This window comes from Rhipicephalus sanguineus, chromosome 6, assembly GCF_013339695.2.
Source record: "Rhipicephalus sanguineus isolate Rsan-2018 chromosome 6, BIME_Rsan_1.4, whole genome shotgun sequence".
Taxonomy (NCBI): domain Eukaryota; kingdom Metazoa; phylum Arthropoda; class Arachnida; order Ixodida; family Ixodidae; genus Rhipicephalus; species Rhipicephalus sanguineus.
The window spans coordinates 78,823,051-78,893,394 of NC_051181.1; the positions used below are offsets into that span (position 1 = coordinate 78,823,051).

General features: G+C 47.2%; 1 protein-coding gene across 1 annotated transcript; it reads left to right on the top strand.

The window, feature by feature from the left end:
• The first annotated feature begins 17,319 nt into the window (after positions 1–17,319).
• On the top strand, positions 17,320–50,175 carry LOC119397367 (sphingomyelin phosphodiesterase-like). The gene is made up of 14 exons (XM_037664800.1): positions 17,320–17,412; positions 19,318–19,433; positions 24,454–24,727; positions 25,351–25,542; positions 27,915–28,076; positions 29,310–29,555; positions 30,315–30,484; positions 32,747–32,866; positions 34,403–34,483; positions 35,149–35,236; positions 37,782–37,864; positions 38,687–38,867; positions 42,257–42,441; positions 49,935–50,175. Exons 1-14 carry the CDS (start codon positions 17,320–17,322, stop codon positions 50,173–50,175), a joined length of 2,232 nt encoding a protein of 743 aa, XP_037520728.1.
• Positions 50,176–70,344: the final 20,169 nt, after the last annotated feature.

Below are 70,344 nucleotides of genomic sequence, written 5' to 3' on the forward strand. Positions count from 1 at the left end.
TAGCGCTCCTCGCGGATGACGTCAAGGGCATACCCCCTATTGATGAAACTTCATGAGTTGCTGAATATTTGTGTGCTGATTTTGAATATACAATTTTCTATTGTAACGTGTAGTTTCTAAAATACAAAATATTGCATATCCTTTTTGGGAAGCAAGATTTTTTCTTAACTGAGAGAGTTACAAAGTAAATCAGCATATCACACTAATCTGAAATCGGAACTGTGTGCAGTGCAACAAAAGTGGATGTTCCAAAGCCATTAGGCCAAAAGTTATTGTATGTTGAAGATTCGCGAGTGAAATCCCAGTTTGAAATTGATTCAGTCGCGAATGTTCAACATATCATAACTTTTGTTCAGATCGGTTTCGAACATCCATTTTTGTTTCACTGCACACAGGTCTGCTTCCCGGTTACTATGATGTGCTGCTTTACTTTGTAACTCTCTCAGTTAAGAAAACAATCTTGCTCCCCAATGGGCACATGAAATATTTCGTATTCATAAACTACACAATACACTAGAAAAATAATTGTATTTTCAAAATCAGTACACATATATACATACACTGATTAAGTTTGATCAAAATCTATCAAGAAATTAAAACAATTAAGAGCAGTGTCCCCACTTAAGTTTGCATGCGACTGCTGGTGGTTGACAGTTCTGATTCCTTTTGACAAAGTAGCGCCGTACATCAAAAATGTTTCCCTATCCATTTGCAGTGAGAGCGCCAGCAAGGTGTTCGAATGCTCCCTTTAATAATGGACCTTGCTGCACATAAGCTGATGATACGACGCCATGTACTGTGCGGCCAAACATAGCAATAAAATACAGCGCTGTGTGCGACTACTTAAAAAAGTCACAGTTTCGCCGCGACGGCGAAGCAATAAATGCGATAGCAATGAATTGGAATGTAACGCGAAGAACGGAAAGCAGCTCGAAATTGCCAGCGCGTCGCTCGAGCCCAAAGGACGCACGAAAAGAACGCACACAGGACGAGCGCGAACTAATGAGTCACAGCTCGACACTTGAAGCGCACTCCTCAAACATAAAGCAGGACGCACGAAACAAACGAGCAGGTACACACAAGACGAGCGCGAACTAATTGTCACAGTTGTTACTTAATTCTGTTTGAACAGCGCGCTCCTTCCGCAAACGCGGCCGCCGCAGCGAGCGAAGCGAAGCACCCCACCGGCCGCCCCTTCTTTCCTCGAGATAAGCGCACGAAAGCGACCACGCCCTGTAGGACGAAGAGCAACGGCATTCGCAAGAGCGGGGCGACGATCTTTAATGCGCGCCACACGCTTCTCTACCACACGCGCGCACATCGCGCCATCTATGTGGCAACTAAGAAAGCATGCTGAAGTACATGGTGTATGTAAATAGCTCGCCGTTAGCAGGCTGAAGGACTGTGCTATCGTGGCCTAACATCTAACGCGGCGGGCTGCAAAGCGAGAGGTCGCCTGTTCGATTCCGCGCGTCGGAAAATATTTCTGAATTATTTTTCTTTGTGGCTTTTCTATATATACATACTTATACATATACGGTGAATGACGGCGACGGGGACGGATATTTTCCAGCCGAGACTGTCCATATAATTGCCATGGCAATAAAAGAAAGGTCAAATGTCGGGTGGCATTGCAGTTACTCGTAAATAAGAATACTTTACGAACATTTGCGAACGGTCGGAAATACCAGCTGCACCCGAATAAGCAAGAGATCTCTGCCGAATTACGATAAGTCTCACACCCGCATGCAGGCGCAGCCGCAAAACGTGATACCTTGCGTAATGCAGCAGGCTAAATCGCATTGACTCTCCACTTTTTAAAGACAATAGTCTTTCTTGGGGAACTTAAATGCTGTCTGTCTGTCTTTCTGTTTGGCTGTCTGTCACCCGATTCAGCCATCCGGCCAAAGTTGAACCACTTGCCCAAGGGCCAGCCATCTTGAATTGGTGTGTAGGTTCATACTTGTGTACATTGTCGATCAAAATGCAACCATTACGCATATCTGAGGCACTACATCATTACGTAAGTATTTGGTGGCGTGTTCCTTTACCAGAAAATACATAGATACGTAATTCTAAAGACCCTAGTTTCTTAAGCTGCGCTGAAAATGCGGCAATCCGCTGAAAATGCCACGCTATGACGGCGACGAACGCCCTCTGCCACGGAGGAAGGAAACCCTCTGCACAAGCTCATGTTTCCCGAGGTAGTATGCCAGATGGCGCCCGTATCTCATGCAGCGCTCGTCTATCGTCTCCCGGTGGCATTTGCAGCGTAGCACGCAGATACGCGGCCAATTTTTACAGCGAAAGCTGTTATGAGATCATTTCACCGGCCGTTTTTGGCGCCGTAGTTGTCCGCCGCCGCCGCCGCCGCCGCCGCCGCTGCCGCCGCCGCCGCCGCCGCCGCCGCCGCCGCCGCCGGTGTCCGTAACCAGTATCGCTCGAAATAAGAAAAAAAACGAAATAAGAAAAAATTCCAGGATGGAACGAGGTTCGAACCTGGGCCCTCTGCGTGGGAGCCCAGTATTCAACCTCTGAGCCATTCCGGTGCTTGGAACTGCTATGCAAAAAGGTCCTATACAGGCTTCATGTCGGGAAGGAACCACATTAGCATATGCAATATAGCGTGGTAGAGAGTAAAATAAGCACCAAGCGTCGCGAGTAGGTTGTTGAATGCTTCCAACCCATTACAAAGGACTCTGCCATAATTCTTCATCGTGGTCAGGCACAGCATCAACAAAGTGCGCATAATGCCTTACATGCGTTTAGCAGGTACCACGGCTCTTCGTAGAATGACGAAAAATGGCCCAGTGCCTGCTGCCCTACTTCTCAAACATTACAATGATTTATAGCGTAGTGGGTTCCTCGCAAGTGCACTTGTAGTGGTTGCCAAGGAAGCCCATAATCGCATGATCCATTTCCTCGGGGTCTCAGATAAATTACAGTGATTTAGAGCGTAGTGGGTTTCTCGCAAGTGCACTTGTATTGGTTGCCAAGGGAGCCCATAAGCAGATGTTCCATTTCCTCGGGGTCTCAGTAAAATTACAATGATTTAGAGCGTAGTGGGTTCCTCGCAAGTGCACTTGTATTGGTTGCCAATGACGCCCATCAGGGCATGATCCGTTTCCTCGGGGTCTCAGTAAAATTACAATGATTTAGAGCGTAGTGCGTTCCTCGCAAGTGCATTTGTATTGGTTGCCAAAGAATCCCATAAGCGCATGATCCATTTACTTGGGGTCTCAGTAAAGTTCTTCGACCCACCCCGTCTCTCTCCCACGGCAACGTATGTTATACAGCATGACGGGAGAGGGAAATAGCAACCGGGCGTCACCCAATGCAAATTACTCAACTGGTGGGCCGTTTAAAGCTTCCAACCCATTACAAAGGGCTGAGCCATAATTCTTCATCGTCATCAGTCGTCGCGTCAACAAAGTGCACATAATGCCTTACAGACGTGCGGCTGGTGCCTCGCTTCTCCGCAGAATGACGCATATTGGCTTAGTAGGTGCTTCCCAACTTCACAAAAATTGATTTATGGCGTAGTGGGTATCTTTCTAGTGTACTTGGATTGTAGCCCCAAGAGAGCTGACAACGGGCTCTAGAAACGCCGCTCTTCCAGCTTTCGCTGTGACTGTGCTGCGGTTTCAGCGCAGGCCTGGCATTTTTTCTCTGAAGCTTGACTTGTGATTTTAATGCGAGAATTACCAATATTAGGGACGCGAACATCAATCTCTGTCGAGTTTAAGAACATCTGCTAAATATTTAAAAAGCTTTTTAAAGCATTTCCTATCTCATTCGATTTGTTTTTCGCACTATTCGACATTTCCGAGAGGTATATTCTCCGCCTACACTATAAGAAGAAAAAGAGGATGCGTTACACTTTTCGGCGAGTGACCCCAGTGACTCGGTGTCCCTTATAGGTAAAGGTGTTTAATGCATGTCTCTCTCTCTTCGTCTGCCTGAGAATTCCACGTGTATGTGGGTAACCCTTTTAAGGCGCGTGACCCTGATACAGGAAAATTAAGCAACTGCTCGAAAGAAACAACTTTGACGAAAGTTCGGCTGAGATTTCCCGAAGGCTTACGCGTTTGCTCGCGCGCCTGGTACGTCAGGTGACGAAGAAGGGCGTAGGGGGAGGGTCTTCTATCTAGAGGGTGCTGATTCAAGTCACTGATGCTCCCTAAACACGCTCCCGCATAATAAACGAACGCATACACAGCAAAAGCAAGAAGGAACTTCCGAACGACGTGTGCGCCTATCCGACGGGGTTCTTCGCGATCGTCCATACGCGTCCAGGAAGGTATTTGCCGACTCATTATAAAGGCACACTGAAGTGGAACATTAAGTTAGTTTAAACATATGGTAAGTTGTTCTTTCAGAATTCTGTCATCATTAATTTCGCCATCATAAAGAAAAATGGAGGTCATACAAATTCATAGGCGTGCGCAGGGTTCTCCGTTAGGGAGGGGCAATGTTCATCGCAGCTCCCCCCACCCCCTTTGGTCGAGTCCAAATGACAATATGCTTCACAATGGATGAAAAAATGAAAATAAAAGCGATGACGTGCTTCGCACAATGACCTGCCTTCGGTACCCGGCTTTCCTGAAGTGAAAATGGGAGTAAACAGTTCTTGCTACGCAACACCAGAGGCCTTCGGCCGCCTATATTAGTAAGCTTTACGCCTCGCTTACGCAATCATTTGAACGTCTCCTTATATGTAAGGCTTCTGTTATATTACGTGCAATTTTGTTTCTGTAAGCAAAGAAAATCTTCGAATCAGGCCAAATTGGCTCACAATTTTGACACTCTTTTGCAATGATCAGCTAAGTGTGAGTAATTAATTATTTTTGCCTGGTGGTTGTCGATGCTGTTTCAACCAGCTGTTATTATATCAGCCGGTCTAAACGATGTAAACATGGTAGTAAGTTGGTGGCTACATGTAAACTACACCCACTCTGCAGTTAAGCTGAATATCTTTTTTTTTAAGACGTACAATTTTAGTTGTTTCTTTTGTCATTTTTTTGTCGCCCGCACGGCCGATTCGTTTAAAGTTATCGGGAGCATTAAAAACAAACATTAATGTCTTAACGGCTGCTTGCGTCCGTGGAAAAAGCGATGTATACATAAGGCGGAGCAGTGATAGCGTCTACGTTGCGGCTTGCGTGTCGTTTCTTACACTATTGTGCTGTGGTGCAACAGGTTTCGTTAACTCAATTATTCTTTAAGCCACTCACAAGTAATGTTTTCCGCGAATCAAGCCGCTTCGAGTGGGTTAATTTGAAGTGAAAATGCTAGATGCATTTTACAAGGACACGATTTTGAATAATTGCAGCACGAGGCGCCAATTACGTTTTTTTACACTTTTATAATGGCCTGAGTTCTGTTTAAGAAGTGATTTTATTGAAGTTAATTCATGAGCAACAATGGTGTTTGGAAGTTGGCTGTGGTGACAAGTCAAGGAGATGTAATTCATTATGCTGTGCAAGTTCATTTGCGAAACTAAAGTCCATGTCATTATCGCGGAACACTTTTAACGCATCGAGAACAATGCATCCTCGTACAGCTTTGACATAAATAATCAAATATTCCGCTAATAACCGAAAAACATTTTAAGTAAACCATTTCCAATCTTTCTGTCAAATGGCCAAGTAAATAGCTCTGAATATTGAGGCAAACGTCCAGCCAATACAAAACCCACAATTCTGCACATACGTGGCGCTTTCGTGTCGGATAAATGTATATTTTACGTCGGAAGGTACAATTTCCAACAATGTTTTAGGAGATATTGTGCTATTATTTTCGAACTTGTCTTTATCATTATCATCACAGATGCACAATTTTCAGCTGTTAGCTAGTGTGAGGAATCGAGTAGTAGAAGTACATGTATAGTGAAAACACCACAACCCACTGGATTTTTTGCTTTGAAATGCCCGAAGACCACTTCAGAATTCGGCATGACAAGTGGGTCACAGATCTTTAGTCTCGAAAGCTTATTCTGAACCTGAATAAAGCGTGCTATACGTTGTCGCCAAGTGGTTCTTTGAGTAAAAGTGGCTCTAAATGGCCTTTGTTTTGGCGCTTCTTGCAAGAAAATTACACTTGAACTTCAATATGCATGTTTTCATTGGTTTATGGGGTTTAACATCCGAAAGCGACTCAGGCTATGAGAGATGCCCTAGTGCAGGGCTCCGGATAATTTCGACCGCCTGGAGCTCTTTAATATGTGCCGAAATCGCACAGTACACGGGCCTCTAGCTTTTTATTTGGCTCCATAGAAATGCGAGTGACGCATTTATATGAAATATAACGACGCTATAGTTAAAATAAAGACGTCAATATAATGACGTTATAGTTAAAAGCACCGGAAGTGATTACGTCCATCATATAAAATCTAGCATTACCTGCACTAGTTCAAACGTTATCTACAAGATCGAATGTTCATATTGTCAAAAACGGTACATTGGCGAAACGGGACAACCTGTTAATGTTAGATTAAACGGGCATCACGCGGACACAGCGAAGAAGTTACCCAAAGCAGTGGCACAGCATTTTAATGTAGCAGGTCACAACTTGGAAGATCTCAAACTTTACATACTTCAGTCGAACTTCCGGTCCCCAAGAGACAGAAAATATACAGTCATACCTTATTCACAATTTCAATACACTCCAGCCAGCGGGTATTAATTAACGTTTCTAAGGCGGCTCTTGAATCTATTCGGTATTGTACATACACAACGAAAACGAATGAGAGTTAATCCCTTCTTCCGGGCATTTCGAACCTACTATTGTTAAAATGTAACGTGCTTCCATTGACAATCATTCAGCGAAACGTACACCCCCCCCCCTCCCCCGCTTTTTGTTCCTTTTTTTTTCGCGTTCCTTATGACTCACCCAGTCGTCACGGTGGCCTCCTCCCCCTCCCCCACCTCTACTCCCTTCTGGTGGAGAGGGCACGAAGCATATACACACTGTGGCGAAGCAATTGATACTGCTTAACGGTTGCGCTCTCCAGCGGCTCCTAGTGGGTGGTCCTCTTCTAAACGCCGCTCGCGCTCGGAGCCCGTGCTTTTGCCTTGACTGTCGCCATAGTGCATTGTCGCCGAGTGCCGTCCAATAAACATCTTAACAAATTGGTGGAGAGTGCTGTGCTCCCATTCAACGCCCCTGGAGCTTCGTTCCCGTACTCTGCCATCTACCACGCCTCAAGACGCCGCTCAGCAAACGCCGCCTCCCACACCGACCCCATGTCCCGGTGTCCCACGCATCCGCGATCCACCTATCTTCACTGGCGCCGATGGCACCGACGTGGAGGACTGGCTCGCAATTTACGAGCGCGTGAGCGTACCCAACAAATGGGACGAAGCAGGCAAGTTGAGCAACTTGGTCTTCTACCTCGCGGGAGTAGCCAGCTTGTGGTACAACAACCACACGTCCGATTTTGCTACTTGGTCGGATTTCAAGACCGCCGTGATCAACGTTTTTGGCCGCCCTGCAGTTCGTAAGCTGCAAGCAGAACAGCGCTTACGCGAACGAGCTCAGCAGGCCGGTGAATCTTTCACCAGTTATATCGAAGACGTCCTGGACTTGTGTAATAAAGCCAACGGCACCAAGATCCGGAACATTATGAAGGGCATTGACGACGATGCCTTCACCATGTTGCTCGCCAAAAACCCTTCCACCGTGGCCGAGGTCATAACACTGTGCCAGAGCTACGAGGAGCTCCGCCGGCAACGTTCGATGACCCGTCGCTCTCCATCACGCGACGAAGAGCTTGCTGGCTTGGCGGCCATACCTGACCAGGCCACGCTGCTGGCAGAAATGAAGGCATTCATGCGCGAGGAAATCGCACGCCAAACTCTCTCCTGGCCTTCGCCCACCCGCCGCACGTTCAACAGTCGTCGACGACCCTTCTTCCTCCCATCCGCCGAGCAATTGAGCAGGAAATCGCGGAGGTGATGCCTGAGTACCACCAGCAACCTCCGGCTCCTGCGCCACAGAGTTACGCTCAGGTTGTCGCCAGGACGCACCAGGCAATCCCTGCGGCTGCACCGTTGAGTTACGCCGAAGCCGCAGCTAGACCTCCGTCCTTCGAAGAGGGCGTGCCGGCTACGTATGCTGCCGTCATCCCTAGGCCCCGACTGAAACCCACCTTGCAGTCATTTCAGCAGCCGCCCCGTCAATCGCATCCTGCGACGTGGGCGGGACCTGCCCCGGCGAACCGATGGCGCACACCCGACAATCGGCCCATCTGCTTTGCATGCGGTTATGCCGGTCACGTGGCCCGTTACTGCCATCGCGTGCAGCCGCCTCGAGTCGCGTCGAACACCACCAGCCAGTCCAGCCGTGCATTCTACGACCCGCCTATGTCGCCGACGTCACGCCCAGCTCCATCCACTCGCCGCTCTCCGTCTCCACGCCGTCGCTCACTGTCACCAATGCGGCCACGTTCTGTCGCACGAGAGCAGGAAAACTAGTCGTCGCAGTCCATGAGGCAAGGGCTGCGACGCTATCGAACTGTAAAAGCCCTCAACGAAGTCCATCGAATGTCATAGATGTGTTTGTGGACGGTGTTCGCGCATCTGCCCTTGTCGATACTGGAGCCGCTGTATCCGTTATGGACGCAAAACTTAGCCGCTTACTTCGAAAAGTGACGACGCCACTTTCTGGGATGTCCCTCCGTACCGCCAGCTCCCAGAGTATTAGGCCTACAGCAGTATGCACTTCTCGCGTCGTCATTCAGGACGTTCTGTACGACGTCGAGTTCATCATAATTGCTGCATGCTCCCAAGACGTCATCCTGGGATGGAATTTTCTCTCCCGCCACGACGCCATAATTCACTGCGCACCAGCCGCCCTCGAACTCTCACCGTTCTCACATTTGACGCCGGCAGACAGTCCATCGGCATTCACCAAGACCCTCGTCAAAGACGATACCAAAGTTCCTCCAAACTCGTCGACGGCTGTGCCAGTTTACTGCGCCGGTCTCTGCCACACAATTGCACTCCTTTCGCCATCTGACCGCGTTTGCACCAGGAAAGGGTTGCTGGTACCTTTCGCGACCGTGCAAGTCACTCAGGGTAGCACCGCTATTTTTGTTACCAACCCATCCCCGCACATTGTTACGTTGGTGCGAGGGGAATGTCTCGGCAGAGTGGAGCCCCTCGAAGACGCACAAGTTCTGGACGCACCCGATGACTCGCACTGCACCAGTTCCCGTACCATCAGTGCCGTTTCCACGTCTGATTTCTCACCCGCGGATGTATTTGGTCCCTCCATTGCTGACAACCTTACGTCAACCTGTTGGAAGAATTTCGTTCTTCTTTCGATGTCGGGCAAACTTCTCTCGGCCGCACGTCCGCTGTTACGCATCGCATCGACACTGGCGCCCAACCACCACTGCGGCAACGTCCATATCGCGTGTCTCCCACAGAACGTCGGGTAATTAATGAGCAAGTGGGCGATATGCTTCGACGCGACGTTATTCGACCCTCGGACAGCCCGTGGGCGTCTCCTGTTGTTCTCGTTGCCAAGAAGGACGGTTCTGTGCGCTTCTGTGTGGACTACCGAAGGCTCAACAAGATCACTCGGAAGGATGTTTATCCACTGCCGCGAATCGACGACGCGATTGACAGCCTCCAAGGAGCAGAATACTTTTCATCTCTCGATTTGCGCTCGGGCTACTGGCAAGTACCCATGGCTGATGACGCTCGACCGAAGACAGCCTTTGTCACGCCCGACGGCTTGTACGAGTTCAACGTCATGCCGTTTGGTCTGTGCAATGCGCCCGCGACCTTCGAGCGCATGATGGACACAGTCCTGCGCAGCTTGAAATGGCACACGTGCTTGTGTTACCTGGACGACGTCGTCGTTTTCGCTCCGGACTTCTCCACGCATCTTCAACGTCTGCGGCATGTTTTGACGCGTTTGACCAACGCCGGCCTCCAACTGAACCTGGAGAAGTGCCGATTTGCAGCACGGCAGCTGACAATCCTAGGCTACGTCGTGTCCAAGGACGGAATCCTTCCCGATCCGGCCAAGCTTCGGGCCGTGGCCGAATTTCCCAAACCTACGTCCGTCAAAGAACTGCGCAGCTTCGTAGGACTGTGCTCCTATTTTCGACGTTTCATACGCAACTTTGCCACCATCATATCGCCGCTGACGAAGCTCCTTGGAAGTAACGGGCCCCTACATTCGTGGTCGTCCGAATGCGACGACGCGTTCGCAAAGCTCCGTCGTTTGTTGACGTCTCCTCCCATACTACGCCACTACGACCCTACGGCCCCAACGTAGGTACACACGGACGCCAGCGGTGTAGGCCTCGGTGCTCTTCTTGCGCAACGCAAACCAGGGTTCCCCGAATATGTCGTCGCCTACGCAAGTCGTACGCTTACTAAAGCCGAGACCAATTACACTGTCACGGAAAAAGAGTGCCTGGCGATCATCTGGGCCCTTACAAAATTCCGACCTTATTTGTATGGTCGCCCATTTGATGTCGTCACCGATCACCACGCACTATGCTGGCTGTCGTCATTGAAGGATCCCTCTGGCCGTCTCGCCCGTTGGGCACTTCGCCTGCAAGACTACGACATCCGCGTACTGTACCGCAACGGACGTCAGCATGCTGACGCCGACGCCCTCTCGCGCTCCCCCTTGCCTGACGACAATGCCTCCTGCTCAGTGTCTCACACTGCTGTTTCTCCTATCGATGTTCACACCATCGCTACCGAGCAGCGCAAGGATAAATGGATCGCTTCGTTAATAGACTTGCTCACTGATCCGTCGACAACACCAACCACTCGCGCGTTGCGTCGTCAAGCCCACCATTTCGCCATTCGTGACGACCTACTGCATCGACGCAATTACAACGCCGACGGCCGCCAGTGGCTACTTGTGATACCCCGAAGTCTGCGTGCTGAAATATGCGAGTCCTTCCACTCTGATCCGCAATGCGCGCACTCTGGGGCATCCAAAACTTACCACCGCATTCGACAACGATACTTCTTGCGAGGGATGTACCGCTACGTGCAGAAGTTCGTCCGCTCCTGCCTCGATTGCCAACGCCGAAAACCTTCAACGCACGTGTCACCAGTCGGTCTACGACCATTACCTTGCCCTAACCGTCCGTTTGGGCGCGTGGGCATCGATTTGTATGGGCCACTTCCTCTGACGTCGGCTGATAACCGTTGGGCCATCGTGGCCGTTGACCATCTAACGCGATACGCTGAAACCGCTGCCCTCCCAGCGGCTACAGCGCGTGACGTTGCCTCCTTCCTGCTACACCGATTCATGCTGCGTCACGGTCCACCCCAGGAGCTTCTCAGCGATCGAGGCCGTGTCTTCTTGTCGGAAGTCGTCGAAGCCATTCTCAAAGAGTGTCGTGCTGTTCATCGTAAAACTACTGCTTACCACCCGCAGACGAATGGCCTAACCGAACGCTTCAACCGCACGCTCGGCGACATGCTCTCAATATACGTCACCGCCGATCACACAAATTGGGATGCCCTTCTACCCTTCGTCACCTACGCCTATAATACCGCCCCTCAGAGCACTACTGGTTTTTCACCCTTCTTCCTGTTGTACGGAAGGCACCCGTTGCACACCATTGACACGATACTACCCTACAAGCCGGATCCATCTGATTGTGCGCCTATTTCTGACACAGCCCGGCTTGCTGAAGAGTGTCGCGAGCTTGCAAAGGCCTTTACAACGCACGAACAAGAGCGGCAGAAGAGCCTTCGCGGTGGCACCACCACTTCTGAGTCCACGTTCCTCCCCGGAGCGCTCGTATGGCTCTCGGTCCCTACCACTGCAACCGGCCTGTCTTCAAAACTACTGCCGAAATACGAAGGCCCCTACCGGGTCGTCGAGCGCACATCCCCGGTCAACTACCTGATCGAACCCATCGAACCAGCTTCGGACATGCGCTGTCGAGGGCGCGACATAGTCAACGTGGAGCGCCTCAATGCCTACTATGACCCACTCATAGTAACGAGCTGTTAGGTCGCCGGACGGCTCCCTTTTCGTACCCGGGGTAATTGTGGCGAAGCAATTGGTACTGCTTAACGGTTGCGCTCTCCAGCGGCTCCTAGTGGGTCGTCCTCTTCTAAACGCCGCTCGCGCTCGGAGCCCGTGCTTTTGCCTTGACTGTCGCCATAGTGCATTGTCGCCGAGTGCCGTCCAATAAACAGCTTAACAACACGATAGCTAGGGAAATCAGTTGCAGCCTTGAAGAAGACAAGTCCACTTGTCGAAACGTCGGCTCGAACACCCGCCCCCTGTTTACGGATTTTTTCATCGCAGCTTCCATCTTCCACTTCCTGCCGTTTTTATTGCGATAGCAATTACAGTGAAACCTCGGTGATACGATCACAGCTCATACGAATTTCGGGGTGATACGAATTTTTCGTTGGTCCCGGCCAAGGCCCATTGGCCTCAATGTAATGGAGTACGGTTGTTGCGAACCGATTTTCACCCAATGACGTTTGATACGAACGTTCGCTACCACCAAGGTTCGAAGAGGAGCAGCCCGTGCTGTGGCGGAAGACGCGCCAAGCACGTGCGAGCACGGGAACGCAAGCGTGGGCATGCGCGCCACACCGCCAAATCCTCAGAATAACGGTGTAAGAAAAACACTTTTCTTACGATCAGAATAAACCTTCAGAGACGCGTCACGGCGTCCGGGTGTCGCGGGTGACAACGCACCTGGTACATTAATTAAATGCGCGCGTACGGGCCGTCTATTTACGAGTGCTGGTATGATTGCCGACATCTAAACCTTAACTGACAATCATTCAGGATTCTTCCTGACGTTGCCGCAGCCCTGACAAACAATAAATAAAAATGTACGCCAGCTTTTCTTTTGTCGCATGCTAATTTCCCACGCTTTCTGGTGATACGAATTTCGGATGATACGAATATTTTGGTGGGCCCGTGAGATTCGTATCACCGAGGTTTCACTGTATACGGACAGTCTCGGCTGGTTTTTGTCCGTCCCCGTCGCCGTCATTCACCGTATATATATATATATATATATATATATATATATATATATATATATATATATATGAAAGTCCCAAAGAAAAATAATTTAGAAAAATGCTTCCGAAGCGCGTCATCGAACCAGGGACCTCTCGCTCCGCAGCACGTGGCGCTAGCCACTACCCCACGAAACGCCGATCCTCTAGGAAGCTAACAGCGAGCGTTATATGCACACTCTTTACCGCTGGCCGGACTCAGAGACGGCAGGCGCTTATAAGCGTTTCTTCATTGCCAGCGAGATGGCGCGAGGAGCGCAAAACGAAGGTCTTTCGCTCGCTGCAACGGCCGCGTTTGCGAAAGGAGCGCGCTGTTCAAACAGAAATAAGTAACAACTGCGACATTTAGTTCGCGCTAATCCTGTGTGTACCTGTTCGTTCGTTTCGTGCGTCCTGCTTTATGTTTTAGCAGTGCGCTTCAAGCATCGAGCTGTGACGCGTGATAGTTCGCGCTCGTCCTGTCTGCGTTCTTTTCGTGCGTCCTTTGGGCTCGAGCGACGCGCTGGCAATTTCGAGCTGCTTTCCGTTCTTCGCGTTAGATTCCAATTTGTTGCTATCGCATTCATTGCTTCGCCATTGCGGCGAAACTGTGACTTTTTTAGTAAACGTTTAGTATTATATTGAGGGACCATGGTACACATAGCTTACACTGACGTCACTGTGGACGACATCTTGGGGTACCAGCTGATTGAAACGCTGCGTGAACTTTTGCTCGAACGTGCGGAGCAAGAAACGGTGGCGGCTCCCCACCAAATTAGTGCCGGTGGCCCCAAGCACCTTTCATACCCAAACCCGTTCCTTTGTGTTCCCTCTTGGCGTGGCTGGCGAACAAAAGAATGCGGGGAGAGCACAAAAGAACGCGGGGACCGAACGTCTGGGTGTCCTCCTCTGCACAGACACACTCTAATGAGATAAAGAAGTCACGGTGACCGCCATGTTGGGGCCCCTGAGCAGAGAACCTGTCTGTGACGTCACGTGCAAGGCATGTATTAGGTTAGTGATGTTGCCGGCCTTTCTCTTTTAAGAGTGTAGCTGCCAAGAGGGGACAAAAGAAAATGGTCTTGATTACTTCACGAAATTTTCTAAAGTTAAAAATGCGATACATTCGCGAAAAAAAAAAACGGCGAAGTGGAGTGTTGTGCTTCAAATGCAATTTTTTCTTGTTCCTGCATTATATGACAGTTTTAGCTAGTTACGGAAATACGGTGCGCATACATGCTACCTAAAGTCCCTAGATTTTTCCAGAGAAATATCTAGGGACTTTAATGCTACCGTATGGCGGTACCGCTCCTCCTTTCCCGGTCGTCGACCTTTTGCAGGTGAAGGCACCCCAACACCACAAAAGCTTTTTCAAAAATTACTGTGGGGTTGTCACGCCTCATTGTTGCCTGTCAGCCTATGCATTGCTAACGAGACACCTGTCGTTTGGGGTACGCACTGTCACTGTTAGTGATTCTTTATTCAAGGAGGGAAAATGGGGGAAGAGTGCTCGATAACTGTCTCTGTATAGGACACCTCAACCAAAACACTCGTGGGGGGGGGGGGGGGGGGGGGAATGAAGGCTGTAGAAAGAGAAGAGGATGAGGATTGGAGCGGAGGCAGGAGAGAGGAGTCTGGTTAACCGTGTCAAGCGGCTTAGAAAAGCCGCTCGATTAGGTTCGCTTGTTGAAGGAAGGAGATCAGGGCCGCAAAAGCGCCACGGAAGCGATATTCGCAGCCAGTGGGGAACAGGAGGTCCTGTAGGGTTACACAGGGCAGGTCGTGGCGGCGGTGTCACTGGAACGGGGAGCGGCAAAAGAACAACCAGCGGGAAAGGAGGAACGCTACCATACTGCCTTACCGTATTTGCGTACTGTATTTCCGTAACTTGCTAAAACTCTCTATTAGTGTTTTTAGCAAGTTACCCTAATGCCGTGCCGTATACGGTACGATATTACCGCACGGCTCCTCCTTTCTCTTTTGTGCATTTGCATCAGCACTACAAATGCTTTTCTTCAAAAATGACTATGGAATTGTCACGCCTCAGTGCTGCCTCTCAGTCTATGTATGTTGAAGGAAGAACCTGTTGTTCGGGGGACGCACAGTAACTAGTACTGGGGGCTGCAAAAGTACAACGAGCTAGAAAGGAGGAATGGTACGGTAATGCTGTACCGTATATGGCACGGTATTGGCACACATGAAATCTGCTCATTGTATTTCTGTTTGTTTATTTGAGTAGCAAGTGAACTTGCGATGTAACGTTTTCTTACCTCCGCAGCTTCTATTCAGCTGTGATCTGGAATGACGGCAGTCTGCACACATGCGCTGCGTTTGCTCGCTCAAGCACAGGACTGTAGCGCATAGCTTGGCGTCACAAGTTGGCTCGCGACGTGCTTGCGCTCGCCTTTCCGAGTACAAATTGGTCTTCGTAGCAGAAACTTTCTCGACTCCGTGGTGCTCGTGCTGAGTCAGTCATACCAGAGTATTCCTTGCTCGCGCATTGCGGCGCTCAACGTTGAAAAACATTTTTAATGGCCGCCTTTGTGCAAGAACATGTAGTACTTGTCGGCCACACATTTTTACTGGAACGAACCTAATGGTTATGTGGATCCGGCTTTTTCGCGAGTAATATGGGTATCAGTAATCGGAGTCTCTTCACTTTTTTCTTTATTTTTTCTTCATTTAAGCGGATCATGGCAACGTTATGTGGATCAACGACTCGTTTCACTTACTCTGTTACCATATCTTTTTTTTTCTGGTTCCATTTAAGCCTTATGAGCGAGATACTTCTTTCTTTCTTCTGTTCCACTTGAAAACGTGTGATGCAGTGAAGTGACGACATATGTACTCGCATTCGGGCAATCGCAGTGGGCAGTCACAACGAATAAAGAGGAGGCTTAAGCATTTCGAACTTGACGGGAAAATAGCTGCTAACTTTTGAAAAGCATTTTTTAATGGCCGCCTTTCTGCAAGAAAATGCCCAAAACCGGTAGGTGGCAGCCGCGGAGCTAGCGAATATAGAAGCAAAGCAGGTGCACGTCCGGAGTAAGGAGCCGCAACTTGTATGTCACGCCCGCCCGAGTACTGGGAAGCTCAGCGCTGCCCAGCACTCAGGCGGACGTAATTTATAGTGCAGAATTGACGTTACACGTCACTGTTAACAGCGCAGTTGTTTAAGCTACGCGTAACTCCGTAAGTCGCCCGCAAAAATCTCGCTGCGCCGATGCTGGAGATTGTACAGAAAGGTTCCAAGCGCAATGGCACATAACCCTGTGAACTAGCGAATCTGAGCCTGGCTAAGTCTAGGCGGGCATGGTTGGGACACTTAAGCTTAGTTAGTCATCGATATCCAGTCAATATCGTCTGAATAGCTAATCTATAAATAATCAATAATATCAGGAAAATGCTGGTGATGCCTTCGTAGGGCCTAGCATTGTACAGTACGTGACAAATACCTTGTGACAGCCAACAACAGCTTGATTTGGGCGAGTTGGTTCATACTGAATAACGTATAGGTACAGGGCAACAATTTTTTGGAAGCTGCGTTCTTTCCTGTCTCTTCGCTTCCTTCCAAAAAATTGTTGCGCTGTACCTAGGTTATTCATTGTGATAGTCAATCAATAGCTAATCGATAATCGATTAATAATCAATAAATTCTGGAACTAGCTGAGATGACTTCGTAGTCTGGACTAGCTAGCCGCCCATCAGCTCCGCTGTATCTTTCGCATTGTGCCTACAGTGCAAGCTACGTTAATTTTTTCTGCTTTGTTTTCTTGTCGACGCCTGTGCAGTTAGTTTTGTAACACTGTTTCAACGTCAAATTGGGATAATGTCAATACCAGCCGGTGCCGTAGCCAATTGTTGAAAGGCCCAATTGACATGCTGATTCCTCTAAAAATTCACGTGGTTAGTAGACAGGGGGTTGCCATGGAGCGGCTGATAAGTACGCCGTGCACAGTCATTTTTAATATGGAAGTGATTGCCAATGTGGAAACTGTCATCAGCGAGTTGCTATGCTGCCTCTTCAGCCCTGTCATGCTTAAGTCATGGCAGAGCAAAACGTCTGCCGAGCTTAGTAACAGCTCGCACTCGCTAAGAAAGTGTTTAATATTTACATGTTTCTTCCTGGGGTGTGTGCGTTTTGTTTATGAATGTGGTTTACAAGATCTTGCCTGATTTCACAGGTGGAGACATACATGAATAATGGCGTGTTCGACGGTGCCACAGGACATCACCGGCGTTCTGAGAGGGCACTGCAAGGTGTGGGAATGCAATGGTTTTCAGCGCCTTGTTGATCTAGCTGGCCATGACAAAGTACCTATTGGCTGGTGCATTCTCGGTGGACACTCGCCTGTCTCACATGGAGCTCTCGCCAGCCTCTATAAGGGTGCCCGAGAGGGTAAGTATTATTCACTTGTACAAAGCCCCAAAATTTGAACTGCATTGTTTTAGGTGGGCAGCACACTGTCATGCCTGCTAAGACGCAAACTTGCTGACATATGGGGGTTTTGTATGTTCACTCCATGCATATACTCATACGTTCAGCCCCTTCAGAAACATTGCATTGGTGATAACTGAAGCTTATGTTAGCAGCATTCTTAGAACCTAAATAGGGGGCAAGTTTTCACCGGGCTGCTGCTCTTTTTTTGTTTCATGGTTGGTTACTTGCAAGTCAGAGGAAATTATCTTTTGTGTCCTTTCAAATGTAAGGTGCGTTTACATTCTTCTAGATAGAATTTGTTTGCTTGCAGTGTAAACGCAGTGCAAGTATGTGCTGTGTTCTAAGTGGGATCAGGCCCGTAGCGAGGAATTTCTTTCGCGGGGGGGGGGGGGGGGGCACTCGGCTAAAAACGTGACTTTTTGCGAAAAACACCTATTTTTATTATTTATTTTTGGCAAAAACACATACTTCACGAAAATTTCGGGGGTGCGGGGCTAGCCCCCCCCCCCCCTTCCCCCTAGCTACGGGCCTGAGTGGGATATTCAAGTTCGTCATACTTTCTCTGTCCAGTACTGTACAATGCAGGGAAAACAAAAATGCTAATGTGCTGTGCTGTGGTGAGTTAAGTAAGTGAAGCTTCAGCGGTTCAAGTTACTCCAGTCTTAAATGTTTCCATAATTTTCTTAGTACCAAGGGGCTACTTACAGTAATAGTTTTGCAAAGCTACATCCTACTTGCTTAAGTGTACTGTGATGGCCTATGTACTACATAAGCTTGTTAGGAAAGTAGGTGCATCTTTTAGAAGTAAACAGTGCAGACAATGGACAGTGAAAGAAACAACATTAATCCACCATTTTTTTGAAATAAACTTCAATTGCGAGTCTGCACTTGTCTTATTTTGCTGTCCTTATCATCTGTGCTGTTTACTTTCTTTAAGGAATACCTTTGTACCTAATTTCATGCCACTTTTGCTTTGATAACTGATGGACTTTGGTCAAAGCTTTGTGCAGCAAACAAACCTCTCAGAGAACAGCTTTGCACACTTAAATAATTTTTTTTGTTGGCATTAATAAAGGTTTGAGCATGAGACTGCCCTTGACAAGACGAATTCATGACAGGGCAATTTTCCACAAAACTGGCTGTTATAATGGGTGAAACTAATTTGACACCAAGTTGAGCTGCTGTCTGCATTCAAAAGCACGTGCGAAAGCTTTGTCAGGAGTGTAGCATGTCGTGTCAAATGTCCAAACTACTACTATCGACTGCGATTGCATAAGTAAAATTTCCCAAGAATATTTTTGTCTAGTTCCCAGTCCTGTCACGGCACATAAAGATGCTGTTAAAAAATTTATTCTTAAAGTGCACTTCAGCTTTTTTATTACCTGCAAAAGGTGAACGAGGCACCAGGCTTATAGGGCACCCGTGAGAAATGCATGCACCAATACACTGCAATCTTCTTCAACCACCATGACATCGAAAAAAAAAGTTTCCTCGTTGCTCCATTATTTAGGTGTCAATTATTTGGTAATTAAAACAAATTGCTTGAACGGTTTTCTGAATCCCGACGAATGAGGAACTTTAGCTTCAAATACCTCCATAGCAATTGCAGTTGGCCTGAGTGCTATTAAATATGGAATTATAGAACATATGGAGGAGGCATTTCACCTGTATTCACTGTGCAGCATACGTGTACCGCATGTACCTGAGAAACATTGATTGCCCATAGCAACTATTAAGCAGAGTTATTTTCATGGCTTGATAAAAACCGTCACTTGGAGCATAAATTTGAGTGGATTTAGGACACACAGTGCACAATGAAAAAATTTCTTGACCTCACTGCTTTGCATTTTTGTGCTTCTACAGGATGTCTGCAGGAAGCTGGATCTTCCACTGCACCACAAGAATCTTTTGCTGAACAAATATATGACTAGTAGTCAACAGACACCACAGCTTACCCAGAAAGAGGGCCTGCACAATCTGTAAAAGATTATTCATTTGACAGAGCAGTAGGCAATAAAGTTTGGCACCCAGGATGTTCTTCCACCTCTCTACTGACGCACAGGGCCGAAGAAAGTTCTCATTCAAGCACATCGACCCAGGTACACCATAAGCGTGGACACTGATTTTCGTCTTTTTATTTTAGTCGTTTTGCATATCACATGAACGCTGCTCATCCTTCTGTTAAAAAGTACACCTGTGGCCTTTCAAGGTCACTTTTCCGACTGTTAACCGTTATAAACAGCATTTTGATGAGTTTGACAGCTCGATCACGGCCAGTGAAGAGCAGCATTTGATGAGTAGCGACATTGAAATAGTACACTACGGCATGAGCATTTAAACTGAGGTCTCAGAACTTGAGCCATCTGTGCTCAATGATGAAGCAAGGCTCTCCGATCTGCATAGGCTTTTGCAGGGTGAGCACAAATGTGCAGATAAAGCTGTCAGTGCTGTTGTGAAAAAAATTTCTGAAATGTTCCACGCCAAGGGCCTTTAGCTAGACGCATCAGGTTTGTCAACTGACAACGCAAGAAAACGTCATTATGGATGTAATTAAATATATGTTCGATTTTGCAAAAAAAAAATCACTTTACAATGATTCCCATGGTTATTATGTATCGCTAAGGGCACTCAGAAAACTTCTACCAACATCCAGAAACAAGTAGCCATCTTTAGCAAATGTTTGTTCTCTCCGAAGATGGTTTCCTGAGGGACCTGTGTGATGGTTTGAGGTTCAGGCACTGTGCTGTGCTGAATAATCAGGACAGTGGCCTTGGCATGCTTCTATTCTGCGCCAGTGTAGAAATTACCAACGCTTTGGGCATGAAACGAGGCATGCATGGAAAGCTCACACTGTTTTATGTAATATTTGCCAACTTTCCTCCCCCAAGCAGGTCTCAGCTGAACTCAATTTTTTCCTTGCTGTTGGTTATGCGAACGACCTGAAAACACCAGGTGCTATAGCAGAACCGCTTCAAGATTTTATTCAGACAGTGAATGAACTGTCAGGCAAAGGAATCTCACTCAAAGTTTGGGGAAAGAGAAACCAAGACTTATGGCTGTCTCCTTGCATTTCTTGGTGATAGCTTAGCTCTGGCTTCAAGGAATCATTTTCGCCAACTGTTCCTTATGCGTGCCGCCGCTGCTATGCTGTTTTTTTTTTGTTTTCTCTGCACAAATAATGCAAAAGAAGGAGCTTTCCCTTCTAAACATGTCACGGCAAAAAAAAATTTATCACCTCTTATAGAGAGCGTGGCTCTCAGTCTTCTTTTTAGTGGCGACACAACTTGTCCTTCCCTCCACGTAGCCTTCTGAATTACTCCATGTTCACTGTTCCTGTTTGACGCAGTGGAGTAGCTGTTTAGTGCTTGTGCTTGCTTGGCTCTGGTGGACGGCGCTACAGCAATGTAGTAGAGGTATGCTGTAAAAAGCATTCTTTGCTTGTTTTAGTGGGTATGGTAAGAACATTTACGATACAGCAACAAATGCTCAGTAATCGTGACCTGCAATAAGTAATAATAGTTTATGCTGGAAGGTTTATGTTTGGCAGCAGGTTTAGTTTCAAGCAAAGTCTGTACCTGTCTTTGAGCTTAGAAGCTGCCTTATATTTTAGTATTATCTAGTGAGTCACAGTAGTCCCATTTGGAGGAAAGTGTCTTTATATATATTTTGTAACTTGCGAGCGGTACTGTAAGCAATCGAGAATTTTTCAGCACTACCTTGTCATTGTGGTAGTGGTGCTAAGACATCTCAATATGCTTGAACGTTGTGTGATATCAGAATGTTTCTTTTTGTTAGGCCTGCTCTTGTTTTTGCTATATTGGTGTTTCTGCTTTTAATGCAAAGGGAGTACTCCTTTTTTTTAAGATGTAACGGTCAAACGAAAGTATGATCTTGTATAATGGTATCATTTAGCAGTCTTTTCATTGATTACACATTGTAGTGTTGGCATGTAGCCTTCAGTATTACTCTTTTGTCGTTTTTTGCTGTGAAGTATATGTCTGTTGCTGGTTTAGTAATTTGCTTTGACGTTCTTGTTCTTGCATTGCTGCAGTTCTGATGTAATTATGTAAAATGACTTTTATATAATGAACTATCAGATACAGCATTTGTGTAATCGTTACAGTGGTTTCCTACTACTGAATAAGTGCATTTTCATTTTGAAACAGCGTTGCTTTGTTTTTAGCACCATTTTCCAGCAAGACTTCTAGCAGAATGTTTTTAGAGTTGCTTCCTACAATTTAACACCGTGGGGGACCTGGCTAGCTGAAACAGTGTTCCAGATATTAATATAAGGAGTATTCTTCCTGGTAATGTAGTAGTCTGTTTATACAAAACAGCGTTCCGTAAATATATATATATATATATATATATATATATATATATATATATATATATATATATATATATATATATATATATATATATATATATATATATATATATATATATGGAACATGGTTCTGCTAATATCATTCTGCACAGAAGAGGAACATTGTTCCAGGTATTAATGTGGGGAACATGGTTTTTCTTACGTCATTCTAAACTTAAGAGCAACAATGCTCTACATAAATAAAATTTTATCCAGTTCATAAGTTCCTCCTATATAAGAGGAACTGCTTTGCAAAAAGTTGCCCTTACAAAGTGGAACGTATGTTTAACCAGATTAAGAGTGTAGTGGCGCAATCTAAGGGTGAATGCACTTGCCAGAAACGAACAGGCCTCCGTCGTCGGCCTTCTAAATATCATCGCTCAACCATCAGGTAAGAAGACACCGCTGGGGACGTGGGACGATACTGTGCGGACGATGCTTGCTAGAATTACAAGTAAAGGTCTATATCAAACATTTGTAGCAGCCGAGTTGCCTTACATGTTGCCAAGAACATGAAACAAATGCAAGATAAGAAGGCTTGCTTGTAATGGTTCTCGAATCACTTTGGACAGCCAATGGTTGAAACTCCAAATGTCTTCTCCAAGGAGGGTCACAGCTTTTGCCTAGACGTCATCGAGTTGACGAGGAGGAATATGGTGCGGGTCCTAGACAGATGCCCTCAGATTTGGTGACTTGCTTCTGCGGATGTGCCCATAACCATGAATTAGGTATAATGTACAGATCATTAGATCATGAGACTCTATTTGCCAGGCTAAACGTGCGAGACGCAGAAGTGCCCAAGCGACTGCGAAGACACGTCCGAGAGCCGACTGGATACACCACTGGCGAAATGTAGAAGTGTTCTCTAGATGACCCTAATGTGTAAAAGTGGGTGCTGGTGTCATTAAGTATTCAGCGCAGCGACAACTATACAGTTTTAATTTTGCTGGCGCCTCAACCTGTAACAAGATAGGCAAACGCGATAAATATAGGCCTGGAGTGTCTGGAGTGGCGCACAAGGTGAGGCAGAAAGTTAGGAGGGCAGATGAGATTACGACGTTTGCGGGGATAATGTGGTCGCAGCAAGCCCAGGACCGGGTTAGTTAGAGAAATATAGGAGAGGTCTTTGCCCTGCGGTGGGCGTGGTCAGGATTATGATGATGATGATAGTGGTGATGATAGAGTGCCGGATGGCTGCGGTCCACCGACAAGGCTGTTGGTGTTTTCAGGCGTTTTTTTTTTTTCTCTCATGCGAGTCATGGAGTGGCGGTGTACGTGTCCTAGCTTCTACCACCTTTAAGCGAAACCCCCCTGGCCCCCGTCATGCTGGGTTGAAGTTGCGACTTTGTCGTCACGCGCTACTATACGAACGGCGCTCCTAATCACCAGCCTAAGTTGCGCGATGCAGTTACGACAAATGATTGCGATACTTGTCACTCAGGATGTGCGTGAAAGTAAAAGCCGTTATCCGCAATCTGCATGCGGCTAACCGAGACCTGGCAACCGTAACCACATAAAAAAGGTCCATATCCGGCGCTCTTAATGGTTACACTCCGTTTCACGGCCTCTCTCTTGATCCGTTCTGAAATGAAATAGAAGGCATAACGTGAGTAAACCAAGAGGTAATTATCGTTCCGAAAAAATATACTTGGAATGTGCATGCCGTCATGTTGCTGTCCTACCACCATCCTGGTATACGACCGCAGTGTACTCCATTTTAACGAGGACAATTGGTCGCACTCACGCTTAACCTAAAAGATAGTCTCTCGAAAAAGAGTATGGTCATGTTGGTTTTCGCTGGACCTTACGAATGTTTTCTTATACGCAACACTACCACAAGCTTACGAAGCTTGCATTCAAGAGATGGTGTATGACGAATGGCACAATGAACGAGCCAGAAAAATTGACAGACAAATTGACCCTCAACTAACACTGAGGAGAAGCACAGGCGAAAGGCTGTGATCTCACACGACACTCATTAAATTACTGATTTTTGGTGCCATTCGTCTTCACGCCGGCGCCGTCTGACGCCAGGTTTCTTGGTCCTCGTCTTAAAAGACACGGTCCCTTACGCATTTGTCAAAGATCGCTCGAAGGCGATAGGCACTTTCTTTTCAGTCGACTGTACTGATTAGCCCCCTCCATCCTTCCGGAGACGTTCTGCACCAAACGGGGTTTTGCACGGCCTCCGGGATCGGATGCATTGGAAGCTTTCTGCCTGCACCACACGTGGTTTTGCAGAGCCCCCGTGATCGGCCCACCTTCGATCAAGCGAAGATGTCATGCGATAACGTAATCGCGTGACCTCATAGTGACGTCACAGACTGGCGACCTGGGACGTCACGATGCCGTGATAGGATGACGTCATCACATTATGATTTTTGCATCACTCGTGCTGACGCCGACGATCACTTTTCGCGTTTCTAAGGCTTTCGCCTTAATAAACCGGTTGTTACAGATCCCCCACCCCCCTTATTGAGGCTATTAGCAGCCCAGACTGCGCATGCACGTTCCTCGGCGTCTACGGTCCTAGCGAACACGCGTGCAGGTTCCCGGGAGATGTTCCAGCCTTGCATCTATGGCTAGGGCAGTGCAGAATGTACTAGACGTGTGTGTTTCTAACCTTCCAGGAAGCGAGCAATGCGATTGGCGGTGGCGGCCGGTGCCGTGGCAGCGCTGTTGCCTTTGGCGGCAGCGCAGCTCTCGTTCTGGCACCTTCTGGCTAACCGTGGCGGGGCCAGGCTACGCGACCCGTACGAAGCACTAGACGCTCTGTCCCGCGTCGGATATTCGGCCTTGGTGGATCCAGACGAGAAAGGCCGTGCTTCGGACAGTTCGATCGACCCGAAGCAGGCCCTTGAGTACGTCGCCAGGCTTGGATGGTCTGACGTAAATATTGCAGCGGTAAGTAGGTGTAACCGTATGGATTTCGTCGTCAACTTCCTGAACTTAATTTAAGCGACCTCACAGCGAAATTACTCATTGAGATAGCGAAAAGAAAGGGGACAGCAAGGAAGGGTAGAGAATTAAAGGGGAAGGGAGGTGGAACGAGACACAATTAAGTAAGCCTTCAGAAGCTGCTCACATGGCGTCCACATGCCAACGCACGCGATTCCTTTCTTAGAAGTATTCACGTCCTCTCTGCAATAGCGTCAAGTATACACAACACAGGCTGCTCTTCGCAGCCTTAACCTCTTTGTCATTCAATTTTTTTTTCTTCGGGGGGGGGGGAGGAGTGCGCAGCAAAAAGGAAGATTTTAATTACCTACTCCGGATTAATTTAAGAGGCCCCACAGGTGTCCATAACGTGCACCTAAATTTAAATGCATGAGCGTTCATGCACTCTGGCTATGTCGACGTGCAGCCGCCACGGTTAGGAACCATACTGGTGACCTCGTGCTGAGCAGCACAAAGCCATAGTATAGCTCGCGTTTTCCCACAGCTGTATTGCGCAGTACGTGTCAGCAATGTATGTGTAGCCCAGATATACATACTATAGCGGGCTGTTTCGCGGCAAAATGACGCAGGTTACGAAGACCTTCAGTACGGGCATAACGACGCCGGAGACGTGCGCCACCTGCGAATACTTCATGGGTGTGCTGAAAAATAATTCCGGAAGGTTCTCAATGCCCGTCTTGGTTGCTTTCCTGTGGACAGTGTGTTACACCCAGTCCTACACCACGACTGAAGTGTGCATGGGCATCGTCAGGGCCTACAAGGTGAGGGCCATCGGCTCGCAGTAATGTGTAAGTAGCGGCAACCTTAAAGGGAACGCTAAAGTGAAACAGTGAATCGATTTAGATGGATGAATTGTACTCTGAGAACTCTAATGTTGTCCATTTCACCATCATAGGTCTAATAATAGAGCAGAAAATCAAGGCCGAAGGCTCGTGTTTAAATTTCGCGCTGTAATCTCTGCGCGGGACATTACGGATTTCAACTCGTATTTTGGCGACATTGGCTCCACGAAATTTCCTGAAACTTGGTATGTTAAGTCTATGGCCCCCTCAGAGGACAACTTGCTTCATTTTTACTCATTAGGAGCTACGCAGGGCCTAGCAGAAACCGTCAAAATCTATGATGTCGCGGCGTTTGGTGTGGGAACTTCAAGGTGGCGTCGCCAGCCGCATTTTCTTTTCGCGCGTTTTCTCACCTACCAAGCGTCTTCTCCCGGCAAGCGTGGCGATTTTGGAATTGTGAGATAGTAATTTACTAATACGAGAAAAATCGTTTTTCTCTTTACTATTCCTTTAATGGCATGAAGTCGGCAGTTAACCTAAAGAGCAAATAAAAAGCACGGCTTCAACTGCCTGTAATAACTACCTGTAATTACCTGGAACCATAGGCATGCGCACGGTTCCCCATCAGGGAGGGGGGCGGAGGTTCACCTCCGCCCCCCTCCCCCTTTCCCGGTGCGCACGCCAATGCCTGTAATAAGTAATAACTGCCTGTAATAATGTACTCAGAAAGGCGGATTTCTTCCATGCTCGAGCCCATGCGACCTACGTTGCGTGATGCCAGTCCGCCGAAATAAACGCAGGCGAAAAAGTTTTCTCATAAATGGCACACGATTGCCGCGCGCTCGTGAAAGACTGAGCTTACTTGTCGTGTTAGGAACATTGACATTAGTGTCGACATGGCTTCCATAGTTGACGTGAGCTCCAGTCGATACGCCACGTGCCACCTGATTGCAGAGGTCGTAGTATTGATTGCTGCTCGCATCCACTGTCTTGTACGGCGTGCACATGCACGTGCATATGTTGAAAAAACGGCTTGTGGCCTGCTTGTAGTGCCCCGTAATGACTTGTTTTCCTCTTTCTGTCTTCTTTTATACTTCTTCCTCTTCATTTTTCCTTCTTTAAGCGCTGGGCATAGTGATGTCATCATAGCGCTTTTTTTAGAGATATAATATACATGTCTTTGACTTTTATCTCAGGATTTTCTGCAAGGAAAGTCACTTCACAGAAGAGGCCATATGAAGCCCTCAGATATACAGTGAAGCCGAGAAAAGCGTAGCGGGATGCTATTTGTAGCTATTAGTTGAATTTTAGTAAATATGAAATGATGGAGCATTATTTGAAGTGAACGAGGAAACAACTCGCCGCTGGCAGGTACCTAACTCACAACCTTCGCGTTCTGCGCACGATGCTCTCCGACTGAGCTTCGGCGGCGGTCGTTCCCCCGTCGACTTTCTTGAGTATTTCTTTTACTTTTCTGTAAGTGCTATACCTAGAAGTGTTAGCCAGCGCTACTCGTGGCCAAGGCGGCGAGCATGGAACCATATTCTTGCTCAGTGCGGTCAAGTAAGACTTCCTTTTTTAGGAAATGGCAACTGACATATGAACCCTCGCATGCTATACCTAAAGGCATCGAGACCCTTGCTGTGACGTACACGAAAGAAGGGGAATGGGTCGAGGGGCCCGGTTTTTCATAATAGCTGTGTCTAACAGAAAAACAAAAGAACGCTCGATCCATTTCTTTGTCTATTCATAAGAATAGTGGCGTCCAAGTGCGATTACACCAGGCACTGCGCACCCTGCGTCGATGCTGCGATGCAACCATGGGGTTTTCGTATAGTTGCTTCACTTGCAAGAAACAGCCTCGACAACTGCTATAAACTGCTAACAGTACGATTACACATGTTACAAAAAAAGACAGAAGTCAGCGCTCGTGCTGTATATTCGTTTTTACTTTGTGTCTTCGCTCTATTAGTAAAATAGGCACCTGTACCGATCAATTCAATAGTCTACGATTCCACCAATGGCAGCACTTTTTATGAACGCGTTGGTCACGTTGAATGACAGCCATAGGCGTCCGCAGAGGGGTGGCAGGGGGGCGCCCCCCCCCCCTAGTCACATAAGAAGAGGGGGCGCGAAGTATGACCTATACATTGGCTTAATAGGGAGGAGGGGCGCCACGACGAATCTTCGCCCCCCCCCCCCCCTGAAGGGAAACCCTGCGCACGCCTATGATGACAGCCGTGTGTTATCAATAGGCAACAAATCACTCATCTATACGTCTCTCGAGGTAGTCGGTTAATAGCCCTTATTTACTAACACCGTACTTCGTTTTGCTTTTTGCCTTCCTCAAGGACGACGTCGCTTACGTGATGAGAACCACGAGGTCGTCGCCAAACGAGATGTGCACGCTGTTGTTCGGCAGAACGTGCGGAAACCTTACGTTGCCCGAACACGTGTGGGAGATCGTCGTTCCCGAGAAGTCCACCTCCAACAGGCCAGCACCCGAAGAGAGAGTGAGTTGCTTGTTTGTGCAATGCATGGTTCGCAGTTACGCTATTCAAAGCGACATAGTTTGAGTAAATTACGCTGCATAAGCCTCCGATTCAGTAACTATCCGTGAATTCGAGCACATCTTTTGGCAGACTGGAGTATCTTGAAGTTGATTCATTCTCATTATATCATGCACTGAAAGTTTCCACGGGTTTCTGCTTTGGATATGTGTTCGGAGCTTAGGGCTTTTATTTTTCTCATTTAGTGCCTATGAGTCCCAACATTATCCGAGTTCATATGGCTATGAATTCACTCGCCGATGACTACGCTGCTACTAAAACAAAAAAACATTCTCGCCCGAAAAGTGAAGCACTGGTAGATAACAATGACCCATTGATAGCTATAACAACGCAGTGGACAACCTGGAAAACACTTGGACTTTATTTGCGACGTCACGGCGACGGCATATTTTCGCTACAAAGTTATTAGAAAACGACCACAGATATCTCATTGAGTATTGAGGTGTTCTGCTGATCAGTAGCGGTGCAATAAAGCATCGTGACATACGAAAGAACGCAAAAGAACTGTCTTACGTGTGTGACACGAATGGAGGCTCCAAGGTTTGTTCCTATTCAACTACGAGATAAAGCCGCCTCAAAATGCCGAGAACCTGCACGCAATTATTGAGAGCAGCATTTTGGGCTAGTTGGTGATCCATGACAACAAAGAACTGCGCGACAGAAACACGGACAGAAGACGGCGCTGTGTTTGTACTTGTCTTCTACTGTCCGTGTTTTCGTCGCGCAATTCTTTGTTGTCACGCAATTATTATCAATATCTTAAGCACACTGTATACGCCCATCCATCATTCGTCAATTACGGCACTTAATAAAACCAATGCTGACTTAGCAGTAAATGCAAAAGAATTCCGTAAGCGTTACGTATTATACGTCAAACAGCATTTAGTTACCCTGATAGGCAATACTAACCAAAATCATCGAACAGTCAGCCAACATTAGCGAGCAGTTCTTAAAATTTGTTAGCTTTGGTCTTAAGCGAGAAAATATGGTAGTCTTCATACAGTAGCCTAAATACAAACGACATATTTTGTTATTGCCCCTCCTAATGACCAAGCGTAAAAAGCAAACAGGCAAAAATACCAGCGAGTGCTAAGCTTCTTACATTTAACGCGTTCGCAAGAAGCAAGAACCGTGAGATTTGGCTTCGGTGCATCGCTCAGCGCTGGACGCGCGCAGGCACAGTCAAGAGACGCACTGGGGTCGTCATTCCGCGTGCTACAGCTGTCGGACACGCACTACGACCCGAAGTACGTCGAAGGGAGCCTCGCAGCCTGCGACGAGCCCCTGTGCTGCCGGCCAGCTTCGGGAGAAGTGCAGAACGACACCGACCGCGCGGGACGCTGGGGCGACCTGCGCAACTGCGACCTGCCCTTCCGCACGCTGGACAACATGCTCGTGCACATCGGAAGTCAGGGACGCCAGGTAAACAAGCGTTCCTGTTTTGTTTTGAAAGAAAAACAAAGCACTTCGACATGTTGCATTTATTGGGGTGCTGCGCTCCAACTGGGATTGCATCAATGCGGTGCCCATTGTTGATCCAAGCCAAAGAGATCTCCTTGATCGAAGCCCATCCAAGCCAGGGAAAGCGTGTCTGTACCGAACGTGCAGCCGCTCTTAAGAGCCTTAGGAGTCTAGAAGATGGTTCTTATTGATCTGATTGCGCCTTACTGTATCTCTTTAGCGTCCCCGCGCATGCGCCGGTATAGTTGTGGTTCCACCCCTGCGTACATCAAATACGAACACGCCCTCCCAATTTACCCTCTATTTCTGCTTCAGCTAGGAAAGATGTTTACAGTACATACCATTCATCAGGAATTCAGAAGGCACGCTGTCAATATGCAAGCATTCCTGAAACTAGTATAAGCGTCTTATAAAGGTTACACTGCACACAGGCAGGCGCATCGTGAAGAAGAAACAGACACAGCCCTTCACTCTGTTCCCGTCTGTGTACGCTATAACCTTTCTAAGATGAAATACCAACTATAGCCCATCAAGTCATCCTAGTATATACAGGTCATTCTTAGCGATGTCCAACAGCGGTTTAGACAAGACTCAATGAAGAGGGAAGGTGTTATTAACACACGTCAGTATACATAACTTGGATGTCGCTACGCAGAGAAGCATAGCGTACACTCTGAATGAAATTAGCAGCGCGATGGCGCATTGTTCTTTTTTTATGAGGCTGAGTTCGCCTACTGGACCGGCGACCTCCCACCGCACGACTCGTGGAAGATAACGAGGGCGGCCAACTTCGAGAACTTCGAGACGACCGTCACGACCATTGCCAAGCGGCTGCCGGGCATCACGGTCTACCCGGTTGTCGGAAACCATGAAGCTGTTCCCCCGAACATGTAAGCTTCGGCCAGTCGATATACTCTTAGAAATGGCAATGGAAACCTCCTGTACTAAGACAGTTTCGTATACCGAATTATGATGCCGTGATAAAACAATTTTTGACGAAAGAACTGGTGCTAGAGATCGCAAATCAATTCTTCGGAAGCTCATGTACAACATTCGAGCGTATGAGAGTTTTCCCTTTCAGAGTTCAATCTCGAAAACAGTCCAGAAAGTCACAGTTAAATGAATGCGACAGCAACAAAGTGGAATCCTATACGAAGTAAGCCTACCAGCTAACCCCTTCGGCATTCGACCTGGAATAACTGAACAGAACGCTGGCGTAAGTAAATGCGGCCGCTGCAGCGAGCGAAGCGACGTTCGTGTCTGTCGTTTCAACGCAAACCGAGCGGTGAGAATACAACGTGTACAAAGGAATGAGCCGTCTGTAGATACCTGCAGAAGATATGGCACGCGCGACCGGGGGCGTGCGCGACCGGGGGCGTGCACGCCCGGCAGGTCAAAGTACGCAGTTCCTGCCGTAGGCACATAGCCTCCTCACCCTCCGACACCCATCCCACGCACCTTCCGCCCGAGGAAGACAGCCGGTGCGTTTCCTCTAAGCTGACGCCGCGATCGTTGGCAGCGCTCGCACGCTTTCACTCGAACGTAGAACATACGAAGCGCGTGGCGATGTTATCGAGTCGCACTCTATTCTGAACATCACGGCGACGGCGAAAATGCGCCTGGAGTGTCCATATAATTACTATAGCAATAAAAGAGTGTGGCATATTTTGGCGCTTCCTTCTTCAGTGACTGAAATATAGCAAAGCTGATCAAGAATGCGCCAAGATGGTGTGATATTAAAAGCACTTGCTGATCAAGCAAGAAAGGGGCAATATATTAATACAACGAAAAAAGATGCTGGACTTCAATCAAGCTGTGCACTTCAATAATCATATATTGAGAACTGACGCGATATTTTAAGCAAACGCTCTGTCAATACATCAAGTTTCGAAATAGTAAATTTACGCAACATCTCTCGTCGGCTTTAGGAAGAACAATCACTTTTTTAATTATCATATATTGATAATTTGACGCGGTGTCGTAAAAAAATGATCCAGCAATAAATCAATGTTAGAAAATGTGCTGCAATATGCAATGTATACGTCGATAAAAAAATTTACAAAGGGGCGCATTCTGCACTTTTTTTCATGTAACCACGAGTAATCCAAGTAATCCAAGTAATTCAGTCAATTCAATCGAATGTTTTTCATGTAGAATACAAAGAGCATGGAAAAATAATTAGGTGGTGCACTGTCAACTATAAGGTCACCGCGTCGTTTCTCGTGGTCTTTGTGTTAACTGCGATAGAAGCAAACATTACAGAGCTAAGTGAACCGTAACGGACTTGTGCTTGGTAACCACAAGGCACGAGTGCAGACACGCTGACAAAATGCGAAAACCTAAGGAATTGCATATGTAATAAAAGCGAGGTTGCCTGAACGGCTGCACGACTTGCATAGACAGCACCACTGCCTTCTTTATTACTCAATGCTGATTAATCACTATTTCTAAAACACAACACTTCACAATTAGTCATGCCTTCTCACTACTTGTTAGTGGTTCAGTCAGTTAATACATGTTATGATAAAAAAGAACGTGAAAAGAGGACAATAAATTATTCAAAAATAACACTGGTTGGCGTTCACAGTCAAAAGGGTTGGCGGCACCAGGGCGTTAACAAGTGCAATTCGTTAAGACGTCGTCGCTAATCCATAGAGTGTAGGTAATGTAACATATTGTATCATATTTGTGCTATAAGAAATATGATACAAGTAACATCGCATCATATCATGTGCTGTACAGCGCTTATTAAACATGTTTCATACATTTACTGCAGTTCTGAATATCATAACATCTCAATTCTTGCTTACTTGCGGCTATATCGTATAGTATCCGCGTAGAATTTGTTATTTAAAGGATTTCGTCGGAAATAATGCCAGCGAATGGCGACAAAGCCTGAAATTTCTCGCTTAAATTCGGAGACTTTCTTTTAAATGCATACCAAAGCGCTGTGTTCTTTCTGAAAGTAATCTTCATTATTTTCTACGCTACTTAATGTCTATATAAAGAGCGCGAAGGATCGAACTTCGAAGAAGGACGAGACGTTGACAATGACGCTGCATTACTCTCACTTGCTCGTTCCCCTGTTGGCTGTATAAATCATTCGTTGACGACACGAGGCAATTCCAGTGAAAAACTCCCACCGCGCGCAGGTTCCCTGAGACCGACCACCGCGACGCAAAGGTCGCCGAGAAGTCGCAGTGGGTGTACGACACCCTAGCCGAAGATTGGAAGATCTGGCTTCCAGAAGACGCCCTGGCCACCGTCAGACGGTAGGTGTCACCGAACAGCGATCGCCCACATAGCTCGTAACCCGAACGGCCGTATACCTGTCCTCTGTCCGTGCAGCACGGTCACCAGGCGACTGTTATCCGATCGGAGCGACGCCTGCATTATCGCTAAATTGTGTCAGCCGTGAGCACTGGTTGATAAGAGGGAACAGGTTCGAGTCGACGCGTTAGATCGTTATCGAATAAAGCGGCTCAAACGTCAGGCCTTCGTTCCCGTCTGCTGCGCTCGTATGGGATCACGAACATATTTTGGCATGCAGGTTCAAATTGTTTTACTGAGGCATGAAGCTGAAGATTGGCATTGTGTAAGGCCTAGCTACTATGAAGGGCCCTAGGTGATTGACAACTGTAGCGTCGCGGGATATAGATCACGGATAGCCAGATCTCGTATGAAACTAGCAGCGTACTTGTGCACTTTCGGCGTGCACGTTTAGATAAGAAGCATGGTCCTGTCGCTCAATCGCTTTCAGGGTCGCGCTGCGCGGCTGCACGCATCGCCGTCTATTACAGAGTAGCCACCCACTTCACTAAAGAAACTACTACATGCAGCTTTGGCGAATGGTGTAGTAGCAATAATGAGGCGTATTACAAAATTAACCTATATAAATTCCACTTCTTAAGAAGTCAAGAAGTTAAGCGAGATCTAATAGCTTACTTTGCTAGCGAGAAAGCGGCGCGAAGTAAGAGATTAGTGATAACATGACATTTTCAATTTCCTATGAAAGCGACATGTAATATCAACTTCTAATTACAAAATACGTTTCTAGGTTGAGTTTGTTGGAACATCTGCTCAAAGATCTTTCACGACAGGTGTTGCCGGTGACAAGCCGCACAACATGCCGTACATTCATTTCTTGTTTTGATTTCGTGATCGTGTTTCAATTCGCACTGATCAAGGCGGTTTTAAACATTCTTCAATGACTGACTTGCCCACGAAAGTTTCTAGGGTACGAGGACAGACTTCTTTTTTTTTTTAATATTTTTCCACCTATAGTGTGCAGCCCGCATTTCAAGGTTCTGAACACGAAACTTGTGAACACGAAACCGGGAATTTAGGGGTCGCATTAGCTTTTTCGTCGCCATATATCCAATAATGGAGCATTTCCGGAAACTAGTATCGCCCACAGCGAATACTTCTATTTCCATTTACTCTGTGTCCGCCCATCCTGTATACACACGCCGTCACTCGTGTACGGCTGCATGTGTACGGCTGCTAGAGCATAAATAGACACACGCTCGGTTTTATAGATCATTGATTGACTTTATATCCGGAACATGCAGTCGGCTTATAGAAGGAACAGTATAGCACAGCGGTTTCAGATACGTCGCACGGTTTTTTATCCACTTTCCTAAGGCTGTTCGAAGACGAAAGCCACCTTGGCCTTCTTTTACTTCTTTTTATCAATCAATTGCGTCGATCTTCTTAGCAGTCAATTACGTCGCATTCTTCCAGCGGAAAAGTTAGCACGGTGTAGTCTTACCATGTTACTCTACACAATCTCTTTACTCCTATACCAGTGCTGGATACTACGTCACAAAGCCGAGGGAAGGCCTTCGATTGATATCGCTCAACACAAACTTCTGCTACAATTTAAACTTGTAAGTACATGCTGAAATAATATTTTTTTTTGCTTAATTGACTACAGTGTCCTATAGCATATGCAGACTGTGCATTACCAGCCGTTCTGGTCATGCTAAACTAAGCAAAATAATTTGTACTGGTGACGCAACAAATGAAGCAACGCGAGATATTAGACTGTATAATTGGGTAGTGTGTTTCATAATTTCAGTCAACAAGAAGGTGGTTGTCAGATAAGCGTTCAACAGCTCTGAAACTCCTCTTCACGAAACGTTTCCATTTACTGCAATACTCGAGCCGCATGCCACAAAGCCGAGACAAAACACTAATTAGAGTGCTAGAAACTGCAACTGATGGCGATGGAAAGCCATGAGAATGCGGAATCTGTCAATCCTTTGTGGTTTGTCAGCGCGACATTTCTATGTAGCAGGAATGACAACACAGCGAGCAACCTGGAACCTGTCACTACGAGGCATAAGTACTTTTCCACGCATTGAGACAACTGGCATCCACGATATAGCAATGTCTCCTACTTCCGACTAACTTAAAAAAAAAAACAGATATCCTGAGAGAGGTATCTGCACTATTCGAGTTTATAATATGGGCAATTATGCAAACCTTTGAGGCAGCTGCGTCAGTTTTCTATTAGTGACTGGTTCACAGCCGCTTCATGGCCCATTCACAGCTGGCTTTTCGTGAATTCGACCGACCCTGGAAACCAGCTGCACTGGCTGGTGGACGAGCTGCTTGATGCCGAAAGCGTTGGCGACAAGGTTTGTGCTTGTTGTTTTTCTTGTTTGTACATTGTGTAGATTTAGTGTGTTGTTCGCTCGTGCAGTGTATGTGTGTGTGCATGTGCGTGTGTGCGCGTGTGTGCGTACGTGTGTGTGTGGTGTGTGTGTGTGTGTGTGTGTGTGTGTGTGTATGTGTGTGTGTGTGTGTGTGTGTGTGTGTGTGTGTGTGTGTGTGTGTGTGTGTGTGTGTGTGTGTGTGTGTGTGTGTGTGTGTGTGTGTGTGTGTGTGTGTGTGTGTGTGTGTGTGTGTGTGTGTGTGTGTGTGTGTGTGTGTGTGTGTGTGTGTGTGTGTGTGTGTGTGTGTGTGTGTGTGTGAAGGAGAGACAGAGAAAGAGAGACAATCAACCAACAGCCGACTCAAATCTGCCTGCTCTAACCTTCCTATCTGCGTGCAGTTGTTACAACTGTGGCGCGAAAGCCCTACCTAAAATTGCCTGTGACGTAGTCGATTCAACACACTCCTAATATTGCTGCTCTGGCAGTTATGACGAACAGAATACGAGAAAAACACGTGCTGTATCGTCTCTTCAATGTTATACAAAGTACAGAAACGTGTGCAGGACGCCACAATAAAGTCAGGCAAGCAAATGTCGTGAAGTAAAGTCGAATTAAGATGCAGTGAAGAGTAATTTTCGAAGGGATAAATCTGTGGAAGCGACTCAGAAGACAGCTAGAGGAATTCGGTGCGCAGCCGGAACAATCAAGCAAATGAAGGCACCTCGCAGAGTTTGTTCATGACAAGACCATGGGAAGTTCTTGGGGATTTTTTTTATGGGCTGACGAGGCGGCGTCACCACTTAAGTTGTCGCCGACGAAGCCGCATTGCCACGGCAGCCATCGAAAGATGATTTCATATCGTTTACACAAGGGAGAACTTACATCACATGCGCATTAGTTACTGGCCTTGTCGGTTAGACTATATCTCCATTCAAGGCATGCAGGCACATCAGCCATACTAACATTACCAACAGTTTCAGGTGGTCCTTCCAAGAATCAACTATGCGATGCATTGGTATTGCACGTATAACCGCACCTCAGAGTGTGAAGGAAAGCATTTCTGGTATTTTGCCTGTCCCGAAGCTAATGGGATACCTCTTCGATCCCGAGAAACTGGCTTCAAGTCCCTACTAAATCGTCTGTTTACGTGCATATTCGCTTATTTTCTTCAACTAAATGGTGGATCATGTGTGAAAAAATGTTGCAAATAAAGGTTTCCCGAACCACTTTTCCAAGTAATCATCAAATAACCTCAGTATTGGAGTTTTCTTGCCTCACGAATCGATCGCCGCAAAATTTTTTCGAATCTGTCAAGGACGAGCGGGGTTACATAGATTTGTCAACCGCTTTAAGCGCTTTCTCTCTTCCTTCGTCCCGAATAGCGCGCTGGAAGCTACAGACGGAGGGTTTACACGGGGGAAGAAGCGACGTCACGCGCGCGTCATAAAACGCGATCGCTTTCTCCCGGTGTGATCCTGGTGTGCACTAGTGCTGCTACTGTGTAATTTTAGCGTCCTGTATATAGAGCGCGGCGTCGGCACGTGGCGGCACTCCGTGGCAAGAAGCGCATATAATCGAAACGGCGCTCTTGGTTTATGTCAGCTATCGTCCAATAACAGCAATCTGCTGCATGACGACATACAGCAGGCGCCCCGCCCACCGAAGAGAGTGAGGACAAGCCTCTGTATGAAGACAGTGCGCTTGAGAAAGTGGCAACTTCGCGCTCCACTTGTAAGCGCTCCTTACCATGCACAAGTGCATGATTTGGCTGAGCTGTTCACAGCAGCGTCTGCTTTCCGCTGTATCTGTTTTTCCACTAAGCACGATGGGTGGTTAAGGACCCCTTTAAGGACAGCGGGTAAGGATAATGTGGTTCTATATAGTGTGTTAAAGATTCTCGCGGCAAAGTGCGTAAAAAATATCACTTATGATTATGACAATGTTAGTGATGCGCGCTGTGTACTCAAGAAATGCGGAACGAAAGAACGGTAGAAAAAAAAATGCCTTGATGCAATTGCACTAAGGAAATGGAATGTAAATGTTCGCTGGAACAATTATGTGATTGCCAAATTTCGTATGCTTGGGGATGGAAATGTTGACTGCCAAAAGAACAAAAATATGATCTCCTTTCAGCTGCTCAAATGAGAGAAAGAAACAACATTATTGACAGCACAGCGAGGTTGTTGAATTTAGTTTGCCGGTGGTTCGAATGGTGGTGGCAAGTAGCTCGCCACGACCTTTTCGGCCCACTTAATAACTTCTGCCTGAATACGTTGTTCATTTGATGACAGGAGTGACTCCCACGCCTCGAGGGAGGAAGATGGCAGTACTGCTTTTGGAGGCGGGTTTCCCTCGCATTCCCAAAGAATGTGATTTTGGGTAGCCTTCAGGCAGCCGCAATGTGCTCAAATGAACTCTTAGTGCAACCACTGAAGCACAAACATTTGCCCTCGCAATTCGTGGAGTACCGGCTGAGCTCTTTCATACGGACGGCAGCAATACCATCTCCGCTTTGTCAACATTCTAGGTTCATCTCATCGGGCACATACCTCCCGGCTTGCCTGACTGCCTCGACACTTGGAGCGCCATGTTTCACAGAATCGTCGAAAGGTGATCGTATGCAAGGTTCATTATCCTACACTTCAAGTGTTCAACTCGAAAGCTGTTTGAATCAAAGTGCATAACCCGGTATACGCCATATGTTTCTTTGAACGTCGGTGAATACACAGCTTTACAAGATCTTCAAAAGCCCAGTGAATAGTTCGCTGGAGGAATCCGCAAATTACTTTTTTTTCTTGTTTTACATCCATGCTCTCATGAAACCATAAATGTAAGAGAGAGAGAAATTAAGAGGAAAGGCATGGAGTTTAACAACGCTTTGGCTCGGTTGGCTACCCTACACGTGGGGTGGGAGAAAGGGGGAATAATAGAAAGGATAGAAAAGAAAGAACAAGAGTAAGAAAGAGAAGAATGTATATATACTTAGCTTGAACACATACAACACGGACTCGCGCTGTTAGTTCACGGGCGCTCGTGAAGTCCAGTCGTCTTCAAGAATTAGTAAGGATTCTAGGAACGCAAACCCAGCAATGTTTTCCAATGGCTTGGTCATTCTGTCACGGGTTCTGTTTGACGCTGTGGCACGTGTGTCTTATAAAAGCGGATTTTAAAAAAAGCGCCTGTTGGAAAATCCGAGTAGACAGGATTGTTCACTATACATATGCCAATTCAGTGTGCCTTGTAGGCATAGTGTAAATACGAAACGTAGAATAATTACTCGCGAAACTGTGTGCCATGTGCTACACAGTGCGCATCGTCCACTTTCACATGTGCACATCATCCATTTTCACAGTGCTCATCCTCCACTTTCGCAGAGTAGAATAGCTCTTGAATTTTTGAACATTTTCCTTTTCTACCCCGCATGCGACGCAGGTTTTCGGACACAGTGGTCGGACAGTTCTACGGACACACGCATTACGACGAGGCGATCGTGTACTACTCGTCCGCCGACCGGTCGCGGCCTTTCGGACTCGCTTTCGTCGCTCCAAGCGTCACCACGTACAGCTTTCTGAACCCCGCTTACCGGATGTACGACGTCGACTCGGAATCCAAGGTGATTTGCCGCGACCGTTGAACCGTACATAAAAGCGCGCTAAAGGCAATAACACAGGAAGCAGGAAGGCACGACTTAGCCGTACGTTAACCTCTTATAGCTTGGTTTTTATTTTATTTCTAAAGAATAACGTACGAATAGCATCTAGAAATGCTTGCATGCAAGTTATGAACATCCTCATTTACTAACAGAGCATTTAGATTTGTGTGCTTAGCGTCCCAAATCGACTCGGGCTATGGAGACGCCGTAGACACCACATCGGATTATTTCGACCAGCTGGGGTTCTTTAACGTGCACTGACATCATGGGTTACCTGACCCTCTAAAGAAAGATCACAACATTTCACTACCATCGCTCAGATCTAGATATTTCGAAATATGCTGAAACGAGGCGTCTACCACAAAACAACGTCTCTGCGTCTGCGGGTTTTTTGCACCACACAAACTCAGGCTTGGTAGGTGAACTGGTCTCTGATTTGATAGCAACCTGCAGAACACTCGATACCGCAGCGATGGTGTTTTTCAATTTATTAGCGTGCATAAATGCAGTCGCGAGTTTTCTTCTTTTTTTCTTTTTTTGGAGAATTCACTTTCCTTGGAAGCACCTGTCTTTCTCTCCCAAGTCTGAAATGGGGACACGCTCAATTGCGCGTCACACCCGTGAATTGCGCAACACAGCGCCTGTGTTGTTTGCGTCTTTCTTCTAGTGTCCGTGTTCGTGTGCGCGCCTTATCCTGTGAAAATGAAAAAAAAAGGGTTCAAAGCCCCACCCATTACAAAGCGCTCAGCCATAATTATTCATCATCATCAGCCACAGCATCAACAAAGTGTGCAGCTACGTAGGTGCACGTGTTGCCTTACGGACGCGTAGTGGGTACTTCGCTACTACGAAATATGACGATTTGCGGCGTTGTGGGCACTTCGCAACTGCACTCTAAAAAATGAGGTGTTCTTTGACTCCTGTTTGTTACACACGTGACTCTCCGATGTATAACTCTCTTCAGGGAGGCACGTTGAATCTCTTTATGAGAGTTGTGGGATGTGTGACTCTCTTTAAAAATGCTCGCTAACTCTCTTTTAACACGAAAGTGTTTTATGCCGGGGTCCACCAAGCACATCCGTCACGGATATGACGTTGATAAAATGGACGCCAACGGGCGAGAAAGAAAAAAACCAAGACAACGATCCCCCGCTGGGAATCGAACCCACGAACTTGGGGCCGCGAGGGCAAGCGCCCGACGCCCTACCGACTAAGCTAACTCGGCAGAGCCGGACGCGGCGCGAACGCGCCTTATATCTTTCCCACATTCTATTTCGCACGGTGCTCTCTGTTGGCGGTGTAGGTAGGCGGGGCGGAGCGGGGCGGAGCGGAGCGGGGCGGAGCGGGGCGGTGCCGCCGTCTGTGAGAGGTGAAAAGAAGTAATGCTTCACGATCGACACTTACTAGCGCTTACTCCGAGATTGCGTGCGATATCGGAGGTCATGGTTAAAGCGTCTCGATACCAGCGAGGTACGGTCGCGCTCAATATGACTTGCAACACGGGAGCGCGTGGCCTCACGAGTTCAAAGGCTACTTATGGCTTCCACTAGCCCTTAATTCCGTACCTAAATGCTGTTATTGCACTCGGGGATGATTCCAAATAAGAAAATATCATTTAGTTGCTGAAATGAAAACAAGTTGAACCCCTGCGCAATAATTGAACTCATGAGGTCACGCGTTCCCGTGTTGCAAGTCATATTGAACGGGACTATACACCGCGCTGGCGTCGCCGAGGCACCCTTGACGCAGTTACGTTCTTTGCCTTTCGCTTCGTGTTAGCGTGCGTCGGCTCATCGGAGTAGTGCACCTTCCACGTGCACCAACGGGATTTCTCCGCCGCCGGCTGCTTCGATTGCAAGAGCACCGACTAACAAAACTGCTGCAATACGCGTTGCAGAAAGGACGTGATTACGACGCGCGAATGTCGTGCCTTGGTGGAGCGAGAATAGCGCCCGCGAGACAGAGGCCAGCGGGACGGTTTGCGGCTCAGGCTACGAACCTCTACCTCCCGTGTTGCTGAAGCGTAGTGTGTGGTACTGTATGCATGAGCGCAGGCGTCGGTCACCCATTGCTAGAAAGCGCACACCGTGCCGTTCCTCTCCTTAATTGACGACGCTTTGAAGAAGTGCATACCGGGTACCAATGTTGATTATGAGCTTGTTGATATCATCCTTACGCGGGATTCACGATTCGCTGTGTCCAAATATATGTTCACAACGTCAGCTACCACAACGGTTTAATCATGATAATGGGCGTTAGTCGTCGCGATGGAGATATGCCAGTAGGCGTCAACGAGGGTGCATCCACGTTAAATGGTGCTATAGCTGCCAAACACGAATAGACATTGTACAAGCTCTCATATATCACTACACGATAAGCACTATTCTTCTGTGTAGACACGTTTCACTTTTTCGTGTTATGCCGATTCCTATGACGGAGGGATCAGCCATGTTTTTGGAGAGTCGTGCGCCCCACGACTCTCCTGAAGAAAGTAAACGTGACTCTCTAAAGACAGTTATACGTGGGAGAATCACGTGTGTATCAAAGAAGAGTCAAAAGACACCTTTTTTTTTTCTTAGAGAGTGTACTCACAGTATAGGCAACCCAAGAGAGTTCACAACGGTTAATGTCACATCCGTGGGCGTTCTTTTCCTCGCGCCATGGCTGAGGTTTTCACCGAGAAGCGAAGCATGGCAAGCGGATGAAAAGGCGATGTGAATGGGGCTGGACTACGTTAGCGCGTTCTACTCTTAAATGCGAAGCTTAAGTCTCCTCCAAGGCTTTCTTTGACTAAACGTACAATGAGGTGTTTTCTGTCCATGAAACTATCTTAGCATCACGCTGGAGGAGACTGTTACAAATGTAAAGCTTATTTGTGTTTTTGTGGAGGAATTAGCGCAGCATTCTCTTCGTGGGGTTTCACTGAAACCTCTTGCACGACTAGTTTTCCTCACGTTAAACATACTTTCTTTTTTCATAGCGGATCCGAGTCTACTTTGCCGTTTAGCTATGTTGCTCAACGAAGTGTGTGTATTTATACTTTCGGGTGTTTCTAAATATAACATTCCATGTATACTTGCATGTGCTGCGGTGCTCATTCAATGCATTTTACTGTCCTTAATTTGTGCCTTCATTAATATTGCTGAGTCAGGTAGTGTTATATTTTGACGATGCAGACTGATAAATAAAAATGTTATTTAAACAACGCATCTGGAGACATGCTACAAGCCTGGTGCGTTTTCTGGCTCAGTTGTAAAAAGATACACCCCCCCCCCTCCCCCCGCCCCAAAAGAGATGGCACCACTCAACAGCTGCGCCCCTAATTCACTTGTCTCGATCTTTTTCTGTAGCTCGTGACGAGACACGAGACGTACTCCATGAACATGAACGAGGCGAACCAAGATGGCGGAGAACCGCACTGGAGACTGGAGTATAGCACCGAGGATCTAGGTCTGGCGCAAGCTGGCCACGAGGACTGGGCAGCGCTCATCGATGCCATGGATACTGACCAGGCCCGGTTCAACCAATTCGTTCGGTGAGCGTAGCAGCTGCCGCATATAAGATGTACGCTCGGCCCCTGCACGTATAGATTTAGACGTTCGAGGTATTCCACCGTGACCGCCAAGTGATGATAATTACGACAGGGCCAAGAGTTATCAAGCCACCATATCTATCCTCACTGCTTACATCTGGTAAAACTGCCCGCACATCTTCAACTGTGGTGATGATTATGATGATATTTTAAAACAATGGCTCACTCCCACCACAGCAGATTGGCCAAGAAACTTGCTTTTTCTTCTTTTTTTATTTTCTTGCTGCTTCATGTTCGGATAGCCTATACAGCTTCTCCTTTTTCTTTTTGGGGCTGTAAATTTCAGCTGTCCATTTCTATTCAGTCCTCACATCGTAGAGTTTCTTACACTGACCTAGAGGGAAAACTGGCGCTGCGAGCTTTTGTACGCGTGGGAATGCGTTAGATTCGGGCTTGGCTCGGATTGGCTCGTTCACGAAGCGCCCTAACCCCTCGAAGACGCGCCTGGCTTCAAAGCATTCCTTGCGTCAAAATGGTTGTCTTCGTACAAAAGGAGCACGTAGTGAGCTATTTCTTTTTTTTTTATCATTGCACAGAAACGAGTTTTAATAAACTTTGGAAACTTATGCGTTGATGTACAATTTTACGAAGCGTAAAAAGTCACGAACGGCCGCTAAACTTGGAAGGCAGACGACAAGGCCAGCGTTCACTCTGCGACTGCTTGTCTGTTTCTTTCTTTCGTTGCTTGGTTATGCCGTACATGTCAGTGGACTTTTATTCTAGAATATAATACGCGTGAATAAGATCCGTTTGTAAAAGTTTTGTGTTACAGAAGCTTTATTTGGGCAGTCGTATCCGCTTTTTAGCCGAAGCCTCGCTCAACACCAGCCAACACAAGCCTCTCAGACACATATACCGTCATTCCCATCGCGGCAACGGCGCCTCTTAAGAAATTCGCATAGACGGTGGCACCAGATTTCCCTCTAGGTATTATTGTCAGAAACTCCATGCCTCACACCTTCTACACCAATAACTTCGCAACTCCGAAAGGCGCTAGAATAGTTGCTCCTTCAGCCGTTAATTTCTTTCCACTACGAGCCCATGGTACACGCTGTTCATCTTCTAATACAGTGCCTTGAAGGTGCTTGTGAAGCTAAAAAAAAATGGTTGGTTGATCCCTCCGTCATAGGAATCGGTATAACACGAAAGTGAAACGTGTCGTCACCGAAGTAGCTTGTACAATGTCTACTGTTGTTTGGCAGATATAGCACCGGTTGATGTGGACGCATCTCACTCACGTTGACGCCTAGTGGCACATCTCCGTAACGACGACAAATGCCCATGATCCTGATTTAACCCTTGTGGTAGCTGAAGTTCTTAACGTATACGTGGACTCCGCATATGGTGAATCCCGCGCAAAGATGGCATCAACAAGCACACAATAAACACTAAGGCTCGATATGCACTCCTTCAAAGCGTCGCGAAATGCGAAGAGAAACGCTACGCGCGTCGTGTCTTCCCTCTAGCCTGCACGTTACTTCTCACAGGGCGCGCAGGGAACGCGGAGCGACAGGCGAGCGTCGGAGAGCTATTTGTCGATATGGATGGATGCTATGAGCGAGGCATGCGCTAAAACCGCCACCACACGGTGTGTTAAAGCGTTGACGAAATTAAACTTGTATTGGAAACGCGCCGAATGGGACGGTCGTTGCAACAGCGCGTTTTTTTTTGTTTTTTTCGAGCGTCGTGGCACAGATGTCACCGCCCCGTTATAAAGGGGACGCTCATAGCATCCATCCATCCATGATCACTGCTAGACGCAAGTGTGAAAGATAAAACGCGCGTTCATGCCGCTTCCGTAATGTGTTTGGAGGTAGCTCAGTTTCACCGAATATTTGCTGTTTTCTTATGGGGTTCTTCTTGGGAGCGAACAAGTAGAACTAACCTTTTCAGACGGGTTCGCTCTGGTGGCCTTAGTCTGTGTCATTTGTATCTGCGTCAGTTAGTTAACCGGTTCATGTTCTTCCGAAATAATCGAGACCCGTTCATACGTACTGTTATACAGCTTAGGCTTGGGAGGGTGTTGCCGGAACTCGTGGTGGCTTCTGGCAACATGAAAACAAATGTTAGAGGTTACTTGAAAGAAGTAGCTAATTCGTGTCTCTTTTTAAAAACACGTTTTTCTTTGGAATATCTCTGTTCTGTTTCCCGTAAAAAGTTATACAAAGATCTAGTAGATACAGTTCTTCCTGTTCCTCTTTATAGGGCAATGTACCGTGTAGGCCCAGGTCAGAATGTCTTAAGCCGAGTAAAAAAAATGGAGGTAACACCTGGAGTAAAATCCCTTTTCTTCAAATTACACAGTGCAACATTGCCTGTCAAAACATGGATGCAAGAAAAGGGCTTATTCGTTCCTTGGGGAGACCTTTGTTTACTCTGCAGGAAGCCGGAGACAATCGAACATGTTTTTCTTGACTGCTGGGATGCGGTCTTTTTTTGGGACGTTCTTCAACGCACTTTAAAAAAGGATTTGCCCCTCGATGCCTACGGCATCAGATTTCTCCCGTTTGAAAATGAGGAAGGGGTACCATTCGATCTAGTCATGTTACTGGGCCTACACAGTATATGGCAGTCAAGAATGGCGGTGCGCCATGCTGATATTAATGCACGTCCGGTTCGACAATACTTCTTCGAGTCTATATGTTCATTTGTGGAAACACAAAAGGTCCAGGAAGATGTACCGGATTGGCTTCATCAAGTAGAAAGCCTTCTACAGATGAAGCAATTTTAAGACGCTTATCAAACTATATTTTTTTTATATTTTTTATATTTTTTATATATTTTTTATTTTTTTTGTTCTTTGTACGGTATATATTTGTTTTCACTGCTGTATGTATGTACATAGGCAATAAAGAAAGAAAAAAAATTGGAGGTAGCTCAGTGGGCTAAACGCCCGCCAGCCATCGTCGCGGACCGAGAGGTCATGGGTTCGATTACCGTTATGGGAACTTTTTCTTAGTTTTTTTTTTCTTTGCCATCTGATGGCATTCATTTTGCTGACCTACTTCCGTGACGGAAATACGTCATGAAAGTCTTGGTGGACCCCGGCATAAAACACTTTCGTGTTAAAAAAACTTCACGATGTCTCCATATAACTGCATCGCTACTGAAAAGGCTTGCAGCAGTTTGTCAGAAGTAGCTTGTATAGAACTTCAAGCTCGGCGTGCAACCAGTCTTGAAAGCTCCACAGAGGCAGCAAACTATTGCAACCTGAAGCCAAGCCTATTCTCTGATAGCTGTTAAGATTCACTACGCCCGCTTCTAGGTGGCATTTCAAACCACCTTTGAAACTTGGGTGCGAACACGAATCGCTTCAAAAAGTGTGTTGCCCTCTCTCTCTCTTTCTGCTATCGTATTTACTTGCCATTGACAGGAGGAATATCGAAGTTTGATGCCGCAGCTGTTTCCGAACACGTGAATCTGTTGCTTAGGAAAGCACGCATAATAGCACGCATAACCTTCGAACAAGGAACAACTTTTGTGTCAAGGATAGCTATAACACTACTTGCTTCCATTCCAGGGCATGTCGCCCTCATTCTGGAACATCGCAAGCAGAAAAGACCGAGTTTTGTCGTACACCGTTTTCTTTTCTTTTTTTTTTCACAGCGTAGCTGTTAAGCTGTTTGTTATGCTGCGCACAGCCTACAGAAAACAACCACCATCACGAACCGACACGCACTCTCTTCTTCCTCTTCGTCATCTTCTGCTTCGCCCCAGGACACGTGCGCCGATTTGTCCAGCGTGGGATGCAATAACTCTGCTGGGCGAGAGAACGACTACAGAGAGAGAGAGAGAGAGAAAGAAATAGAAGGAGAGAAATAGAGAGAAAGAAAGGGAAGAAAGACAGAATAAGATAAACAGACTGAGAAAGAAATTGACAGAGAGCGAAAGAGATAGAAACAAGCAGGCACAAAAAAAGAGAGAAAAAAAGAGGGAGCAAAGCAGAAAGAGGAAGAAGGAGAAATAAATAGAGACAGAGAGAGAAGAACAAAGGGGAAGAAGAAAGATAGAAGAGCGAGAAGAGGAAGAAATAGACAGAGAGCGAAAGGAAGAAATAGAAATAAGCAGGGACAAAAATGAGATAGAAAAAACAGAGAGAAAAAGAAAAGGAGAAAGAAAGAGATGAAGAAAGAGGAAAAAAAATGACAGCATATCCACGGAGTGAATGATGATGAGTGGGCGAAGCTGCGGAGGTTCATCGGTAAACAGTGAATCTTCCGTGAATTCTGCCCAGTACATCATCACCGACGTGAGATCGGGCGCGTTTATACCAAAGGTTCGATGAGTTATGACGACTTGCAGCTCACTTTAATTTTACATGTACGCTGTGAATTTTCATTGTTTAGAAAACCATTGCTTTAGAAAACATGTGGCGTCTTTCGTTAAGCAGCTGGCGTCTTTTCGCTTTGCTTTAGAAACATCTGGCGTTCTTTCGTTTTGCTTTTACAAAACATCTGGCGTCTTTCGTTGGTTTATTTCATCAATCAACGGCGTTTTGAACAAAATTTTTATTGTTTAATCACGCACAGGAGAAATCTCACCAGGCACTACCTTGGAGGTAAACAATGGCTGCTAATGGGAATGAGAGACAGAAGAAGTCGGCTTTTAGCTAACACTCACACTTCTACTTCTACTAACGTTTCCTACTGGAACATGCCAATGGCTGCTAATGGGGAATGAGAGACAGAAGAATTCGGCTTTTAGTTAACGCGCACGCTGCGAATTTTTTATTGTTCAACAACGCACAGGAAAAATCTCCCACCGGCACCACCTTGGAGGTCAAAGCGTAAGACTTGTTACGCACTACGACTACGACTACGAGGGACGAACGGGTGCCGCCTTAAGGAGCTTCGCCCCTAAAAAGTCACAGTTTCATCACAAGGGCGAAGCAACGAATGCGATAGCAACAAACTGTAGTGTTACACAAAGTGAAGCTGGCAGCTAACTTTTTTTGTGTCCAATCTCGCGTAACTACAAAACGCTGGTGTAAGAGAATGCGGCCGCTGCATGGAGAGATGCTCTCTGCATACTCACTTCGCGTTGAGAGCGCAGCACGTAGAAGGGTATATGAGCCACCCGCTGTGATGGCTGTCGAGATAGCGCGCGCGCCAGCGATCGCGGCCGCGCCCTTAGATTCAAAGTTCAAAGTGTCTTCTAGCGCGACACCCCCCCCCCCCCCGCCTCTCACTTCACGTCTTTTTATGGTCGTTAAAGACGGGCGGGGCGTTTCCTGTTTGCTTTGACGGCAGGCCTCCCGAGCGGGGTGATGTCGTATGCACCCTCCAAGCGATGGAAATGGGCCGGTTCGTTTCGCTTCGGCCGCGTTCGTCGCCCCCGCTCGCGCGCTTTTACCCGCGGTAGAACATACAAAGCGCGGGGCAGTCTTATCAATTTGGGCTTCATACCGGAATGACATGACGGCGACGGTAAAAACCCGTCGAGACTGTCCATATAATTGCTATCGCAATAATAAAGCAAAACAAGCCAGGCCGTCCAGCTCCGCACTTGCTTCAGGCTTGGCACTACTAGCGCGAATATAGCATAATTTTTTTTTTTCCTGTTCCAGCTTGGCACAGTTCACATGTTTCACTCCAGCTTTCTTGCCCAATTGTTCCGGAAATTTGAGTCTGGCCAGTCATGGCCGTTACTTTGCTTTTTCTGGCAGAAGTGGACGTGACCTTATATGACTTCCTATGTTTGTACACGCTTCCTACTAAACGCTTTAAAATTCCTGTGGAATGCGCCAAATTCGCAACGTGCCCAAACGTGACCTGTTCATCACAGCGGTCATTCCTCTTTTGTTCACATGAAGAGGCAACACCGCTTCAACTTCAGGAAACATTTTTTTTTGCTTCACGTCTTCTTCGACAAGTGTAGATTATTACTAATGTACATTATCCTAATCACTATTTATGTACAATAACGTATAACAATGCACTTTAATATTAAGCCTCTTGATGCCCACTATAATGAGTGAGCGACTGTGGCTCAGTGACCATCGTAAACACTCATATTCGTTTCCATTGCAGGGGAAGAAGACCAAATTATCTCGATTGTCCTTGTCTATAGCGTCATCTGACTTCTTTCAAATCACTGCAAGGGACGAAGACCCAGTTATCCCGAGTGTCCCTGTCTATAGCGTCATCGGACTCCTTCTCTTATCTGGTTTTTCCCTAACTGTACTTCCCTTCTCTTGTCATCTGTTACGTGACACTGAGAGACCACCGGTTAGTTGTCCTGCGCATTACTGGAACCCCGCAGTTCCATTTCTTCCTCCTATCCTTGTCCATGTAGAGAACATCAGCTACACACGTTAGCGTATTTCTAACGCTATTTTGCCGTCTGTCCACTTTACATCAGCAAAATTCCCGTTCCGTCGCTCGTTACGTGGTCCTCAGCTCGTAAAGGTAGGCTCCTTTTCCGTCCGCAAGCTTTACGTAATGCTAGTTCGAATATGAATCGTCGCTTGTTTTAGAGAGGCGCACTGTAACTGCCACCGGTTGCCTACCCTGATTATGTCAATTAGCGCGTATGTCAATTTGCGTTCACTTGTGCATTGGTTCTGTAATGAAACTCTTGCGGGAAGTGCTATGTTCGATTCCCAGTGTTGTCGGGTCCCCAAAAACCAAATGAAATCAACAGGCAATTAAGCCAAGGAAAGCCTACGGGACATTATTATTTACCTGTAGTGTAGTAATGACGACCTATATTGAATTGAAGTGGGAGAAAAAAAAAAGACCCCTGCCTACGGTGGGGCCCGAACCCACACCCTTCGATATTGTGGGTTCGGTCTCACATTCATTTCAAATTGCGTCGTAATTACTACACTACAGCTAAAAACGACATGTCCCCCATGCTCTCACTGGTTTCTTTCATTTGGTTAGATATAAGACCCTTAAATTGAGGAAGACGCAGCGAGCGATGGAAAGGAAAATGATAGGTGTAACCTTAAGAGACAGGAAGAGAGCAGAGTGGGTCAGGGAACAAACGGGGGTTAAGGACATAACAGTTGAAATCAAGAAAAAGAAATGGATATGGGCCGGGAACGTAGCACGTCGGCAGGATAACCGGTGGTCATTAAGGGTAACTGACTGGATTCCAAGCGATGACAAACGCGTGAGGGGGAAACAGAAAATTAGGTGGGTAGATGAGATTAAGAAGTTTGTAGGTATAACGTGGCAGCAGAAAGCACAGGACCGGGTTGATTGGCGGAACATGGGAGAGGCCTTTGCCCTGCAGTGGGCGTAGACAGGCTGATGATGATGATGATGAGGAAGCCCCTCGAACGATTCCCCTCCTTTCTGCTACCCACAGGTATTTCTAAATAGGGAGAGAGGTACCCCGACCTGGCGCTCGGTCCTGTACGAATACTCATTTCGACAATGGTGGCCCCTCCTCTCCGCTCTCTTCCATGCTTCGCCCTCCGTTCTATCCAGGACCCTGCGCCGTGCTCCCTTGCGGGTTGCGACACTAGCGTCTTGCCTGACCAAAAACCACTATCTGTCTCATAGGTACACGACTCGCCTCGACGACGAGGAGACCAGATGCGACGACGAGTGTCGTGAGCGACTGCTGTGCCGCTGGAGAACGGACAGGGCGCACGACTACTCGGCCTGTCCTCGAGACCCCACGGCCGACAGGAACACCACCACCGGGAGTCAAGGGAAGCATTCGTAACCGACGTGTACTCGCCGGCAGTGGCTAGGAAGCACGGAACCTGTTTTCAGGCCAACATTACTCGTAACGTTTGGGTTCGAGCATGTCGTACAAAAGTGTTCCAGTGCGGATAGGTTGAAGGAACAGGAGAAAGTGCCTCAGACAGCCCGGCCGACGTTTCGAAAGGGGGACCTATCTTTTTGAAAGGTGCCTTGTCTTCTTTTATTGCGACAGCAATTATATGGAAACTCTCGGCTGATTTTTGCTGTCGCCGTCATGTCCCGGATATATATATGTCTGTATATATATAAAGGCACAAAGAAAAATACAGCAGAAAAAAAATCCGAAGCACCCGACCGGGGATTCGAACCATCGACCCCTCACTCCCCAGCCCCCTGCATTAGACAACTCGGCCATGCCCCATGCATGCGCCGGCGAAACAACTGCGAGCTATTTATATAGACCATTTACCGCTGGTGGTAAGCAAATCTCGGAGGACCTTGAGCGTGTTTTCTATCATGCAATGCTCTTAATTTTCTTTCGGTTTGAAAACTGCCCTTGAGACGCGCACGACAAAGTGGCCCTTTTCTGTACCCACTCGTGATGTGGAAGAAAAAAAAACAAAGGACACCGGTCACACCTTGCATCAGACGCCCCCGTGTGGCAGAAAACTCAAGGGCTCACTCCACTAGCCGCAGTTTAAATGAAAACGAAATATATAAGAGCGTCTGATTCTCCATTGCCGACACTTGCAGCGCGTTGCTCAAGCACAAAGACGTAACAACTGCGACAGTTGTTAGTTCACGCTTTCCCTGTGCATGCTTGTGCGTTCTTTTCGGGCGTCCTTCTTTGTGCTTCAGCGGCGCGCTGCAAGTGTCGAGCTGCTTCTGGTTCTTCGTGTGACATTCCAATTTCTTGCTATTGCATTCATTGGTTCGCCCTTGCGGCGAAACTGACTTTTTGTTCCCTTTATCTCCGTGATGCGATTTTTGAGGACCGCTACAACGTTCCTCTAAAAGGGGAAAGGGCCATACACATATGCCTTAGTTTTTCTTTCCAGACCGCGGTTGCCAACAGCGACACGCGACACCATTGGACATGACGCCAACACTAACCCTCTTAAAACTAACACGCCAAGGATGACAAGGAGCCTTTGACAAAGATAGGTCTTCCTACCGAAACGTCGGCCAGCCTGTCTGAGGCAATTTCTCCCACTAGTTCAGCCTATCCGCACTTCGCGTTTCCGACTGTCGGTTCCCATCTTGACTATGGATCTCGGAAGTGTTCTAGGTGACAACCATATCACGTATGGCAGCCATATCGCGTACCACCGCCCTCTGCGCATTCAAAAGCGAAGCACGCAATAAGGTGTCAACTCAGGCCGGCTGGTGCATACTAGAAGAACTGTGAAGCAGCGCAAGGACGGGACGCTGTCTCGGTCCGTTTGACAAAGCATGCAACACCATTATTAACTGAAGGAATGACTATACTATCCGATAACACTCCTTAGGGTAGGATACCAGTTAACACGAAATTCAACATGTTTATGAGAAGTACGAGCTAGAAGTTATCCTTATGCGCTCGAAGATGAGGTCTAGACTGGAGGCAGGATCTTTTGCACGAAAAGTCACGAAGGTTTAGTGTCGCGTGAACTCGTCTAATTGCCCGGCTGACTGATCAGCGCTGGCAGCAGCCTTTGGTTTCAGCTCTGCATTAGTGAGGAACAAGAGGATGAACAGGTAATAAAATATAAGCATATTTAGACCACATAAAGCGAAAAAAAACTATCTTTTTTTTCAGGCGTTGTATTTGGTCTCAAAGGAGGCCTACTCCACATGAACACTATAGAGTGGTAAGCAGGACGACCATATAAAGCTGCGCAAAGAAACGGGACACAATATGGAGTGTTAGTACTCAGTATCAAAGTGGCTTGCGTTCTTTTGTACTTTCCTTGCAGGCGGCCGGCGAACAGAACAACGCAGGGAGAGTAGAAAAAGAACGTAACCAGCTTGACAAACCCAGCGCTTGGGGGCCCCACCATTAAAACTCGCTACTGAAAAAATTAAAAATGCGCGTATACGTATGTGTCGTCTCAGTTTACCACTTCTTTGCGCTGTGTTGTAATATTCACTCGCCATTTTAAGTGAGAACATGTGAGCCACGCTAACTACGCTAACAAGCTCGTGCAGTGGGAAGTCAGAAGTTTCGAACATTTATCGAATACTTGTTTTTTGTAATGGCCGCACGTCACTCGACAGTTCGAAATAGCGATCCCGCTATCAGTAGTGTGTGAGAACGTGCTTCGGAAACTTCAAGCGTAGTCAACATGAACACAGATTCCTTTCACTGCGCCGTCGGTATACAACCGCAGTGTACCTTCGGGCCTTAGTGCACGAAGCATATCATACATTTCGCGAGTTGCTCAGTTAGGGAAATGTTTATACGCCGTCGCTTCGATTATGCGAGCGTGCCTGTTTGAATCTCAGGAAACTGACAGCTGTTTGTCCAGGAGTTGTACAACTGAACGGAGGTTTATGTAAGAAAATAAAACGTTTAGTCGCTCTTTTTCTTTGCGTTTGTTTTTATAATCACTGCACAAAAACATCTCAAGCACCTCGAAACGGTGTTCGTGTTTATAAAACAACAAAATGGCGTGAGTGTGCAGCGTACACGACACGTGTGCAGCACTTATTGCGTCAGTTATTAAGCACCTCTCCGGAAGGCGTCAGCAGAGATCGATAAAAACAGCATCATACACTGCACTGGCTAGCTCTCAAGCAGGCTAAATAGCGTGCATTACGATACGAAACAAAAGCAGCAATCCGAAACTATGCTTTAAAAAAAACTGGCTCGCATCAACAGCCAGGCACATGACAATGAGTGACGAAACAATTTACTACACTGAGCGACGAGAACGTTCGACAGACAGATAAGGTATCGCATATATGGCTTCCCAGACCTCGAATCGTGTTTGCAAGCATCTGGTTTCGTGTTGGAAGTAACATGCAAAAAGCAGTGAAACCGTCTCCCTCCCGAGTATGATTCCTGCACTACAGAAACCCTGTACAATTAAACGAAAGCTGATGCGCGGGCAGACACTGCAAATGACGCTACATAACCGCGCATACACTATGACTCGGCGCACTTCGCCGGCATTGTCATCGGATCGCCGGGACGACACCGGAAGGCGCTCGTGAAGTTGCCACTCGCGGTCGCGTTCCTAGACCGGAGCGGCACGTTGCACAGCTCGCTGGCTCCCGGTTCTCCGCAGACGGCGAAGCACCACGACACGAAGAAGAGGCGGTCGTCGCTGCGACGCTCGGACTGGACGTCGCCGGACTTGGACGGCAAGACGTCGCGGCTGCGGAACTGCCAGGCGGCCAGGTACGCCTTCCAGAGCGACTCCAGCGAGGCGTTCCTCAGCGCCAGGGTCCGGGCGACAGCGCCGGCGGAGGCGCTCCAAGAGCCGCCTCTGGCTATTATCGTCTCGTTCAGGCAAGCGGCGAAGGTTTTCACGAGCATTTCGTACTCTAGGGGGTCGCCGGCTTCGAAGTAGTTGGCCGCGACCAGGGTGGCCAGCAGCGATCCGAGTGCGCCGTAGTTGAGCGGAAGCTGCGGGCACGTACAGACGGGCCCACCGTTAAGTGGAACACTTGCGTGCAGGACATGTCCGGATTTCACTCCTTGCAAAGGCATATGGGCTTAAGTGCCATGTTCATGGCACTTAAACATTTTTATTTGTGCATCGATTTAGGGGATATGCACTGAGCCTTGATTCGCAAGGCGGCAACACCATCGCCGCGCCATCTTAGAGGCCCGTTCGTACACGCCGTCCGTGCTGTCCATGCGTCGTCGTGCAGAAGGTGCTTCGGAGGTCTTTAGTCATTTGCGCCATATGGATCTCGGACACAACGCGTGCAGCGAGATTTTTGCGCGTGCGGCGAGTGCGCGGACTGTCAAAATGGCGACCCCGCCGCTAGCGCTCCTCGCGGATGACGTCAAGTGCATACCCCCTTCATGAGTTGCTGAATATTTGTGTGCTGATCTTGAATATACAACTATTTTTCTAGTGTAATGTGTAGTTTCTAAAATACATAATATTGCATGTCCTTTTTGGGAAGCAAGATTTTTTCTTAACTGTGAGAGTTACAAAGTAAATCAGCATATCACACTAATCTGGAATCGGAACTGTGTGCAGTGCAACAAAAGTGGATGTTCCAAACCCATTAGGCCAAAAGTTATTGTATGTTATTGTATGTTGAAGATTCGCGAGTGAAATCCCAGTTTGAAATTGATTCAGTCGCGAATGTTCAACATATCATAACCTTTGTGCAGATCGGTTTCGAACATACATTTTTGTTTCACTGCACACAGGTCTGCTTCCCGATTACAATGATGTGCTGGTTTACTATGTAACTCTCTCAGTTAACAAAACAATCTTGCTCCCCAAAAGGCACATGAAATATTTCGTATTTATGAACTACACATTACACTAGAAAAATAATTGTACTTTCGAAATCAGCACACATATATACATACACTGATTAAATTTCATCAAAATCTATCAAGAAATTAAAACAATTAAGAGCAGCGTCCCCACTTAAGTTTGCATGCGACCATAGGCGTGCGCAGGGTTCCCCATCAGGGGGGGCGAAGGTTCATCGCAGCGCCCCCCCCCCCCTTGTAAGTCAATGTACGAGGCAGATTTTGCGTCGTCCCCCCGTCTTAGGTGACTAGGGGGGTCAATGTATAGGGCATATTTTGCGCCCCCCTCTTAGGTTATTAGGGGGGGCGGCCGCCCCCCCTGCCCCCCCCCCCCTGTGCGCACGCCTATGCATGCGACTACTGGTGGTTGATAGTTCTGATTCCTTTTGACAAAGTAGTGCCGTACATCAAAAATTTTTTCCTATCCATGTGCAGTGAGAGCGCCGGCAAGGTGTTCGAATGCTCCCTTTGAAAATGGACCTTGCTGTATATAAGCTGATGATGCGACGCCATGTACTGTGCGACAAAACATAGCAATAAAATACAGCGCTGTGTGCGACAACTTAAAAAAAAGTCAAATGTCGGGTGGCATTGCCGTTACTCGTAAATAAGAATACTTTACGAATACTTGCGAATGGTTGGAAATACCAGCTACACCCGAATAAGCGAGAGATCGCTGCAGAATTACGATAAGTCTCACACCCGCATGCAGGCGCAGCCGCAAAACGTGATATCTTGCGTAATGCAGCAGGCGAAGTCGCATTGCCTCACCACATTTTTTCCCTGAAGCTTGACTTGTGCTTTTAATGCGAGAATTACCAATAGTAGGGACGCGAACATCAATTTATATCAATTTTAAGAACATCTGTTAAATATTTAAAAAGCTTTTTAAAGCATTTCGTATCTCATTCGATTTGTTTTTCGCACTATTCGACATTTCCGAGAGGTATATTCTCCGCCTACATTCTAAGAAGAAAAATCACACCATCTCCGCTAAAGGAGACCATGAGGCGATGCAAAGCAGCGTTTCGGCATGTCGAGCCGGCGTTTCAGAGGGGAAGTGGAGAGGGGGAGGGGAGAGGGAAGGGGAAAGGGAGAAGAGGTGTGTAGAGAGGGTTCGCGCATGCGCAGTAAGGGTGGTCACGCCGCACACCAGCACCACCACCACCGGTTTGAACTCCGCCATCAGGTGCTTCGCATCTAAAAGAGGACGTGTTACACTTTTTGGCGAGTGACCCCAGTAAAGGTGTTTAATGCATGTCTCTCCCTCTCTCTCTTCGTCTGCCTGAGAATTCCGCATGTATGTGGGTAACCCTTTTAAGGCGCGTAACCCTATTACAGAAAAATTAGAACCGCATGCAACTGCTCGAACGAAACAACTTTGACGAAAGTTCGGCTGAGATTTCCCGTAGGCTTACGCGTCTGCTCGCGCGCCTGGTACGTCACGTGATGAAAAAGGGCGTACGGGGAGGGTCTTCTATTTAGAGGGTGTTGATTCAAGTCGCTGATGCTCCCTAAACACGCTCCCGAATAATAAACGAAAGCGTACTCAGCAAAAGCAAGAAGGAACTTCCGAACGACGTATGAGCCTATCCGACGGGGTTCTTCGCGATCGTCCGTACGAGTCGAGGAAGGTATTTGCCGACTCATTATAAAGAGACACTGAAGTGGAACATTAAGTTAGTTTAAACAGTAAGTTGTTCTTTCAGAATTCTATCATCATTAATTTCACCATCATAAAGAAAAATGGAGGTCATACAGACTCAAAGGCGTGCGCAGGGTTCCCCGTTACGGAGGGGCAATGGTCATCGCACCCCCCCCCCCCCTTTGGTCGAGTCCAAATGACAATATGCTTCACAATGGATGACAAAATTGAAAATAAAATTGATGACGTGCTTCGCACAATGACTTGCTTTCTGTGCCCGGCTTTCCTGAAGTGAAAATGGGAGTAAACAGTTCTTGCTACGCAACACCAGGGGCCTTCGGCCGCCTACATTGTCAAAATTCTGCGTGGTCATAAACCTTCTTTTTAAACAATTACGGGGCAGGTCTGACTAAGTAACGGTATAGGGCAGACTTTACGCCCCCTATTAGGTGATTATCAGGGCAGCCGCCCCCCCTGCACCCCCTCCGCCCCCGCCCCCCGCCTCCCGCCTTCGTGCGCACGCCTATGATCAAACTTTCCATTTCTTTTAATTTTGCGCCAAAACTTTAGCGCATGAACTACATCAAGATGTCACGCATTTTAAAGGGGCCCTGCAACACTTTTTGAGCATGGCCAAAAAACGCTGCCGATCGGTAGTCGAGGCTCCCGAGAACACGTGAGCCAAATATTATAGCGCTGCACGCGGCCTTGAATATACAATCAATTCTCAAAGTCAGCTAGAAATCGCTCCCTCTTCTCTCTACAAATGATGTCATATACCCAAATTTCTGCGTTAATACCCATGTCAGCGGCCATTGGCTGATTTCGCATCGCGGACTGTGTAGTTACCATGGCCGCCGCAGGATGCCGCCACGTGCCCCCGCTAGCACTGGCGATCACCCTTTAAGCCACAAGTTCGAAGAACAGAAAGTGCCCAAGGTCATGACGCGCGCTGACGAAGGGGCGCATCTTCTTGCACCCTTGTCACCCCCCTCCCTGCGTAGCTTTCAGCGCACTCGCTAGTACGAGAGGAGAGGGAAAGCGTTTGGAGCATGCGACAAATCCCTGCAACTTCACTCGTACTTGATGGATTCTAAAAATTTTTGTAGCAAGTGATTCGTGAAGCGTCACGCGCTAATAGTGAGACTGCTCCATTATAACTAAAAAAAAATGCGTTGCAGGGGCCCCTTTAAAGTCGTTTTGCGCATTTTCGCCACGTCGGTTCAATGAAATTTTCTGAAAATTGGCATGTTAAGACTTTGAGACCCTTAGACCGCAATGTAAACAATATTTGCCGATAAATGATTACGTAGGCGCTAGCAGACACCATCAAGTTCTATGACGCCACGGCGAGCTGGTGAGGGAGCTTCAAGGCGGCGGCGCCACCTGTATTCTATCTTCGCGCATATTCTCGCTTAACAAGCGTCCTCTCGCGGTAGCACCGGTGCTTTCGGCGTTGTGAAATTCCAGGGATGGGCGAATAGTTATTTGGTCGAATAATTTCGAATGGAATAGTTCGATTTGTATACAGCACATAGTACTAAGAAAGATGAACGTTTTCGTCATGACCCAACTAACTTGCACAGCATTATAAAAAATTGAAACAAGGAATGTGTGGTTTTTGGTTCGAAGTATATATATATATATATATATATATATATATATATATATATGCTCTCCTTTGTTCTGTATTTCTTGTCGTACCTACATTTGCATTCAGTTGTATTAGCCTAACATTGTATCTTGTTATGTATTTTACTTTTTATTAATTTGATGTTATTTTCTTTGCTTTTGTTTCTTATTTTGTGTACCCCACTCCCCTCTGTAAACCTTTTTGCGACTGAGGGTAAAATAAATTAAATAAAATTAAATGCAAGTGAAGTGAAAGCCACTTTGAAGTCGAGCGTATGATGGGAGCCCGTCTAGCCGGGTTGAAACATATTAATTAAGAGAAGAGATCCGGACACCAACCAAATGATTTTAAAAAAAAAACTAATATATTGACGTTTCGGCTCCACCACGGGAGCCATGTTCACAATCTATGAAAGGTTAGTACACCTGTTTTTTTTTATAATTTTGGTCGGCGTCAGGATCCGTTCTTTTAAAATGGAAGCAATTTTGAACAGCAGCTAAATTTGAATAGCAGTAGAGTGCGAATTACTAAAATACGCTAAGTTTTAAAATTTACTATACTTAGCGCATATATGTCCGTGTACAAGCTCTTAAACTTAAAAAATAATTAATCGAGGTGAAGGTAATGCGAACATTTAACCTTGAAGTGTGGCTTCGCGGCAGTGCGTATTTCCCCTAAACAGGTAGTTTCACTGCATAACACGTTTATGCTGCAGTGAAACCATCTTTACAAGGCTGTTAGATGCGGTAAAATAAACATCTATTCGTACATTGGGAATACTTCGAAATTTCGAGTAATTTAAACTGGTGTCGAAGATAATTGCGATACTGAAACAATCGCTCGAATATTCTAAGTGCTCGAATATCGCACATGCATCTCAAATTCTAATTCAGTAATACGAGAAAAATTGTATTGAAGGTAAACATTAGACAGAAGTCTGTCTGGTTGGGTAAGTAAACTGAGATAACTGATATTTATTCTCCAACCAAAGTTACGAAAACACGTAAAAACCCGACGTTTCGGAACCAGCTCGGTTCCTTCCTCAGGGGGGACTGCGGCGGCTTGGCAGCGGCCTCTTTAAGGCACTCTCGCGGCGGTTAACGATCCCACGCATTACCGCGGAGCGTAGCCCATGCGCATACACCGGGGGGAGAGTTCCGAGGGAACGGTTGATATTTTGAGAGGACCACTCAAAATATCAACCGTTCCTTCGGAACTATCCCCCCGGTGTATGCGCATGGGCTACGCTCCGCGGTAATGCGTGGGATCGTTCACCGCCGCGAGAGTGCCTTAAAGAGGCCGCTGCCAAGCCGCCGCAGTCCCCCCTGAGGAAGGAACCGAGCTGGTTCCGAAACGTCGGGTTTTTACGTGTTTTCGTAACTTTGGTTGGAGAATAAATATTAGTTATCCCCGAGAAAAATTGTGGTTCTCGTTAGCGCCCCTTTAAAGGGAAGCTGAAGTGGTTTTAGAATTCGGTAAAACTTCGTGGTTAACAAGAAGCGGCATTATTCTCGACGATGTCGTCGAGAATAAGGCTTGCTCCGCCCTAGCGAGCGCACCGAAAGTGTGGGCGTGGAAACGAACTACGTCATCTTCGGTACCTCTGGCGATGGTGGTGGTGACGAAAAGCATATATTAACAAAAGAGAGGTGTGTGGCCTCTTTAGAGGTCCCCACAGACTAGGCGTAGTCCCTATTCCGGGACCCCATCGGTTGAAGCCGCTGGGCTCCATCTACCAAGGCCTGCTGGGCCTGAAACAGCCGAGCAGGGCCGCCCCCCAGTCCTCTCGTGTAGGGTTTGAGTGAGGAGTGAGGGCTGTGCTGAGCCGCGCTGCACTCCGACGGAAGGCTCCCGCCACTCACTGATCCCAACTGTGAGAGCGCTGTTTATGTGCCTGTTTAAAGTTCTACAGTTGGATTACAATATCTGCCTTAACGACAAACGGCCGAGCGCAAGCGTCTCGTGACTTCAACCGCGGCCTCCGTGAAAAGCTACGTCTGCGCTCCGTTGCCGGAGCTAATCGCGGAGGCCACGCTTTAACAGAGGTGTTGTTGCAGATCATAGAGTTTCCTAAAATTAACTAGAGGGGACTCTGGCGCTGCGATCGTTCAGCTACCATGGGAATGATGGGTAGTACACAAATTTGCCTAGTCTTCGTGCTTGCGGCTTCAAACGTACTTGTGGCTTTGTTTATTGCTGTGTTTTGGCGTTTGTTTCGGATAAAAGAATAGACCGTTGTGAACTTCGTGACCAGGTTTGATTTGGTGAGCCTAAAAAAGTTAAAGTGGTGAAGTGGAACTGCTGACTTTTGCTGAACTTCGTTTTGCGACAAAGCGGATGCAGCCGACGCGGAGCCAAACGGAGCCGAAAGAACGAAGTTTAGACAAATTTGTGTACTACCCATGATTCCCATGCTGGCTGAAGCGTCATGCGTTGCAGCTCCCATAGACACTAGCGCCAGAGTTCCCTCTAGTAAGTATTGTAAGAAACTCTATGTTGCAGATGACATGCCATACCGAAGATGACGTCACAGGGTTCGCTCAGCATCTCAACAAGCCCTGCGGCCGTGGCCGCTGTTTTTTAGCAAAACAATGCTATTAACGTTCACTTTTGAGAACTCTCAAGCCGGTTTTCGAATTCAGTAGCGATCAAACTGTGATTACCAACTCCAAAATCCTTTTTAAGGCGAAAGCCTTAGATGCCTCATCAAACAGGAAAATTGGCCGTCGGCGCCAACACGAGTGATGCAAAAAAATCATCACGTGATGACGACACCACATGATGCCATCATGATGTCGCAGATCACCAAAAGTTGTGACGTCACCATGGCGTCACACAACCTGATGACGTCATCACATCGTCGCTTGGTCTAAGGTGGGCCGATCACGGAGGCAGTGCAAAACCGGGCAAGTTGCAGAAAGCTTGCCATGCCTCCGATCACGGAGGCAATGGAAAACCACGTTAGGTGCAGAAATATCTCGGAGGGGAGAGCGGGGGAGGATCAATAAATCGACTGGAAAGGAAAGAAGAAGATGGCTTTCGCCTGCGAGTCATCTAGGTGAATGCATAAGGGACCCAGTGAGTTTGTTTTCTTAAGTAATTCAGCTTTGCTTTAACCGAGTTAAACGTTTCGTTTTAAGTGTATGAGACTCACATTCAAGCCGGGCGCGAAGAAGGGAACGTTCCAGGTGACCGGCTGCACCAGGTAAGGCGGGTTCGCTTTGCCGAGCGTTTCCGTGATGTTCACCCATCCTAGGGCGCTCCAGTCGTCCGTGGCAACCAGTTCGTCAAACAGGCCGCAGCAGTCGAGCTTCTCGGCCGTCGAGCTCGCCGGTACCAGTGCGCTGACACCCTTTCCGCGAACGCAGCAGCTGGCGTTGCCCCCTCGGTTCGCGCGTAGGTACACATCGGCGACGCGACTTCCGGAGGCCCACTTCCACACTTCGACGAACGACAGGCGCTCGGGGTAGAATGTGGACCACCTCAAGACCACGTTGACCGCCCGATGGAGCAAGCTTAGGGTGAGCCGATTGAGGGACAGAAGTGCCAGAGCGCTTGCGTTGTTCGAGCGCCAGTTGGGACTGATGTATTCCCCGAGGAACGAATCCGTCACCTGATGTGTAGATCGACAGGCATATTATACATATATATATATATATATATATATATATATATATATATATATATATATATATATATATATATATATATATATATATATATATATATATATATATATATATATATATATATATATATACAGAGCACTCTAAAATTAGCCTTCAAGATTTCAAAACAGTTGGATAGCGGGATAACCGCGACCATTTTAAAAGAGGCGCCTATAGTTCGGTTTTGGATGTGAACCAAAGAAACGTTCACAATCGCACAAACATACAATGTGTTCGCATGCAGCGTACGCAATGCATATATACACCAACTTTTCCAAGTCAGTGCTCTCCCAAACAATATATGATGGCACGCGAAAAGTGCTCTCAGAGGTCACGGCGATAATTTCGGGGGCTGTCAGAACGAGGTACCTCCCCTAAGCCCACCGCCCTTCTGCACCATTTCTGCGATTCATTCCCCCTGCCCCACCCTCAACAAGTGCGGCCCTGTTCGCTCCTAGTATGGCGTCCTGTTTCAGAGTAAAGTCCCTAGTTTTTTTTTTCTCTCTCTTCTTTGCTAAGTACCGACAACCATTGAAGAGCCACCGACGACTCTCATTGGCTAACGCTCGTTTTCGGTAGCCATGTTCTTCCTAACGCTGTTCCCGCATCTGGTGAAACACGTCCCCCACTCACAAATGACGGGGGATTAGCGGGAGGTGAAAGGCGCGTCCCGTTCGCATATTGTCCGCTGGAAGATGCGTGGCCAATGTACTTAGACGTACGTGACTTTGTAAATCTTCCAAGTTAGAAAGAACATGGCGGCAGACGCCGGTTGCGCGCGAGAGGGGGCCGGAAGAGGAGGCAGTTGTCGGCACTTAGGCAAAAAGAGGCAAAATCTAGGGACTTTAGTTCATAGGTTTGGGACAGCAGTTGCTCGCCTGAAAAATCAAGCAGCGAGCGACTGGACCAAAAAAGTCCCTTTGCGACTAACGTAGTCACGTGAGCGGTGCTGTCGCAGGTGTGAACGGGCCTTAAGAACAAAATATTATGTACTGGATAGTGCGGATTCGACACAGGACAGAGAAAGAACACCGACGCACAGGACAGGCACTGCTCACAACTAATGTTTATTATGAAGAGCTTCCCTGCACATAAAACATAGAAACCATCGTAAGTAGCGCAACTAGACAGGACACACAGCAAGGAACAGACGAGCACTTGCTGTGTGTCCTGTCTAGTTGCGCTACTTACGATGGCTTCTACGTCAAAACACCAACTCACCCAACAGTGAAGTCTTTTAAAACACATATACACAGCCGCATTAGCACGCGCAGGCGCACTGCCCGTTAAGGAAGAGTGCATTGCAAATGTATCAGTGACACGTCTGTTCTGCTGCGCAGAGAAGAAAAAGTTTTTAGAAAGACAGCTATAATCTGCATTTGCCTTGATCTACCGTACTTGACTGCTGTGTGACTGTAACAGGCAGTGCGCGTTGTAACGCGTCTGTGTATATACATAGGAAAGCTTTTCGTAATAAGGATTAGCGTTTCGTAATTCACACTGTCCAATCAGCGCATGCTGAAGTTGACAACGGAGTCGTGCGACCAGGCGTCTTACGGAGCCCGCTAGGTGGCGGTGCGTTGGGCCAACTTGATTTCAGCTCGCGAACAACACTCACACTAATAAAAAAAAATACAGCCAAGCGACGGGGAACAAATGCCTGCTGAACAGTGATCACATCGCTATTAGTTTGCATAAATGCTGTCCAATAGCTCCCATTGAAGATGTCACGAGATGACGTCTCCATGACGTCCCCGATCGCCAAAATTTGTTACTTCATCACGACGTCGTCACATGAAGTCGGCACTTTGTCAATGGACGGCCGATCACGGAGGCAGTGCCAAACTATAGTCGGATACAACTTAAGAAGACAGGAGAGGCCCCGTTCAGACTAGAGTCACTAGAAAAATTTCAGAGTATCGCATCTGTTTTCCGCGCGCCGCCACCGACGCGATTGGCTTACTCGCATCACGAGACCTCTCGCCGCCATATCCCTTCCAAGCGCTTTGGGTGCAGGCGCGTTGAATGCAGAGCGCGGCCGGACATTTAGAAGTACCACGGTCCCTAGAAGCACTTCGTCGCTTTTTTAAACGCGTCATGCTGGTGCCAGAGTAGCTCACCAGTAACCGAACGTTGCTGGTGAGCTACTCCGGGAATTTCGTATATTTTTGAATTCCGTGTGGAAAACATTAACGTCAAAGAGCGTCGTACGTGGCTGCATAGTTGGCCGCGGAATGAATTCGCCCCCCTCGAAGAACACTCCTTTCTGCAGTGAACTACACAAACTGTGCTGGAAAAGATGTCATGCAACAGGATACTTCACCTTTACGGTTCGCTATGTTCAGCGATATTGAAAACTACATACTACATACCTTTCTATTTGCTCGGCTGTTTATATCTCGATCTGTTGAACAGATTGTGCATGCATTTCGAGTTATAATTGTGTCACGCACGAGAGCGAAATCGAAGACTTATTAAAATAATAAGTTTCCTGTATACCTTGAAGGCAATTGTCGCGTGATCATTTGCCACTGCGCAAAACTGAAGCGTGGAACTCTGTTGATAAACTTGATATAAGGCAATGTTATTAAGCGTATTTTATTTTATTTTTTTTCCAAAAAAAATGTTGCTAATGCTGCATTGCGGCGAGCGCACCCTTACAATACTGTTTAGTGGGTGAGAAATGGTCACAGAAAAAAAAAACGGCTTATCCTCCCACGCATTGAGGGAATCGATTTCATGCAAGCCCTAGCTCGTATACACATACTGTGTTGCAGTAGCATGCGCATTAAAAATTTTCGGGGTGTGCTATTTCTGATCAAAATAGCATAAAGCACTGCGCCGAGGAAGTTTTAAGAAGAGTGCATTACAAAAAAAAAGTTGAAATTAAAAGCACTGCAGAAACCGAACCCCAGCTGTTTACGGGCTGGCAACGCCAAAAAAAAAAAACTGTCGGAACACAGGAAAATATTTGCAAATGCACTGTAACGTTGGGAATATTAAGGAGACAAAAAATAGGAAATGAAACAACTGAGTAGTGACGTCAATCATTTTTGATGGCCTATTTTCTACGTACCTGTTAGGAAATGACAATGTATTCGCAAAATAAAATGCACCTTACCTACCGCACGCCGATTCGATCACCTGTGCGTTCGGCTACTGGCGTTCCGAACTGAGACAAATACTTCACGCACAACTTCCACTTACCGTACACACACCACTTCTATTACAGATAACACCCAGCTGAACAGCAAGCATGGTGCGCAAGTAAGGTATGCGTCAGCGATCAGTCGAAGGACGCAATGCTGAATGTTCTCGATGTTCGATAATGCTCTCGAATGCGCTATCAAGTGAACACCGACGGCAAAGCTAGCGCAAACAGTCAACGTTCACCAAGTGTCGAAATAAAGGGCATCTCGTACGGTGATTACGCTAATGCAACTATACAGCTCCGGACCTTGCGAACACACCCGGCCGTGAAACGAAAGGAGACCGATGAAGCCACGAAGAGAGTTCGCGAGCACATGGCAACATTCGCCGCACGTTTCATTAGCTACACCGCTTACCGCGCAGTCGATTCATGACTGTCGATGACTCGAAATAACTTCTGATATCCTTTTGAAGAAACACACACACACATATTGCAGTTACGCCGAGCGTAACACGGCATTGAGGCGAAAAGATCGGTCACTTCTCAACACACGCTACCAACGCGCCGGACGGTCCGGAAGGGATATGGCCGCCGCCGCCCAATGTTGCCCGCGTGCAGCCTACCTTTGCGGTACTCTGAAATTTTCCAGTGACTCTAGTTCAGACGACAGAAGCGCGGCAGCCGATCGCCTCCGCGGCTAAAGAAATAGTCCCGCTCGTGCACGCTCCGACGTTCTCCGAAAGAGGAGCCACCGGCAGTCCCGCTCATGACGTCAGTCCCGAGTGCGCGCCCATTGGTGCAGGCTTGTGTTCATCCGCCTTTGAGGAGGAAATGCCGCTGCCTTCTAAAGTTGTATCCGAGTATAGTTGAGGTGCAGAAAGCTGGCAATGCTTCCGATCCAGTGGGCAGTGCAAAAACACGTTATGAGCAAAAAATTTTGTAGGAAGTGGGCGAGGGAGGATCAATACGTCGACTGAGAAGAAACAGAAGACGGCTTCCGCCTTCGAGTCGTCCTAAGCGAATGCATATAAAGGACTCTTTTTTTTTTTTTACTTTGCTCACCCTGTTGACGATGAAGCGCGACTCCCAGTAGGCATTGCTGAACTGGTCCCTTGGTAGCGACAGGAAGCCGTAGGACGTGCCGGAAAACGAGCTCGAAAGTTCGAGGCAGGTGCGCCGGTGTGCCTCAACGGCCACCGACCTGTTCGCGTACATCATCTCGATGACAGGAGCGTAGGCGAACATGAGGCACGTCTGCAGCGCGTACCAGCTCACCATCTCGGCGGCGAGAGGTCGAGACCAGGACTTCCCCGATGGCAGCGCCTGGAATACGGCGCACAGAATCGGCATGGAGGCGGATAGAAGGTGCTAAATATACTCGGTTACAACGTCAGAAAAAAATCACAGCATGTCCACGGAGTGAATGATGATGAGTGGGCGAAGCTGCGGAGGTTCATCGGTAAACCGTGAATCTTCCGTGAATTCTGCCCAGTACATCATCACCGACGTGAGATCGGGCGCGTTTATACTAAAGGTTCGATGAGAGTTATGACGACTTGCAGCTCACTTTAATTTTACATGTACGCTGTGAATTTTCATTGTTTAGAAAACCATTGCTTTAGAAAACATCTGGCGTCTTTCGTTAAGCAGCTGGCGTCTTTTCGTTTTGCTTTAGAAACATCTGGCGTTCTTTCGTTTTGCTTTTACAAAACATCTGGCGTCTTTCGTTGGTTTATTTCATCAATCAACGGCGTTTTGAACAAAATTTTTATTGTTTAATCACGCACAGGAGAAATCTCACCAGGCACTACCTTGGAGGTAAACAATGGCTGCTAATGGGAATGAGAGACAGAAGAAGTCGGCTTTTAGCTAACACTTACACTTCTACTTCTACTAACGTTTCCTACTGGAACATGCCAATGGCTGCTAATGGGGAATGAGAGACAGAAGAATTCGGCTTTTAGTTAACACGCACGCTGCGAAATTTTTATTGTTCAACAACGCACAGGAAAAATCTCCCACCGGCACCACCTTGGAGGTCAAGATCTGGTACTAGCGTTACGACTGGTTACGCACTACTACGACTACGAGGGACGAACGGGTGCCGCCTTAAGGAGCTTCGCCCCTAAAACGTCAGCTCTGCCCAGAACATCACTGTCCCTCCCACAGAGAACGTGCATAAATGCTATCCAATAGCGTTTATTGATTTTCGTGTAGTCAAGCCCTTTTCGAGTGATTCAGATAATTCGGAACGGTAGCGCAAACAAGCAGATAGTTTGATTCAGATAGTTGACTTTCCCATACAGACACACGTTTGTGTCGCTACTTTTAGCTCGGAAGCTTGGAAAGTCCTGGTAAATTTCGTGCGGGATTCTGGCAACGCTGCTCAACTGAACGTAATGTTTTAGGCTATGACAACGAACCTTCAACTCTTAAAGGGTTGGTGCCATCAAATTTCGAGGCTATAAAAGCCTGTTATGGGTTTCCTCTATATGCAAGGGCACTCCACACGAAGGGTCGGACGCAGCAAACGTTTAGAATATATTTTAATTAACTTCCAAAGTCTACCTCAATGCCCATTCTCCCGACTGAGACCCATCGCTGGCGCGCCATCTCTGACGTAGCTGTGTAGGTTGGGCAACGAAATTTGTAGTGACGTCACATCAGATCTCCTGTAGTGACGTGAGTGACCTGCGGACCTCCGCCACCTACGCAACGTACGTACCGGCTGCAGTGAACTAGAATATATTCTAGTTCACTATAGTACCGGCAAGGCATCGGTTGCTGCATCACTCGCCGAGTTTCGATCACTTCCTGGCTAAGTGCGTCACAGCCTTGTGTGGTCACGTGACCAAGCCCCCTACACTTCTACGTCACTGCCCCACCACGGCGCCCAGAAACTGAAACCGAAAGTTGTCCACATCAAAAGGTGATATTAAATTATTTAGCGAGAATACATGAATCTTGGTGCGTGCATCATGCTTCCTGGAGCTATGGGAAACACAGCAAAGAACGCGCAAGCCACAAGCTTGGTGGCACCACCCCTTTAATATGCGAAATGCGAAGCATTTCTCAGCGAACCAAAGACACCTTGACCGTTTCTATCTATCTATCTATCTATCTATCTATCTATCTATCTATCTATCTATCTATCTATCTATCTATCTATCTATCTATCTATCTATCTATCTATCTATCTATCTATCTATCTATCTATCTATCTATCTATCTATCTAGCCGCCTACATCTGGGTGCCCTCGTGGGCGTCTCCTTGACACATACCAAAACTCGCATAGGAGGGCATTAGTGTATGACGAACGCGATGAACAGGTCATAACATGAATAGCGTGAGACACTTGTCGCTTACGTCATGAAATCATTTCCTTCAGTCACACGTGGCACATCCCCGCATACGACGGCAAACGGAATACGGGTGTGAGCGACAGGTGATTCAATGTTTGTATAAAACCAGGAACGGCGATGACAGACTTTCAAAAATCTTTACGCGACCCCGTTGTGGAGCTTGTGTCGCAGAAAATGCGGGGCAGGCGTCGGCAGCGTTGTCGGTGAGGGAAAAATCACAGGGACAGAAACACTGAAAATCACGGTTAGGACGCTTCCAGGCATTCTGCGTGGCCGTCATGCATTCTACCACAGAGCTACGCCAGTGCTTGAAACAGCTTACGTGAAAGAAACTACAATGGCGTCATATCGTGGCAACGTCAGCTGTGGCTCCAGTGCTCGCTATCGGCTTTTATAACAATGCAATAAATATTACATATCAACTCGTATGTCTCGGCAAGGTATGGTCAACTATATTGCTCAACCCGGAGGGATGCGGCGAAAACCACCTCTTATGACATGCACATCATCGCACCGTAGTGTGCAAGGGTTCAACCATACTTTACGTATGCTCCTGCGTGTGTTTGTATGTGTGCGTGTATACATACACATGCAAAAGTGAAAAATTTTGGGAGGGTGCGACCCCCCCCCCCCCCCCGTCCTCCAGTGGTTCTCAGTCAGCGGGTCTCAGGTAACCTAAACACCAAGATGGTAAGTTGGCCGAATTGGTTGAAGTTATATTGGTTAAAACAGCGCGTTACTAGAACAGAGACAAGAGAGGTGCACAGTTTTCAATACACTTCGGCTGCGAGTTCACCAGATGTCCTGCACACCCCTCTTGTCTAGCAACGCGCTGTTTCAACTAAACACCAAGGTTTACTCTGCTGCGCATCTACTACATCTAACTCTGTCCACTGAATCGAAAGCTGGGGCCAACGTGTCAGCCATTCATTGACGAGAGCACGAGGTGTGGCCACGAGAAGTCAGCTTGGCTCAACCTTCATGCAATGCTAGTGCAATGCTAGAAGTGATGTGGAGGTGAGGAGGGAAAAGAGGGGAGAGGGTAAAGCATATCATAGCCATGTATACTATAGTACAGCAAGGAGTGTGAATGGAAAGTGAGCGTGAGGAACAATGCGTGAGAGTGAGGAGGAGGTTAAGGAGGAGGGAGGGTATAGCACAGTTTAGCGGAGGCGAGCGAAAGAGGGAGGCGAGTCGCAGGTTACAGGCATGCTAGGGAAGGACATCACTTCCGCTGTTTCCTCAGTCTTCGCACCATTAGTGCATATCTGCCCCAATTTTTTAGATGCGAAGCATCTTATGGCGGAGTTCAATCCGGTGGTGGTGTGCGGCGTGACCACCCTTACTGCGCATGCGTAAACCCTCTCCACACACCTCCTCTCCGCTATTTCCTAAGCTGAGACCCAGGTTACTTCACTAATTCGGTTTGTAGTGCGACCGCCGTTACATAAGTGCATTTCAAAATTGTGCGCAGACAGGAAGGAAAACGGATGACACGAACACTAGCTATGAACTAAAATGTCGCAAAGATATAGAAAAGAAAGTGTAGGCACAAAACACATCACGCGCATGCTCAGGAATGTCAGCGCCACCCGTCAACCTGGCACCTCACAAAACTTCGCGCATGCTATAAGGAATGGCCGCGCGCATACCTTCTTCGCCAATGCATGATCGATCTACTCGTTGATAGTTGCGCTCGCGTCGTCCATTTCGTTCTTTTTTTTCATGCAAAGCATTTCTTTGCCGACCAAAGGTACTTTGACCGTTTCTATCTATCTAGCCGTCTATGTTCTCGTGGTCGTCGCCTTAACTTGGTATAAACCAAAATTAGGCACAGCAGGACATTAGTATATGTCTAACACGATTACCAGATCATGAAATGAATATCATGACATGCTTGTCACGTACATCATGAAACCCTTTCCTTCAGTCACGTGTGGCACATATCCGCCTACCACGATACATGGAATTCGGGTATGCACCACACATAATTTACAGTCTATGTCAACCTAGCAACGGTAACAATGGACTTGGAAATGTTCCCACGATGACATTAAGGAGCCCGTGTCGCAGAAAACCTCGATAGACACAAAGGACAGAAATCACGGTTCAAGCCGGAATGAAACACACGCATCCTGTTTGGCAGTCAAATATCCTACCGCAGAGCCAGACCAGTACATGAAACTGCTGCGGAAAAACTCTATGCAGTAGTCATCTCGGGGCAATATTGGTGGCTAACCGCTTT

Coding starts and splice junctions, on each gene's coding strand:
- LOC119397367 (XM_037664800.1), top strand. CDS start 17,320: ATGACAAAGTACCTATTGGCTGGTGCATTCTCGGTGGACACTCGCCTG. Junction 38,868..42,256: donor ACGTCGACTCGGAATCCAAG/GTGATTTGCCGC, acceptor CTTTTTCTGTAG/CTCGTGACGAGACACGAGAC. Junction 42,442..49,934: donor CGGTTCAACCAATTCGTTCG/GTGAGCGTAGCA, acceptor CGTTCTATCCAG/GACCCTGCGCCGTGCTCCCT.